The sequence below is a fragment of the Centroberyx affinis genome, unplaced genomic scaffold (genome assembly GCF_046629955.1).
Source record: "Centroberyx affinis isolate AG114_WGS23_722 - 3 ecotype Tasmania unplaced genomic scaffold, CSIRO-AGI_Caff_v1 ptg003285l_1, whole genome shotgun sequence".
In the NCBI taxonomy this organism is placed as follows: domain Eukaryota; kingdom Metazoa; phylum Chordata; class Actinopteri; order Beryciformes; family Berycidae; genus Centroberyx; species Centroberyx affinis.
The window spans coordinates 53,890-122,703 of NW_027281299.1; the positions used below are offsets into that span (position 1 = coordinate 53,890).

The following is a 68,814-nucleotide window of genomic DNA, read 5'->3' on the forward strand; positions in this document are numbered from 1 at the left end:
TTGGATGCAGCAGTGACATCAAGACCATTTAAAGAAATGTAGGCAAGCTTAACCATTTGAATGCACCTTCTGTATGTAAACCCCTATCCAGCTACAGACGTTCCCATTGAGAAACAAAAAACATTATTTCTAGGGCCAACCTAGAGTTAAACCACCTAGAGCGGGGATGTGTACACATATACAGTACACTGAATATACAAAATATTAGGAACACTTACTCTTTTCATGAAGCACACTGGTGAGATGAACCCAGGTAAAAGCCATTATCCCTTATTAATTTCCCTTATTAAATCTACCAATCACAAAGGAGGAAATGTAGATAAAGAGAAGCAGAGCAGGTTTTTAAGGTTGTAGACAGCTGAAATGTGGATTGTGCAAAAGCGGCTGCAGCTCAATATCAGGAAGATTTCCCTAATGTTTTGTACTCTTAGTGAATTCTTTACCTAGTGCTCAGTTATAGAGTCTATCAACCCAAACTAAAATGAACGAGTTAAGACACAACTCAAGGTGCTAATTCACCACCTGGGCAAGCCTGACCTAATATTCCCCAGTCTTACACCTAGACCTCACATCCTTCAGTCTGTGCCAGTGTGGCCTTAATGAGCAGCAGTCTGGAAATGTTTTCTTTGTGTCATATGCCATTACTTGATATGGGTCAAAGTTTTCCCTGTAATCTCGCTGTGATAACAAAGGAGGGCTGCGCAGGGAAAACTGAGTTGAGTGAGCCTCTTGCCTTCAAATCCAGGCTGGAATTCCTTTGACCCTGGAGCGCTTGCCTTGATCGTCCTCCCTGCCAAGGAAACATTGTTGTCCCGTGTTTATTCAGTGCCCTGACACTTGTGACTTGGATTGGAAAAGCCCATTGTTCTTATCTGAAATGGTATAACTGCCCTGGCACATGAATCTAGGAGAAATATTTGGGTTGCCTTAGTGTTGCGAAGCGATAGTGTAGGAACTGGCAACGGAGACACGGATGGGATCCATGTGAAGTAAGAGCCGGGGAAATAACACCGCCGCCTTCAGTCAAAACATAAAGACAGTCTGACCGAGTGCAGTCTGATTGTCCAACGGCCTGAAGTCAAGCTCCCTCACACTGCAGCATCCCTCGCATGTCCACTCACTGGCTTAAATGTCACACATGGACCTTTCAATCATTCATACATCCTCTGTATGTGTGTGTGTGTGTGTGTGTGAGAGAGAGAGAGAGAGACCTCATTGAATGATTGAGTAGACATGCAGTAGTTGACGAAGTTTCTTGTTTAGTGAATATAAGATTTTGCGAGATTTTGCAGTTGCTCCCTAATAGCCATAGATAATCCTTCCAGTTGGTTGTATACAGTATAATATCTGAAACCTCCCTCCTATTATCAATACAGTTGTTGGAGGAGGTCATCTTTATACTTGGATCAATGCGAATTTCTGACATGTATTGCTATGTAGATAAATGCAAGTAAGTGCTCTGAAGTCCTCTTTCCCCTGAAGGTAATGTACCTAGATTTGTTCTTTCTCTTCAAGTTTATGGGGAAAGTTTGAGTCATTACTCATTCATCGCTTTGTGTTTTTTCCTATGTTTTTTGGTTGTTGTTGTTTTTAGGGGATTTCTGTCTGTCGTAAAGCCTAGGGCCCTGATCAACAGGAGGAGAAGCCAATCCACACATACATAGTGACAATACATAAGTGAGGAGAGAGAGAGGAACCATGTCTCGCACTGAGGAGGTCAACAAGATGACAGAAAATGTCTATAAGGTACAACATGTCTGTCTGTTACTCTGTCTGTCTCGTCTGCCACAACAATGAAACTGTGTATGAATGTAGTCAGGCGAATGCCCTCATTTGTGCTCCTGTGGAAATGATCTCCCCTTTGGCAGCGCTTGCCACACAACGGTTTGCAATGTGGCCTCTGAAAAAACAAAATATGATTTGTGTCTGCTCTTGCACAGGGGATTCTGGACCAGTTCAACCCCAGTCTGAAGAACTTTGTGACCATGGGGAAGAACTATGAGAAAGCCCTGACAGGTTAGTGGAAGACAGGCTGATTCCACCATCATACATACATAGCATGCCATGAGGCCATTCAGTGAAACACTCAACATCATCTCATCACTTCATCTGATAAATCTATGCAGCACTTTGTAATGTAAACTCCTCAATGTCTCTAGTCATTTTTACACTATTACACTTGTTGTATTGATGTCTGGGACTTCGATTGATTCAAATGTGGTGAAGATATCCAGTAAAGTTGGATTTTTTTCTGACAGTTTTTGAACATTACTGGCAAGGGAAAAGTTTGTTCATGGAAAAGAAGCTTGAATATAAGAAAGCCAAGGCCCTAAACCTCAGTTTGACATGATAAATGTTGTACAGAGAACCATTACAGAAACATGTTTTTCTAAAAATGTGCTCTCTTCCTCAGGAGTGACCGTGGCTGCCAAAGGCTACTTTGATGCTCTGGTGAAACTAGGAGAACTGGCAAGTGACAGCCAGGGCTCCAAAGAGCTGGGTGAGTGGGCGGGCGGCAGAGAGGGACGGGGGTTATGGAGGAAAAATGAAAAAGGAATCGATAGATAGATAGACCTTTAAAAGTTTAGGGAGTCGATGTGACAGCAAGAGAGAAGTTGGAAAATCTGTGAGCCCGCCGCATGTGTCGGTGAGCGAGGAGATGAAGGCGAGCGGGAACAAGGAAATGTAGAGAGGGAGAGAGAGAGGGAGAGAGAGACATGAGAGAGAACAGAGGGAAAGGGAGAGAGTAGGGTCATTGTTGAGAGATTAACAACACCACATGATCTCATTGTAATGCTGAAAACAGCGGGGGAGGCAGGCAGGAGTGAGGGAGGGAGAGATGCCAGACACCACATACTACTGTGCTCTCTGAGCGAGGGAGGGACACAGACTCACAGCTGACCACCAGTTGGGTGGAAATGAGACACAAAACATGTGACATTTTTATTAGTGTGTTGTCTGTATGTGGAATATATGTTGATATCGAAATAAATGTGAACAGCAGATTATTGGTGCACAGATATACCCTTCAGACTCTAGATTAACAGCATTTGGCTCTTTTGGTAGAAGAGTAACAGCTTCTGGAGCAACTAAGGATACAATGTCAGAAATAAAGCAGCAGACTTTTTAGTTTTTTTAGTCCAAATCATGTGCTACTAATGCCCTCACTGTTTCCTTTTTCCTTACTGTTGCTTCCAGGAGACACACTGTTTCAGATGGCTGAGGTCCACAGACAGATTCAGGTGCAACTGGAAGACGTGGTAAGAGTTTGTATTGCTGTGCTCAGTCGCTCTATATGGAAGGCTGGCTTTTCATGCAGATGTTGAAGTGTCAGTATGTTGTGTTTAAATTAATATGGATCCAATTCGTCAACAGTTGAAGCTGTTTCATTCTGAGCTGCTTGCCCAGTTGGAGCAGAAGTTGGAGTTGGACATCAAATACCTCACAGTGAGTTGGTCTACCTGAAGTTGGTACACCTGTAAATTGTCCTTAAAGATTAGCTCTCTTTAAGCTTGTTTCATCCCATGCTTCTTACATTTTTCTGACTGCAACTCCTTTTTTGATTCTTTGCTGTTCTCTCAGGCCACCTTGAAGAAGTACCAGAGTGAGCGGAGGTCTAAAGCTGAGTCTATCGAGCGCTGCCAGTCCCAGCTCAAGAAGCTTCGCAGGAAGAGCCAGGGAAGCCGCCACCCCAACAAGTATGGAGACCGGGAAATGCAGGTAACTGAACCCCAGCACTCAAACTGTGCAGTGATGAAAACCAAGAATAATGATACCACTATAAGCATCATGATCATATTGTACACAAGCATACATAATACAAATAATATATATATATAGACAGGTAAGCCTAAGTGACAAAGACCCAGTGACCTCTTTTATCTAGAATTGAGAAATAATAATCCTCCATACGCATGGATCCTAAACATCTTACTCAGCATTATAGGGGCTTAAAAAGCAGAGTTGTGTGTGTGTTTGTGTGAGAACCAGGCCACTGTGAATAAGATTAAAGGACAATCTGCCTCAGCTGATTCTTCAGGAAACAAGCAACTTAGTGTGAGGGTTTTTATTATTAGCAGAAATAAGGGTGATATAAGAGGGAGAGAGGATTTAGCGATTTGGAGGGGAAATAAAAAGGGGAGGGGGTACAATGGAAGAAAAGGTCAACAGGGTGAGGGACAATATTTTGTGATTTGGATTTTGTTATCATTGCTCAACAGGCAGGATATGATGTCACATCTTCCTCCTGGTCTCGCTGTTGTTGTTCTCTCCTTACAATGTGTATTAAAGGTTACTCTGTCTCCATTTTGTAGTGTGTGTGTATTTATGTGTAAATCGTCCATGCATGTGTGTGTGTGCTTGTGTGTGTGTGTGTGTGTGTGTATGCACAAGCATGTACATGTTTGTATTGAAACCTCTCTCGACTTTTCTTCCAGTTCGTGGAGTTGATGAGTCGTCGCCAGGGTGAGCTGGACACACTCGTTGCCGTGGGTTACAAGTCTGCGCTAACTGAGGAGAGAAGAAGATATTGCTTCCTGGTAGACAGACAGTGTTCTGTTACCAAGCTGCTTATCAACTACCATTGCAAGGTGATCTGCTAATATTTTAGCTTTCTGGCCTGTTGAGAACCTGAACATCATGTCGTGCTGTTCAGATTACTGACATTTTTATTTTCTCTTTTGAACACGACCCAGGTGAGAGAGCTCCTGTCCCAGAAACTGTCATCATGGCAGCAGTCGTGCTCCCAGCCCACCAAGCTGCCAGAGCGGGCGCTGAACCTGCTGCGTCACACCGCGCCTCAAGGCTCCGGGGCTGCTGGGATAGCCGAGGTCCTCCGCCACACCAAGCTGGGCTCCTCTCAGCCAGAGCAGGTGAGGGAATATTCATTTATAATGAGTCTGATTCTGTTTTATTTTTGAGCTAATAATTTTTTCAGTTGTGATTCCTAATCTCAGCTGCACTGTGGTTAGATACTCTTAAATGTTCACATAGTTGTGCATCAGATGTATCATCGCTGTTGTCATGTGGAAACCTTGTTAGTCCAAGTTAGATGATTTTCATGTTTTTATTTAAATTGAAGGATTACGTGGCCCTCTATGGGTTGGGAGACTTCTCCTTGGCCTTATGAAAACCTTTCAAAACCCCATTGGATAAACTCAAAAATGCATGGTGGTCAAGCTAAAATCAAGGCTGTTTTTGTTAGTTCCTGGAAAGTTATTTTGGAAAAGTGAGGTTTTCAGTGACGATATGATAGTTTTAAGAATGAATTACTCCTGTCTGTCATTCTAATTGTTGGTATTTTACATTCTCCCTCCTCCTCTCTCAGCGGCTCTCTGTTCAAGAAGTCCCTCCTCTGCTGAACGGAGACTCCGCCCGCTCCCAGCAGCAGCGCTCCCTTCCCTCCTCCTCCACCTCCCAGAATGACACCTCCCCGCAGCAGGGTTCCCCCCAGACTTTCCGCTCCCCGGCTGCCGGAGGAGCGACCGGCGGTGTGTCACAAGGAGCCTCCCCTCAACACGCCAGCACCCCTCTCAGTGCGTCTGCTAGCCCCCTGGCTGAGGGCGGAGCCAGCAGGAGCGCCAGCCCAGCTACATCTACCCCCTCCACCTCCAGCATCCCGACCCAGCAGGGCCCTCTCCTCCTGGCCACCAGCACCTCCAACCTGTCCCCCAGCCTCATCCCCTCCACAGTGCTGTCACTCAGCCAGGTTTCCCCGGCCGGCAGCTCTCTGCAGGGCATGACCCTCCCCATCTCCCACAGCGCTCCGCACAGCCCTCCTCTGCCCCACAGCGCCCCTCTCTCCAGGGCCATGACTCCGGTGCAGCTGCTGCACCAACAGGTGGGACCCGGAGGAAGCACTGCTTCATCACTTTCCCATAATCCCTTGCTGATGAAGGCTGCCGAGATGTATGCGACGGCAACACTGCCGTTGCCGAGGAGACCAGTCAGTGAAATGAGAATGGCTGGTTTTCAGGGTAAGTTGTGATGTCTGGTCCGCCTGTTTCAAACTGTTGTGTGAGTATCTAATCCGGGGCGATATGGAAGAAACTATATATTATGATAATCATAGGGACGTTTTTTGATATCGATATAGATCACGATATCTGCTCACAGATATGAAATCACGTTACTTAAACCAACTGATGTTCGTTACATTGAAAAGCATGGCAATGTCAAACCAAAACTATGAAAGTCAAATGATATCACTACAATATGACAGATGTCATTTTGTTAGAATTTTTTGTTTATTTATGGTTTGTAACATTAATTCAACAGAATTGGTTATCATATTGAATTATCGCCCAGCCCTGTGAGTGTCTCCAGTGGTTCAAGCTCTCTGTCCTCTCATCTCCACCCCTCCCTTCCTTTTTTTCTCTTTCTCCTCTATCCAGGGTCCAGTCTGCCCAGGATGCTGCCCCTGTCTGGACCGACACGTGTGGAAGCCGTGTTTGCGCACTCACCTGGAGGGTCAGAGGGCAGCATGGGGGGCGGAGCCTGCTTACTTCACTTCTTGCCTGGTGACAGCATCACCCTGCTCATCTCTGAGGCCAGAGACGGCTGGCACTATGGGCAGAACGAACGGACTGGACGGTATGTTTCACATACACTCAGACTTTTCTCCATGTTTAAATCCCTCATTCATTTATTGTTGATAACGTTAATATAAAATCTTCCCTCACAGGAAAGGCTGGTTCCCTTTCTCCTACACTCAGCAGAACCACAATAACTTGGAAAACCTCGACAGCAGGTCAGTCAACGAAGAAACATTTTACAAATACTGAAACCTGAGGGGTTTTGAGATTGATGAACCTTGACATTATTAATAATAGAAATCCTCTTCACTTCACTCCTCTTCAGTCTTATTACTTTGACAGTGTGTCAATATAATAGCAATAATGTGACAAGTAGGAAGTTATAACATTGGCTGATTCACCGAAATCTGAATGGGGTCGTTTTCTTGTTGAAATGAATGTGACATCTTTCCCTTTTTCCATCCTTGTTCTTGATAAATGAAAACAAATTTCGTTCCAGACAGACAAAGTGCACCGCTGCTCAAAAACTGCAGAATGATCCTTATTGTTTTGCTCTTTCAATCTTTCCATTCTCTATATCCTTGTCATTCAACGCCCTTTCCCCACAGATTCTCTTCGCTCTCCAACACCAACAGCATTGTTGATGAATTTACATGAAATTGTCATCCCTCAACTCAACTGATATTTCCTCTGTCTTTTTTCTTTCCTCTGCCTGTGTCTTTCCCTGCAGCTCTCTCTTCTTATCTAAGGCCAACAGCACCAGCACCGGCCAGCTCGACAAGCTTGGGTCTCCAGGTCTGACATCCCTGACCCCTGAGTCAGAGGAGGAGCGCTCCCTTCCTCCCCAGAGGGTCAGCACCTTCCGCCCGCGCCCGTACAGCATGGCCGACAGCAACCAGGTCAGCCTGAAGCCTTTTGGAAAAGGCCAAGGGTTGGAGTGGATGGGCCTTCCACACCGACCCACTCTGTCAATGCTAATGCAAGAGGTATAAACGCCTTATAATAATAGAACTTTACAACATAATATTAGATGTGGTTCTCATACCCTTCCTCTCTTCTGCATTACAGCTCTCCTCAGATTTGGCCTCTCCTCCGCCCTCTCCAACCAGGTAAATATATTTATATTTGGGGTAAAATTCCTACCAAACAGGGAATGACATACAGGATTCAACTTGCCAAGGTCTTGATAAACAGTTCATATATTGAACCATTAGTGTCAGTGGAACAAAAGTCAGACAGATGCCCTGTAGGATTAGAATTAGTCATAACAGATATAGTGGGATGAAAGACTATAGATTATCATGCCTTTTGAATATGTGGTACCTTTCTTTTTTGATCATCCCCTCCTTTCAGGTCCAATCCATTCGCCCACGTCCGACTCAGAAAAACCGTCACCAACGATCGCTCAGCTCCCATCATTGAGTAAGTTGTGGATTCCCACAGCAGGGATCTGGTTCTCTGTGATCTGCTGCTGTGTTGAGCCTCAGGTTGAATCCTGGAATTAGCATATTGGTTCATTTTGATTTGTTGGAATAGTATTTTAAATTAGATCTTTTTTGTTTTTGCAATTTAATCAAATACAGGTTAATGAGGTTTGTGTTTCTGACATATGCAAATTGCATATGTCTGCGTATGGGCACGAATAAAACATTGTTAAATTAAAAAATATCAAAGGTGTAAAGGTCGATCTGTTATGGATCTAATTACAGTCACATTCACTTTTAAGGTAATCCTCTCTGTTATCTTAGTTTCACGGCCTTTGTGTTGTACTTCTAATCATTTAATAGGACAAAAAAAGTAGAAACAAGCCCACTATAACATTTGAAAATTCTGTTTGAATGAAATGTGAGGATGAAAATGGAGATATCTAGGCTATAGTCTTTATGAAACACAAGGGTGATGTTTGGCTATAATGAACAGGTAGTTTAGTATTAGCGATCATAGTTTGCCCGTCCAGAAAAACTAACATTTTTCATTATAGCCAAACACACATGGGTGATGTTTGGCTATAATGAACAGGTAGTTTAGTATTTGCGATCATAGTTTGTCCGTCCAGAAAAACTAACATTTTTAAGCCCCTGACACTTTGCCCTGCCCTCTGAAGGATGCCTCTTGTTTTTCTAATTGTTTTGCATTGCATTTTTTTTTTTTTGACATAACCCTTACTGTAGTTTTTTGTTTGTTTCTGTTTTTGTGCCAATATTCAGAAGAGTAGTTTTTTAGTTCAACCCAATTAGGGACTGGCTCCTAATAGCAGGTTGTGTGTTTGTAGTGTAATTTCACCTTCACTGTGATGAAGTGTCATGGAAAAGGACAGGCTCCTGTTTTAGAATTGTTATTATTTTATTTTTTTAGGATAGCTGCCAGGTTGTTGCATTTTCTCTATTCTAATGAAGGTGATCCAGGACCTTAAAATATGTTCACTGTCATTTACACTTTTTAAATGATTCAGCCTGTCTTTTCTATTTTAAACAGAGGTTTTTTGGTTGAGAGTTCTCCACACATTTTAATGAACTCAGCACACTAAGTTGTTTTTGTGTCACTTTCACTTCACCATTACAGAACATGGGCACTATATGAAACACAACTGGATACACAGCTAATATGGACACAGTGTATGATGTCAGTGAAATGATATCTAAAACTTGATGCCAGTTAATAAGATACATTCTGCTGCTTAACGTCACATATTACTTTATGTTTTGTGAGTGTAGATTAGATTGGATACGTTGATAAATTTACATATTGATCGCAAAATACAATGTAAAAACACATTCTACCGTAAATCTTTCAGAGTTTGAGATAATCTTCAGATTAGGGAAATGATTGAGAAACCCTCAGTATTGTATTTGTTCAATGTGGAGCAATTGCTAGAAAACAAGGAAATGCAAAAGAGTTCATGAGCTTCACAGAGGCAGACTGGGGTCTGGAGTTACTCTGACAGGTTGGATGGTGCTTTTTATTAAGAGAAGAGTATTTTAGAAGGTAGCATGCTGTTGAGGGTTGAGGTGTTCAGAGTGAGGGAGCTCAGCGCTTAGTCTTTGGATTTGATGTCTTCTTGATTCATTTTCAGTCCCAAATCAAAAGCTAGACAACATCTAGTCGATTGTAGTCGCATGTTTACCAATCAGACTGTACAGAATCTTTTAAAGAGATGTGAAAGCCAAGACTGATGATAAGATGGTGTTTTAATGGGGAAAGGTACCTTTGAAAGTGATGAAGAAAGTATATGGGAAGTTGAACAGCGTCTGAGCAAGTGTTAATGGTAAACTAGAGAAATCCAAAGTAGTTTTCTGCTCTGCCCAGTAGCTCTGCTGTGTCTTCTAGCAAACTGCAGTGTAAAAGGGAATTGGATGTCTGTGGAAATTGAGATGGTTTTTGTTTCCGTCCTAATTGCTGTGTCTAATGTACATCATCATCATCAAAGCTGTCATGAGTTGAGTTGCTATGATCTTTTAACACCTTATAGATTCAAGAGAAATATGAAATAATTTCTAACAGCACATATATTACTTTTTTAGTAGTATGGCAATGTTAATAGAGGTTGCTGCAAATTTATATAGCTAATGCTTACTCATGCTTGTAAAGTGCTTAAAAACATCTGATTGTATGATTTTATTTGACGTTTTGTTTTTCCTTGATGTGATATTTCATTTTGGTAGAACATTTTGACTGTAGCATGCACATCTGTACAGAGGGTCAGAGGCAGCAAACCTCCAACACATTCAGACTTTTAACCCTCGCCTCTCAAGAAACAGGAAATATTAGCTCCTCTGTGGACACAGAGTTAAATATTATTACATAAGTTTCAATGTGTGTTATAAACTTAGAATTGTCGTTTATTTAGACTTCAATTTTTGAAACGAAAGTAAGCGGCAGCCATTATGACCACTGGCCAGTATTGGTGGTCCATCCTCATAAACTACAGTAAAATAAGATAAGATGAGATAAGATAAGATGAATGATCCCTATGGGTCATAGGATACAGCAAAGAAAAATAGAATATAAATAATGTAGCCAATGGGGGTTGTATGACCATACACAACCGACGATTTCAACAAGTAGAACATGTTAAGTAGAGTGTATGAATGAACAGTATGCAAAAGTTATGGTGTGCAAGTAACAGCAATAAGACTTACTGAGACAATGAAAGAATGAATGCAGAATATGTACAACATGAAGATACAAAAACATGAAACATACAGTCTGAAATAGGTGGAAAAATTATGAAAATATCAATATATATGCAATATATGACAATGAGAATGATATGGGAATATGAAGAAAACAGACATGAATTTACAGCTAATATGCAGCAGGTTGTGCATGTGTACAGAAAGTACATCTGTATTTGTGCTTTGTAAAAACCATCCGCCGTGTCAATATATTCACTCTGCAGATGTAGATAACATTTGTACAGAAAGTGCTGATTTGGATATGTGCATGTCCAGCTGTTCCCTTATCAAAACCCTTATCCAGATGGAGGAGCTGTATATACAGAAAAATGCCAATGTGCAAAACACATGTGCATTATTGTCTGTTCAGTATAACTACCATTGAGAACAGAGGCTTGTTCAAAGTTCAAAACTCTTCTACCAACGTGAAATATTGCTTTAACATTGCACACTGATTTCTACACAGTTCCTTGATTCTGTAAAATATGCGGCAATGTAAACTATCTGTACTCTGAATTGCATTAATATGAGATCCTGGTGACTGCAGAAGACATTATATCATGAGGAATACTGCTGGGGAGGACATTCCTTACCTGAAATACTGAATATTGACATGTTTTGAAATAAATGTTCTATGAAGAAAAGAAAACAGTTCTCCGCTTTTGCTTTGTGTGTGCATTCTAACAAACCAGGGAAACTCTATTTCTCTAAAGGTACATTCATTACTGTGAGATCATTGTCAGAGACCCATCTATATGAGTGTATGTTTGGGGGGTGGAGGGGGCAATAAATGCACAGACACAAATGGACACAGGTGTTATATCGTTATAATGTCCACAAGGTGGCACAAGTTCGTCTTGTTGATTCACACGGTCCCATATTTTAACTCTGCCACTGCTGGGTCTACCTTTTAACAGGCTTCACACAGTATTACTGCACATGTTGTTCAGCTACTTATCTTAGTTACTCAAGTAAGTTAATATGGGCATGAAGCAAGGAATTCAGTCATCAACCTAAGCCTCTTCTTAGGGATCAAGGTTGTGTTCAAGCTTAGTTTCAAAAATCTCATGATTAGTTCTGGGATCGCAAACAGAAATCTTAACTTTGAACCACCATGCTTTTTTACACTGTCTCTTAAATCAAGATTCAGTTTAGCATTTGTGAATGTTTTGGATGATTGGGATGTTGGTCAAGCAGCTTTACAGCAGCCTTAGGGTGAAAAGAAAAAAAAAAAGATTTCTTGCAGACCTCTTGAAATAATTAAACAACAAAGTTGAAGCTCCAGACTATGAAAAGAACCAGGACATAAGTTTTCCACCCAATGTTTCAATTTTATGTGGGACAGCCTAATGGGGGCTAATTATGGTCAAGTTAAGGTTTTGACCCACTTTGCCCCAATTAAGTTGTCCCACAACATTTAAAAAATCAGAGAGAAATTCCTAGTGTTTTTCTCAGAGTACCCTGACCTTTAAATTAGGCATGGACAACTTTGTGCATCAAAAAAGCAATTTAAAATGTCTGCTTTTGTTTTCCAAACAGCCTTTTTCTGCAATCTCAATCAGCTGAGATACCCTACATCTGTGCCCTGTGTGTTGCACAGCATAAAACATGAACATGCCTTGGAATCTTATTTGTATCATCACTATATTGTTCAAAGATGAAATCAGTAAACATGTCTGTAACAAAATATATGGTGTTTTCTGCATATTTCAAAGGTTTAGACTAGAAATGATACTCTTACACCTTGTTTAACCAGACAAGTAGACTAAGAAAACATTGTCTAACATTGTCTTTAATAAGAGGTTATAATGTACTTAATCATGCATTCAATCCAAATTTAGTGAATGTATGATCCAAACCAAATCCATGCAGCACAAAGTGGTATTAAATAAAGAATCTTTATTGTGGGCCATTGACAAGTGGAGCAGCTATGCAGAGAAACAGGAACAGAGGTACAGCACAGGCTTTGATTGAGAGAATGTGAAGTTACAGTTTTTTAAGCCATTCCAGGTTCGGTCCTTTTGCTTCAGTGGGATGGGCGGGGACATCAGGCATGTTTCCATCGTCTCGCACAGGGACTGTATTAGGGAGACAACGAAAAGGAGCTTTGAATGTTTGGTTCAAGTGTATTCATTAGACTGGTGAGTGTTTTCAGACACTTCTCTATTGTGCAACATCTTTGGACAGCGGTGAAACACAATCTGCTGTAAAGTTACAAGTGTTTACCTGGGTAGTTGTATGGCACAGCTTCATTTATCATGCCTGAATACTTTGAGAGAGGACTGACAAATGGTAGAACAGCACCTGAGGAAATACAAAGATCGACTAACTCACATACAGTACATCACACATACACAGTCCCTACACTACAATTTGCACTAATCTAATGCATTTCAGTTCTTGTGGTGTTAAATGACCATTGTTTTTCTCAACCATCTCATAGTAAATAGATCTCCAATCTAAAATGAGACTGAACAGAAGGTCAACCACTCCAACCCTGAGTGATAGATGAATACAGGCCAATGTGATGTAATGAGACCATTCTTTGGGACAAGTCTCTCACTCACTCACTCACTCACACACTCACACACTCACTCACACACTCACACACACACTTCTGAATTCCAGGTTGGTGACTGACCTAGAAGCCCCAGTGCACAGGACGCCAATATAACTGGCTCCTTGTTCCATGCATTCTTTAGGAAGGCTCCAACCCCTGCAAACAGACAGGCAGGTAATGTAAAACACAATCCTCCACAGCTAACTAGCTTGCTAACGTTAGCTAGTGCTAAGTAGCCAACATTAGCAACACGTCCAAGGTCACATTTTTCGTTTTGTTTCGTATTGATAACATCATTTTAAAGAAAACAACTCTACGGTTTCATTGGCGTAATTGCTAATATTCAAACTATTTATGTAGGCTAGTCATAAATCAAATCAATCTAAATTCCCCTGCTTAGTTGCCCAAAAGATAACAAAATATGTACTAACGCGCCATGTTGTCTTCTGTAGTTTCAGCCCAGCTAGTGCTCATGGGAAATGCAGGAGTTAGAAAATGACGTATAATTATTGCGCCCGTCGCGTAAAAACATTAATCGGGAGTGTGTGTGTGTGTGTATGTGAATCCAGAAGAACTACGATTGATTGCGATATCTTTAATATTTCAGTCATGGATTGTGTTATTATCCCGTCTTAACTCTGCGTCTAGGAGACAGTTAGCAGCGGATCTTTGAAGACGCGGGAGGTTCACAGCTGCTGGGCAGACATCAGTTTTTGGACTGAGAACTCATAAATGTAAGTAGCTAGCTTGTTGTTGTAGCGAAGTCTGATGGTCCTCTGACTGCGAGACACTGGTGCGTCACGGTATTGTTTAATCGATGATACAAGTGATACTAAGAATAGTGAACTTGTCTTGACAAATATATCCGAAATGGATATGGAAATATTGATTCATAATTCTACTCAGTCTGATCGTTTTGTTTTGCATCACAGACGCAAAGAGATTACATTGTGTGTGTGTGTGTGTGTGTGTGTGTGTGTGTGTGTGTGTGTGTGTGTGTGTGTGTGTGTGTGTGTGTGTGTGTGTGTGTCTCACACTGACTGCCCTGCTGTCTGTCTGACTGACTGTCTGACTGACTGTCTGTGTTTTTCTATTGTTTCTTAATTCAACAAACACAACAAAGAATCTCCTTCGTCTTGCCTCACAGATGATGGAGGATTTCTCAGGTTTGGCCCTGCCTCCTCTGTTCGGAGGACACATCCTGGAGGCAGAGCTGGAGCCAGGCGGTGTTGAGCTGGGACCTGGGGAGGTAATGTTGACTCTGACACCCCTAGGTGAGGGGGCTGGTAACTCTGGACCAGCAGGCCTGTGCTCCATAGGTCACAAAAGTAGAAGCACAAATTGATGGCTGTATTGGTACTTGCCTGGTACTACTAACTCAATATCAGTATTACCAGTTTCTCCTATGCCTGTTAGCAGTACAAAGTGATGAAATCTTAGTATTTTATATAATGTTAACAGCAGAGATATAAAAAAAAACTCCCAACTGCCGCTTCTTGCATTTGAATATGTCTCTTCGAAAATTTCAAGCTTACCAGGTATGAAGCAGGTTTAGCTGTTTGATGTTAACCTGTGCACTCAGCGGATTCGCTCCCCTCCCCTCAGCCCAACCAGAGTAAAATCATACTATAAAGCAAGGAATCTCTGTCTGTGTGTCCGTCGCATATCTGGAGAACCGTTCGTCCGATCGACTTCACTCTTGGCAGGTGTACTGCTGGGGACCCAAGGAAGTGTAGTGTCGGATTTGGTGCAATTTGGACACACGACACGTTCAATATTAATAAACTTTGTATAAACAAACAAACAGTGCTCTGTGAAGCAGCGGCGTGAACGGGAGGCCAAGCAATCGGCCCATTCCGAACAGGCATGTTTTGAACGGGCACAGCACTAGTATAACAAAATCTGAAATACCTCCGAAAAGCCCGATCTTGCATCTAAATGCAAGATGCTACAGTCAAAGGCTTAATAGAGCATCTAAGTGGAATATGCCATGAACATGATCATCTATATGGGTGCAGTTGAAACACTAAATTTGAAATTTGACCAAAATTCAGCTTTGGAGACTTTTTGTCACCAATTATGAGAGCCATCTTTAAAGTATACAATCTATTACAGATAGAAAAAAAAAGTTATCTAAATGATTTTAATCCAGAGTCCAGATGCACTTTCTACTACAGCCACTCAAACTAAAAAGGTGTACACTCATGCTACTGACAGGCACTTTGGATAACAGCATTCACCTAATGACATTTTTAGCATGTAATATATATTATTGGAATATTTTTTTACAGAGTGCTAATAATATTGGAGGCCATTGTGTGCTGGTGCTTCTGTGCCACTTTAGAGCCAAGTGATTGCTTAATGGTGAGGTTTTTCCCCAGGTGGAGCTCGGGCCGGCAGGCAGTGAGCTGCTGGAGAGCGGAGGGCCAGAGGACGAAGAGAGAAGAGCGCTTGATAAGAGGAAATATCTGTCTCTGAGCAAGAGATGTAAAGAAATTGAACAGGTTTGTGTGTGTGCGTGTGTTGTTTTGCACACGTTTGTTGCTTGTATGTTTTGTGAAATTTAGATTTTAATGAGTTTATCTGGATTGAGCCTGAACTCTCACATAATTTCCATCTTGCAATCTCTGTTCAGGTGAATCAGAAGATCCTCGGTCGCCTTCACCAAGTACAAAGATTAACACGCCGCATGAAGAAAGAGAGACGGTACAAAACTCCACTCTTACTGAACGTTTTCTCAGAAGGTTCCCACTCGATGGCCCATTTGATGACTCTGTTAACCCTCACAGGTTCCTCATGAAGACTCTTGATGCTCATGGAGACGACTACAGAAACGCCCAGCTCACTATCCTGCTGGAGGTGAGAACTGGATGGATGGGTGAATATGATGTTTACTAGAGGAATGGACTCTGCAATCAGCTCTCTTTTTGAAAGTGATGATCAGACACAGAGCTCAATTGATTTTGTTGTTGTCTCCCACGCCATGATAATTGGTGGTAGGATGGGAGGAGAGGGGTCCAGTCGTTACAAAATTATATTAATTAGTCTCACTATATCAGTCAACTGAAAGCTTTGAACAAGCCTGTCTACTGCTTTTTTTGATTCACTCTAATAAATAAATAAGCTCAGATTTTCCAGGAATTAATGCTTTTGTCTCCCACATAATGGAAATTCTAATTGTCTAATTGGCTTTGAATCATTTGTTGGGGGCAAGATATTTACTGTAAACTTGTTTCAGGATGAGGCTGGAGCCCATTTAGATCCTGCTGCAGGAGCAGAGGATGACAGGCTGAACGGTGTGTCTGGTTCCAGCTCATCTGCTGCGCTGCATCACGCAGCCGGACCGAAGAAGAGGAGACATCGGATGCCAAGGCAGGAAAAGGATAAAGACCAACAGGTAGGTGCAGACTGCTGAAAAAGTCTCTGCTGGGAGATCATCTGGATTGCTGCTGTCCGCTTTGTGGTAACCAGTCAAGTGCATTGATAACACTGATCAATTTCTGAGAATGTGGTGTGTGTTTGTGTGTGTGTGCCTGCATGTGTGTGATTTTTGATGGACCTGTAGCTGTAGGAATGCGGGCAGGTGGATCTTTGTGTGTGTGTGTGTGTGTGTGTGTATGTGTGGCAGTAATATTAGCATTCAGACATCTGACACAGTAGTAAACTTGATTTGCTGTTAACTGAGTTTCTGCTCTCCTTCACAGACTGAACCAGACATGTCACTGTTGGCTGAGCCACAGTTTGGAGAATTGCCCAGCCCAACCTCTCTGTCTCACTGACCGCTGCGCTGCACTGCATGAACTGCCGGGATGAGATATAACGGAGCGCTTGCTGCTTGAACTGTACAGTCGATATGAAGCCTCTGTCCGGCCAGGTTTTGAATTGTATGTAGCTGTACTTGACCAGTGCTGAATTCATGTTATAACCACATCAATGTCATTTCCCTTCTGTGTATATATTTTTGTATATATTTGCTGTATTAATATTTTGTACTGAGAGTTGATGACAGCACAGAATTATGGCCAGTGGCAAATCCAAGTGCAAATTGTGATGGAGAAACTTGTTTGGTCACTATTTGGCAATCTAATTGCAATTACAACTGGGTAGCAAACCCATTTTATTAAGGCTTCCACAGTACAATCCTGTATTCTCTGAATGTTTACATGGCTCATGATTTTCTCTCAGTAAGCAGCTCTTAATCTGAAATCCATTATTAATGTTACAGTGTTGTTGACTCTGTTACTAGGCTGTACTATGAAAAGTAAAAACATTTTTAGAGGTGATTTGACAGGGCCAGTATGTATTATGATGTTGGCAGATGTAGAAGAGAACCAGAAACATCAACAACAAAAACAACAATCCTCTGGTGGTTACTCACCAGAGGATTTTTATGTTTTTTTTTTAATGTTTTTCTTTTTATGTTTGTATAACTAAAAAAAAAAGAAAAATATGGTTTGGTCAGGTGCACATCATGCTGCTACACAACAAAAATGTTTGATTTGCCTCATGGCCTCTTTTTACACTTGGCTAAAATATGTTTCCCATTTTGTTAATACAGGTCATATATTATTTTTTATACAAACCACTTGGAATCAGACAGCAATTAAAAGGATATGTGCTGTCATCAACATATGAAATGATACCTGGAAATACAATTTCTCCAAGACATCAATGATTGTGAACATCAGATTTGAGCTTGCATTAGCAGCATGAATCAATGAATAAATACATTATCTCCCTAAATATATAACGCAACATATGTATTATGATGGTTTGCAGGTGGTGATCACGAAATATTTTGAAAGGAAAAAAACAAATCCAATATTTGAAATGCCTCATTTCTGCTCCAAGTTTGGGTGAATGTCAATCATAATTCATCAGACTGCTGAGCCAATAGCTGGCTCCTGTTCCAGCGGATGTTTCCGAGTGAGAGCAGTGAGATCTGTCCAATCATATCTCGTAGATTGGATTTAGGGCGGAATCCAAACTTGGAGGTGGGATTTAGCTACCGTCCATCTTTAGCTAGAGTACAGCGAGATTGTCGAAAAGAAAACAAAAATTGGAAGTAAAGAAGACTTTTTGGAATTAGTTTTGGCTGTAATTGAAAAAAGACAAACGAAAGCCCAGACCCTAGGTAAATGTCGAAAACAAGTATGAATCTAGATGGTCGGGTTGACCCAATTTCCCTTTTTCCTAAATTTGGCTAGCTGGGTAGCTAAGCTGCTAGCTAGCATTTTATGCATTAGCTAGACAGTTAGCCATATTAGCTAGTAGGTTTATGATTAGAAACGATTCTGATATATTGTACCTTTCACAACGCAACAACCACCATATAAAGGCAATACTGCGCCCCGAAATATTAATGCATGAATATGAAATGTATCCACCAACATGCTCTTTGATAATTGCTTTGAAATGGGCCAGTAATCGAGCGGAGTGGACTAGCTAAGCAGCTGGCTAGCATTAGCTCAGTAACGTTAGTTGGCTAGGTAGCTAGCATTAGCTGACAAGCATGTCAAGCAGATTGGTAACGCGTAACGGTAACTAGATCAGCTACATTACCGAAAATATAGCGTTAGACGCAATAGATAGTAATCGTAGGATCTGGTTGCATATCTGAGAGTGACTTGGATTTGGATGAGAACGTTATTTGTGTAGCTAACTGGTCAGCTAGCTGACGTTAACGTCAGTTCCATCCTCTCCAAACCGATGTAGATTCCGGTGTTGAGCGGCGATTTGTGGTTGTCTGCCCTGTGCATTGAACAAAGTTTTCTGTCCTTTCCATAGCTAACTTTGTGACAGACGGAATGTGGACAGTGTCGTAGTCAAAGCCATGGCTGACAAGAGAAAACTTCAAGGTAAGATTATAAGTGTGACCGTCATCAATGTTGTTGCATAGGCTGCATGATGCTGTCCGACCTCGCATCGTTTCTTTGGACAGAAACTCAGAGTGCCTTCATCTGGCATCACGATTTTGTAAAAACGCTTAAAATCAATTGTGAAACACCTTGGGATAGCATGGGTTTTATACACAGTGATCTTAAAGCCCCTCTTTCATCTCTACAGGCGAGATCGACAGATGTTTGAAAAAAGTAGCTGAAGGTGTAGAACAGTTTGAAGATATTTGGCAAAAGGTGAGAAATCTGCTTTTGCAGCCTGCTTTTGTTTGACACCTCATATCAAAAATGTATTTGAGAAAACTTTAAGCATGTCATGTTTTTGCCTGCATTACAGCTTCACAATGCAGCCAATGCTAACCAGAAGGAAAAATATGAGGCAGACCTCAAAAAAGAGATTAAAAAACTACAAGTAAGACAAATTAATGTGACACATGTTCCCTTCTCTATACTCTTGAGCGACAATATGGATACAATATGTAAACAATATTGTGTTAATGTTTTCACCCTCTATACCCTACCCAGCGACTGAGAGATCAGATAAAGACATGGGTGGCCTCAAACGAGATCAAAGACAAACGGCAGCTAGTCGAGAATCGCAAACTTATCGAGACGGTACGGCTCTCCATCATTTCCTCTTTATGTTTGTTTCTGTGAAACAAAACATGAGGGCAAACTCACTACAGATATTTAAATGAAAACTATTCAATAATCAAGCATTTTGTGACCTTTTTCTCCACAGCAAATGGAGCGGTTCAAGGTGGTGGAGCGAGAAACAAAAACAAAGGCCTACTCTAAAGAAGGCTTGGGGCTGGCCCAGAAAGTGGATCCAGCTCAGAGGGAAAAGGAGGAAACGGGACAGTGGCTAACAGTAAGATGTCCGCTATTATCTAGACCTGTTGTACATATTGGGAGCCTCAAATTCTCTTAATAGCCATTTTCTTTTTTGCACAAAAGAGACAAAATTGAATAGATAACTATTCAATCACTGAAGATAATAGTAACTAACGATAATTAAGAATCTAGGAGTTATTAAAGAAAACAATTTTTAAGAGCTTTAAAAGACTGAACTGATTTGGCTCGCCTGAGCACCCACCTTTCTATTTGCTTGCCCAAATGGGGGGGGGGGGGGGTCTCAGCAGTCTGTGAGAAAGCCTTCTCATTCATTTTCCTTTTCTGGCCTCTTTCCTTACCTTCCAGAATACGATAGACACTCTAAATATGCAGGTGGACCAGTTTGAAAGTGAGGTGGAGTCTCTCTCAGTTCAGACAAGAAAGAAGAAGGGCGACAAAGAGGTAAGTGTTCTCCTCTCTTGTTTTCCATATATGTTTAATTTCACAAACTTTCTGTAATTCTGTAAAGGCTGTGTAAACCCAGTGTTGTCTTGTAAATTTTTATTGAAATGTTTTCACAAACCACGTGTTTGTCTTCCATCCGTCCTATAGAAGCAAGATCGTATTGATGAGCTGAAGCGGTTGATTGAGAGACATAGATTCCACATTCGCATGCTGGAGACCATTTTGCGAATGTTGGACAACGACTCAGTGCAAGTGGATTCCATCCAGAAGATCAAGGATGACGTGGAGTATTACATCGACTCCTCCCAAGACCCGGACTTTGAGGAGAATGAGTTCCTGTATGACGACTTAGACCTGGAAGACATCCGTGAGTAGAACATTCATACAGACAAAAATCCTGCAGGGGGGATACTCGGACGTCAGAGGGGTTAGGTTCAACATCTGAATCCAGCATCAGTGTCATTAATGGCGACATCTGAGCTCAGCACTTGTTCCTCTCCTGTCTTTCTCTCCTGTAGCTGCAGCACTAGTTGCAACTTCTCCGTCAGGTCAGGGCACCATGGAAGATGAGATGTTTCTCCACTCCAGCAGCACTCCCACTTCCACCACCTCCTCTTCACCCATCCCTCCATCCCCGGCTACTTGCACTGCTGTAAGTCCATTCAATTCTCACCTTATCTTGGTGTCATTAATCACTTTGGTTGGGGTGTTAAAGGGATGCTGCATTCAAAAATACATTCTGACATAATTTTTAACACATAAGTTTGCATTCTGTTAACCTTTCTGCTAGTTCCAGTTATAATCCACTGGCTAGTTTGCTGAATCAACATTTCAAAAGTGGATTGTAATATCAAGGTATCTCCTCCTATAGGAGAACTCAGAGGACGATAAGAAAAGGGGACGGTCGACAGACAGTGAAGTTAGTCAGGTGAGAGGATCATATCTGTGCTGTATCAGTAGATGAAAAGTTTAGTGCATCTCTTCACCCTTGGTCCTGGAGAGTCGCAGTGACTGGAAGGTTTTTGTCCCTTTCAGGCACTAGAAACAAACAAGCTCATGCTTTTTCTCTGTGGGACCAAGGTTGGAGACTGTAGTTGTGTGTATGGATGTAGTTGTCCCATCTCCTATGTTTATGGGCCTCCATAGTTCACTGTAATTCAACTTTGCTCCTCATAGACTTTGTTCCTCTGTAGTTGCCCTCTGGGCAGTTTTGTCTGAAATGCCCTTCTCTGATGCCTTGTCATTTTCAGTCGCCTGTGAAGAACGGCACCCCATCCTTGTTATCTTCCTTCTCTTCCTCGACCACCTCTGGCTCCTCCTCGTCCTCCTCACTCGTGTCCATGGCAAGTGTTGTTGGGGGCATTCCTGTGGTTCCCACGAGCAACAGTCTAATAGGAAGCTTCAGCAGTGCAGTGCAGCAACATCAGCATCAACCTCCACAGCAGCAGCAGCAGCCACCAAACCAACCACAGCAGCAGCAGCCACCACAAACAAAACCCTCTGTACCCTCAAACAGCACCCCCAGCCCGCCCAGCCACCCCCTCCTCCCGGTCTCCACTGCCCCTTCTCTCCCCACTCCCAGCACACCCAGTGCAGTGGCTCCCATCTCCCAACCCCAGCCCTCATCTGGGCCTACCCCAGCCTCCAGTTTGGGACTCGGGTTGGGGCTGAGTTTGAGCAAAGTTGGCATGACGGGGACCAGCAGTGCCAACCAAATGCCTGGTTTAGGCCTGAGTGGCATGCCCACCCCTTTAAACACAATGGCAGGGCTCATTTCGGGGTCCACTCCTGCCCCCTACGCTCAGGCAGCAGCATCGGGAGGGTTGGGTCTGAGCAGCACCACCCAATCGAGTGTTTCAGTGGAGAGCAGCACCTCCATCCCCACCTCTGGCTCCAGTGGAGTCACCACCAACGGGGCTGGGACGGGGCTTGGCTTGCTAGGCTCTAGTCCAGCCCACAGCTCTCTGACTGGGAGTATCCTGGGTCTGGTTCCTGGGCAAAACGTAGCCCCCGGTTCCTCTCAGGTGCCTCCTAGTCCTGTCAGTACTGCCCCTGGAGGGGTAGTAGGCCTGATGGGAGGCAATGGAGGGAACGTCGGAGTGGTTGGAGGAGTAGGGGTGAATGCAGCTCCTGCTAGACCACCTAGTGGACTGAAGCAAAATGGAAGCACAAGTACGTAAACTTGTTATGCCTCTCCTTGTGTGACTATTTACCCTCTCCATTTGTCTGAAAATTTTGACTCAACAGTGGCTTATTTTTGTAAAAGGTGTTTTACAAAAGTCTGTTTCTTGTCCTCCCTCAGGTTACAGTGCCGTAGTGGCAGAGAGTTCCACAGAGTCAGCCCTAAGCACACCTAGCCAATCACAAAGCAGCCAGCCCTCATCTCTCACTTCCTCAGCCAGTCAGCCGTGAGTTATTTGTTGTTCACTTCATCTGAAGCTACAATTTAGTTATCACACATTTGCTATTCTCATTCTACACATTGACGTATTTACTGTCTCTCTCTCTTTACTTTGTCTCTTCCCTTGTCCCCCTCTACCTGGCACAGGATGGACAACGGCCCCAGCTTGATCAGCTCCATCACCCTGCCTCCCAGCTCTCCGTCCCCCTCATTCTCAGACAGCACACCAGGAGGAGGGAGTCTTCTCAATGGGCCCCACTCCTACACACAGGCCTCTGAGGGCCTCAAGGTGAGGGGAGGGGGTGGGGGGGCGGGACCAGAGCAGGGCTAGGTTAGGGCAAGTTGACTCACATACAGCCTTCAGGCTCAGGAGTAGCCCTGCTCTTCTCACAGCCAGTTAATGGTCTGATGAGGAAGTGATTCTGATTGAGTAGCCAGAATTTCCAGTGCGAACCAGCCAAGTAATAGTCAGGTGTAGCACCCCTTTAGCCTCTTGTGTGGGGAAATTTAGAGGCAGACAAGACAGCTGGGTGAGACTGTGAGATGGTTGTGGAATGAAATTTTCAAATCTGATGCTATAAAATAGCCTAGTCAATGAACATGATGGGGAATCTGCCCTCATACTGCAAAGAGGAAGAGTGTAGCTGTTAGAGTAGCTGTTAAAGTCTCAGGATGCTGAGTTGGATATTACGCTACAACCTCCACAGAAACCATTTATTCCATTAAAACCATAGTTAATTTTCAGCCAAGCAAGCACATTTTAGAAGTATAGCATAAAATATAACTCCAGGTCTCTACTCATCACCCTTTTTTTATTAATTTTATTCTTTTTCGATTAACAAGCAGTAGGGTGGTTTTCAATGTACAACTTAGAAAACAAGCTCCCATTTGTTGGCTTGGCACGTTACTGGTGAGTGTTTGATAATGCTTAGCTGTAATAACCTAGAATAACCTGTCGAGACGTTTATCCCTAGCTCCCCACAGACCTCTGTCATATACTGATGGAGTCCAGAGTCACAGCGCAGGCAGCTGAGCCGCCAGGGGCCCTGGCTACACCCACTCACACACTAAAGAGAAAGCAGTGTAAGGTAAAAACCCAGATACATACTTTTGTACACATTCAATTCTCTCAACAGGCCCACACTTATCCAGCGGTACATGAGATACTTGGACTAAAGATACTTGGACTAACTAAAGGCTGTTTCATACCTTTAATTTGCAAAGAATTATGGAAAAATAGGGAGGATAATCGAGGGGGAGGGAACATTGATATGAACACCAGTCTGTGAAAAGATTAAATGGACTGACACTCCAAAAGTGGGTGTTAACACATACGGGTTTGCAGGGGATTCCCTCGAGTGCGGAGTGAGGAGAGAACACAAAACACTTGCAAATGAGATTCAGCCATAGTCTCCTTTGAATACCTTTGAGGCCGCCACTGCTTGGAGTATCCCTTGTGCAGGTTGCAGTCCATTACTGTGGGTGGCCATGGGGTTTGTAACTGTAGGCAGGAGGTTTATTTCAGAACATACAGCTGAAGGGAGGAGGCGCATTTCAGACTTTTGCTTCTCCTGCTGTTAATAGTTGAGTTTAATGGGTTTTTTTTGTTCATTTATTCATTTACTGTCATGGTTTTTGCCCTTCCTAATGATCCCATACATCGCCTTCTCCCACTCTAAAATACTTATAGCCTTGTGTTTTTTGCTCCGTGTTTCTAACTTAAATTTACTTTATTTTCCACCCTGTCCCTCCTGTTATTCCTCCTCTCCACCTTGTTCCCTCTCTAGGCTCCTGAGCCTCTCAGTTCTCTGAAGGCGATGGCTGAGCGGGCAGCGCTGGGATCGGGCCTGGATGGAGAGATTCCCAACCTCCACCTAACAGACAGAGGTCAGAGTGGTCAGCCTTTACTTCTACACTGACTAGCTAACGTCAGCCATTACTTTTACACTGTATAGTTTCAGGGAAATGGTCAGATATTACTTCTACACTGTATTAGTTACTTCTATTACTTATACACTGACTAGTTACTGAGGAATATTAGGTATTACTTATTAATCAGGTATTACTGCTACACTGACTAATTACTGAGGAAGAAGTGTCCTATATTTACATTCCATTTTAAATATTGAGCTGACATTCTAATCCCAAATAATAGTAAAGAAGGTCAAGGGTCAAAACAACAACACAGAGACAAAAGAGGTAACAAATATTGCTGTGTTGCTAAAAAAAAGTCAGAGCCAGTCAGAAAATGATTTCTTGGAACAAAATCAGGTGCGAGTAGGAGAGGGCAAGTGAAGTGGTTCTTTAAGAGATGAATAAAAGAGACGAGTCCTAATCTAATCGCGTCCCTCTTCTCTTTTTCTTTGTCCTGTAGATATCTTCTCCGGTTCGTCTGCGGCGCCCGGCACCCCCGCAGCCCCCCAGCCGTCCCTGTCAGAAGTCAGCATACCCCCGTCACTCGGGGTGTGTCCGCTGGGTCCCACGCCTCTCCCCAAAGACCAGCTGTACCAGCAGGCCATGCAGGAGTCTGCATGGACACACATGCCACACCCCTCCGACTCCGAGAGGATCAGGTAAAGGGACCGGCGGTTTTCATGACTAGTGATGATATCTTGCATGGGTTTTAATGAATTCACATACAGAAACAACCCTAATGCTTTTTTTCCCTGACCAGTTGTTTGTGCAATTGATTTGTAACTGTCTGTGCTTCTGTCTTACAGGCAATACCTGATGAGGAATCCATGCCCGACTTTGCCCTTCCATCACCAGATGCCGCCTCACCACTCTGACTCCATAGAGTTCTACCAGAGACTGTCAACAGAAACTCTCTTCTTCATCTTCTACTACCTAGAGGTAAAACACACCCTCATACTACACCCTCTCCATGTTTATTCGCTGTCAGCCTTTCTTGTGCTTCTCCCCTCCTGCCTTTTCTCCCTGATGTACAAGTGTCCTTTTCTTGTAAGACTTAATCGTTTCGTTGGCTTCCCCTCTTTCAGGGCACCAAGGCTCAGTATCTGTCTGCCAAGGCTCTGAAGAAACAATCGTGGAGGTTTCACACCAAGTACATGATGTGGTTCCAGAGGCACGAGGAACCCAAGACTATCACTGATGAGTTTGAACAGGTGCAGCTACACCACAGTTCAATTCCATTACCACATTTACGCCTTAAGGTAGAAAACTAGTATGAGGGCTTGTATATTGGTTTGTTAATGTTGTTGTTTTTTTTGTGTGTCTTTCCGTCAACACGTTAACTGTCAGTACAGGTTGGATCAGATTTATTAATATGATTGTTCCTCCCGCTCTATTGTTCCTGCAGGGCACTTACATTTACTTTGACTATGAGAAATGGGGCCAGAGAAAGAAGGAGGGGTTCACCTTTGAGTATAGGTACCTTGAAGACCGAGACCTGCAGTGACGGGACAGAGGGACGCGGAAGGACAGAGAGAGAAAACGTGCTGCTGTTGACATTCCGAGACTGAACTCCATACTGTGGATAGAGATTGTGATGTGTAGTAGAAGCCCTCTCCTATAATGGAGACTGGTGTCTGTATAGGCTGCATCTCACATGAAGCCCTGCTCCTCATGTAGCGCATTACCTTTGGCAAAAATGCCCCGTGGGCCTGATCAAACGCAGTGCACTGCATGGGGTGCGAGGGTGTCATTAGAGATCTGCGTTTGTGCCTGTCTGTGTGCACACTCAGTATGTGGCATTAGGAAAGCCTACCCCATGCATGTTTCTCATGTTTTGTTTTATTTTTCCGTTTCAACAAGATTCTCTGTACCACCTACCCAACATGAGCCTGGAAGCCTTTGACTTGACACAAAACAAACATTGGATTTGATTGTTAAGTAAATTGCCCATCTTGTATTTACTGTAATTTGGTGGTTTAGAATGGGGAAGTACAGTGGACATTTAGTCATGGTGTGTAGGAATGGCTTCTTTTAAGACCCTACGATGCCTGTTGAATATGGTCACTATTAGAGATAGTGAGCGATTATCAATAGTTTTATTGATATTGTCTTGGTCGATTAAACACTGATTGAGAATGACCACAGGGCCTCTCCCTGTGACAGGGAAAGAGTCCTTATTGGACATGGATTAAATTGCTATGCAATTGAACTGGTCTCTGACTCCCTCTCTCTTTACAAATAAAATGTTTTTAAGTTTACCTGTCAAAGAAAATGCATCATTATGGGGCATTCATGTTTGTGAGAAATGAATAAACTTGTAAAATAAATCTTAAAAAATAGGGTTTGAGAAATTAATCTACTTGATGTTCATGGTTGTTACGCCATTGAGGAAATTCTCTATCATCCTCAAAGCATCCTCAATGCAAAGGCCATGCTTGGCATAGTGAATGTATCTGTGCCCAAATTAATTTAAGAGAACCAAATCACCTCTTAATTGCTCTCACAAAATACACAGATAGCATTAGGTAAAAGAAATCTGAGTTTGGTTTGAGTCAACTTCCCACTTTTAGTTAAGGTTTTATGCTCTATTCTTTTGATGTTACCTCATCCTAACTTAACTCCACTGTGTTCAATTTACCACCTGATATTTCAAGTGATAGTTCAACCCTATACAGTGAAACAGTGAATGTGCACTGATAAACTCTGTTTACATGTAGAGTCAAAAGCATGTACTGATCTCCTCTGAAAAACCTGGTGGTGGATTTAACCTGTGGGTTGGGTGAACTAAAGAAAAATGCAATGTCTCGTCTGCAGTGGTTGTTTATGTGCTACCCCAAGGAACCATAGCTAGGTTTGCACTGGCACAAGTTAGCTGATTTTTAATCCTTTGTGGGACAGATCCAGTCTTTTGTTGGCAGCTTAAATGGGGAGAAACTGACAAATAGCTGAATCATTTTCCCTGTTTAAGCAGCCATGTAAAATATAAGATCTGTGCTACAGAATTAAAATTTTATGTCGTGTGTAAATTCAGCTCTTGACGAGTTTGCAGTTTTCTTTTTTTTTGGGGGGGGGGGAGGGGTGGGAGTATGTGGAAAAGGAAAATACAGCAAAGTTATGAGAGATTTGCCTTTTATAGATTCTATTTTTTGGGCTTTTAAGAAAGGGAAGGTCAGATAGAAAATTGCTAAAATGTGAATTTCAAGATAAATATTTACAATTTTTCTCATATTGTCAAGGTTCTGCATGGGAGATGTCATACTATGGGGTTATAAACAGGATTGTAAAATTTCAATAAATACTTTTCAGAAATTACAATATGTATGTGTGGCGTGATGTCCTGTCATTTGTATATGAAATATTTGCCTTATGTTAGTTAATAAATAAATGTTTGTGCATATGAATAGAAATAATAGATCCTTGACAGAAGTTGCCTTGAACATTAATTACAACTTCTATATTGACTGCTGTATTTTTCCTTCTCTATAATAATGAAGACAAAGTAAAGTAAAATGTCTGCATTTTGTTTTATTAAAACAACAAAAATCATATGTCAAAAGGTAAAAACAAAATACAGAAAGAAGCACAATGCCTTAACAAAACATACAATTTTGAAAATATACTATCACTTTGCAATGTTGAGTGCAACTGTCAGTGCAGCTCAATATGATACAGGAGGAGCTGCAGTCGTGTGTGTGTGTGTGTGTGTGTGTGTGTGTGTGTGTTGTGTGTCTGTCTTCACATCTTCTCCTCCTTCTTGACCTTGAGGAACTCTGCCATATTAGAGAAGTATTTCTGGTTGGCTTCAGCCACCTTCTTCTCTGCAGCCTGTGGGTTCACGATCTCCAGCCCCTGCAGAGGAGAGAAGAAGAGCAGAAGAGTTTTTACAAAACTGAACCTGCCAGATGTCAAGAGGATATTTAATAAAGGAGCAGGTTTTTTTTTTTTTTACCTGGAGAGGAGTGAAAGCGACACTGGAGCTGGTTCCTGAGGAGCGATCTCTGACTGTGGACTTTCCTCCATATGTCATGCTCTGCTTCTGCAATGTTCTCTGTTTGAGAAAAAAAAAGGGAAAGTGCTGAGACAGAGACAGATTGTGCGTTCATGGACTGGTAGAAAGGTCCGACATACGAGACTTCCAAGTCTGCTGCTCAACAGTGTTGCATTCATGTGCTATTTTGTCAGAAAATCAAACCTGGACATACAATAAACAAACCTCCTACAGCTTAACAAGCTAATTTGACAAACTTCATTCAAACAAATGTTAGGTTAGTCTGGCCAACAACAAGGTGCCTGTGTATGTTTTTTTTCTTACTGTTGACTGACACAAAACTTTATTTTTTCGCCTTGTTGAGAAGGTTAAAAGGTCACCATTGCATCATAACAATAAAAGCAAAATTTTCTCAGGGTTTCCGACTAAATCATCCAACTTCATGTGAAATTTCCATTTAGGAACGTCGTTATATATACATATATATCCGATAGCACATGAATGCACAAAGAGAAAATGAATACATCAGCGATCACTGGTGGAGTCAAAACGAGTCGTGGATGTGTTTACCTGGAGGGACTTGGAGATCCTGGCCTTGGTGGCCTCGTTGACCTGAGCCTGCCTGACACGGCCGCTGCCGCTCTTCCCCAGCTGGCCCAGACTGAAGCCCAGATCCTCCTGGTACGCATCGTCTTCAATCTGCAACACCGCATCAAAACATGAGCTGCAAGTCTGACACAGTCCGCCCTCCTTACACTTCCCTTAACCAAGAATGCAATAATGTTATCAAAGGACAAAATTCTATTTGGGATGTGCGCACACCATTTTATCTCAGGACAGAGTAAAAAAAAAAAAGTCAATACTGAATAAAGGAGCAGGAACACCCATACTGAATCTTCCTCCCATTAAGCTTTACTTGCCCTGGTAGGAAACCTGAGCTCTTAACTCACCAATTAACTGTATAGAGGATATAAACCTAAAAACATAATGCTGAAGTACTTCTTTTAGGCACAAGGGCAGAGCGACAGAATATCTGTTAACTTAAATTCCCTGTCTATGAAGTGCAGTGAGTAGGTCAGAAAACTTGGTGCAATTATTGATACTGGTCTGAACTTTCCAGGTCATCTTAACAGCATCACAAAAAAAACTTTCTGGAAAACGTTTCAAAAGTCAGAGGTTTTCTGCCACTGTCAGGCCCTAGAAAAACTTGTGCATGCCTTTATTAGAAGTAGATTAGACTACTGCAATGCCCTCTTTTCCAGTCTTGTGGTAAAACTGTGGAACGCCTGCAGCTAATTCAGAAGAGTCTTGACTAGGACAAGAAAAACTGAACACATTAAACCTTAGATCACTGCACTGGCTTCCAGCAAGCATTAGAGTTGACATTGAGATTCTGCTGCAGAGCTCTAAATGGCCCGGACTCAGAATATATTTCCTTCTTGACTGAAAGACTCAAGCAAACTACATCTCTCAGGTCTTGTGGCACTGGCCTCTTTGTTGTTCCGGATGGATGAAATCAAAAGCTGCTGAAGCCACTTTTAGGGATTAGATTCCCAGCCTGCCAGAGGACCTGAGGTGTTCCCCAACACTAACCCCTTCTAAAAGCAGGATTAAAACTTTTTTTAAAAGCCTTTGACTCCGTCTTATCCGTGTGTGTGTGTATGTGTAGGTGTTTGTGCATTCTGAAAGGGGAAGGTACTCCATGTGATATATGTATATTTTATTTATGCGATGTGTATTTTCTCAATGTTATATGCATTTTTATGCAGGTTTGCACTACTTTAGAATGAATTTTGCTTGTTTTTATATAAAGCACATGAGTGAATGAATGCATGAAATGTGCCGTCCAAATAAAGGCTTGACAATACGGGTCTTAGTTGAACAATAGCATTATACATATTATTGCCCAACAATGAGCAACACTGGGTTGAAATAAAGTACAGCTTACTGGAAACAAGTTTCAATTTGCAGGTATTCCTTTGAATCAGTGAAAAGCCTGTCATGAGGGAGATATAAAAGCCACTCTGATAGAAAATGTGTGCTGACCTCTGCAAAGGTCATCCTGTTGGCATGTTTCCTGATCTCAGTCAGCCCGAGACGCTCCTTCATCTTACGATACCTTCAGGAAGAGAGATCAGTTCAGTCAATCTGTTCATAGTGCAATCTTTTCTTTAAATGTGTGGCCCGTTCAGCAGGGCAGTCTGCCAATGTTTTGAGTGTCTGGCAGGTTCTGTACCTCCTTCTAGAGCTGCAACGATTAATCGATTAATCGATTAGTTGTCAACTATTAAATTAATCGCCAACTATTTTGATAATTGATTAATTGGTTTGAGTAATTTTTTAAGAAAAATAAGTCAAAATTCTCTGATTCCAGCTTCTTAAATGTGAATATTTTCTGGTTTCTTTCCTCCTCTATGACAGTAAACTGAATATCTTTGGTTTGTGGACAAAACAAGACATTTGAGGACATTGTCTTGGGCTTTGGGAAACACTGATCGACATTTTTCACCATTTTCTGACATTTTATAGACCAAACAACTAATCGATTAATCGAGAAAATAATCGACAGATTAATCGACAATGAAAATAATCATTAGTTGCAGCCCTACCTCCTTCCACCTCTCTTCTTTCTCTGTCCGTCCAGCGGGGCCGGCAGCGGTTTGACCTGCTTCACTGGGGGAGGCTCCTGCCATTTATCAAACTTCCTCTCTATCTCTTCCTTCAGATCGTAGCCGACCTGTACAGACGACACAAAGGTTAATGTCACAACTCAATGACTATGAATAAAATAATAATCAGGATTATTTTGCTAGATACATATTATGTTATCAGACTTGATTATTTGGAAGGGAAATGTATTTATTTTACTGCACTTTTGGGATCTTATATCAACATCTTGATTACTTTCTACAACAGCTGACATAAATTAAAATGTTTCAACATTGCCAATATGAAAATATTCTAGGATTATTAACAAGGAAAACTAAAATAATCGTGATATATGATTATGCATGATTAATTGTGCAGCCATAGTTGGCCCCACATGGTTGATCATAAATTGAATGTGGATGTGTGTCAGCTTCTTCGACCTTCACCTTGCCCACTGCACTCTCATGGAAGCTGTCTACTCGGGCTGCCAGAGTGCACTTTGCAGCCACCAGGCGAGCCGCCTTCCTCCTTAGGTCCTAACGGAAAAAGAGACAGACAGCTGTTAGCCAACTAGTTGCAATGCTAAGTTAAATGCAAAAAATACACCACAGTGCAGGTTTGACTATTGTTCATTGATGTTTAGTATGAACATGTACTGACGGGGGGTAGCGACTGCACGACATCACAGTGATAGATGAAGCCGGTGTGGGGCAGCAGGGAGGTGCTGCTGAAGCCTGACAGCGTTCTCCTCTGGGCTCCCAGCAGCATGAGGTTACAGGCCGGCATCTTGGACAGGTTGGTCAGGCCGCCAGCAATACCTGCAGCCAGAGAGAGGAGACGCCAAAGAAAGGAGCGAGTGAAAATAAGAGAATAACAGAAGTTACAATCCACGTCTGTAACCTATATGTGGAGTTCTGTAGTAGGCACATTTTAAAATGGATAGTTTTTGCGCCTCTCACCCATGATCTTGGCAGCTGTTGACGCTCCAACAATGATGGAAAGATTTGGAGCAATGAATGACATTCTTGACTCTACATATTCATATATCCTGTGTTTGGATTGGTTTAGCTCCAGGGCCATGTCACATGCTTCCTCCAGGCGCTTCAGTTCGTCCTCACCTAGCATCGACCTAAAACAAGAAAGCATATAGATTGATCGTTTCAATGGTCAGCGTACACAATCAAATTTGCAATCAATAGAATTATTTAATTGGAAACGATAACAAGAGTTATCCGCACAACCACACAGATGCACACAATGAAAAATTTTTAGATGCACAATCATTTTTCCCTTTACTCTGATAATGAGAATAATTTTGTTTACATGAGTGTTGAAAAAAATGTTTCATTAATATTCCTGCTCTCATGCAATCTCAAATAACTGCTAACATGATATTTCCTGTTGCTTGCATGGACAGTAATCCAATGCTGAAACTCAAGGAGCGTGAAGGCACAATGACAGTGTAGATGTTAATGTGTAGATGGGAAAGCTGAACAGATTAAGCAGAGTAACGTGGAATAGCCAGACGATTGTCCAGTGAGTCGACTCACCCCTGTGTGGTTGAGGCTGTGACACTGACAACCATAATGGTTGCATTGGTTAGGATCTGCTGCAGAGTCTCGTTGTTCTTGCACTTGTCCAGATTGTTTCCCAGTTCCTAAATGGGAGACACACACAGACACATGACATATTGGTACATTCAAACTACATGCCAGAAAAATAACAGGAAAAACATACCTCCATACCTTTTCATTAAACCGTTATTTATTGAGGGGAAATTGACTAAGCATGCATTCTCTTTTTACAAGGGTTTTAATTACAAATCCATTTTAACAAAAACAAAAAAAGCATTGTTCATGTCTTGATGCAATAACAAACTGATAGGATGGATCTGCAACCAGTTTGAAACAAGTGCTGAGCAATGGGTGGTGAAAGGAATGTAGGTAACCATTTTAGCTAGGCTCGTTTTATAGTTATATCTCCACCAGGGACATAATTTCTTTGTGCTTCCATGTTTGAGATGACCAGTCGGAGAGGAAACAATGAAAATCTAAAAGGCTAAGAGCGTGTTAGGGTCACTGAAATGCACTGATGAATTTGGTTGCATCATAATTTTCCACGTCATCTTCCCAACCAAATACAGAAAAAGGCTGAAAATCGATCTGTAGGGGCATGAATATAAGAGACTGTTCTGACAAAACATGTTAGGTATCTGATGTGTTGTCATTGGCCATCAGCTGCACTGGGAGATGTTGACTGGGTGACTGGATGCAAAGTGATCTGAGTGACTGCTCAGTTCTTCCTTTTGCCCTTGCTGGCTGCCTTGGCTGGAGTTACTGCGGGAACAGCTGCTTGATAGAGAGCAGCAGACACTTTGTTGATGTAGTAGAGGGCAAAAGAGGGAGACTATCAGACGTGGTTCAATTTTGACCTTTAATTATAGCGTCCCCATCAGGTCAATCAGTGTATTTTTTTTAAACACGGTGCCAAGATGAGTCTTCCCTCCAAGTTTAGTCAAAATTAGACCCCAACTTCATCACGAGGGGGACAATTATCTAAAGCCCCAAATGTTTTATTTTTAAAAGACCTGACCGATATATTGGTGCAGCAATAATATTATTAGTCATTATGGCCTTTCGCAGATGTGTTGTCTTCACTACAACTAAATTAACATAAATAAAGCCAGTAGGGGGCAAAGTGGGGAATATAGTGACCCTTGGGTGCATCACAAGGGGCACTATGTTCCCATTCTGAAAAGGGATTTCAATATGTACACTGCTTGTTAATACCGGCTGATTAAATAGATATCAATTAAACTCACCTTGACTGTCCGGATGTAATCTAGAGAATTTGGCACCAGGGACTCGAGCTCTGGGAACCTCTTGGAGTACTTGTCACGGGCAAACTTGTGAATGATATCTGTAACAAAGGCAGAAAAAGAAAAAAAAGAAAAATCAGCTTGTATGTATGTAATTTTTTATGTACTACAAAAGCAACATCAGCAAACTCACTGAGTTCATTGTCGATTTCCACCGTGAGGTTATTGGCTGCTACGATCAGTCTGTATTCTGGATCTGCCTCCACCGGACCGGACACTGAAGGGCAGAACAAAGTGTTCAATTAACAGGGGAAAACATGTAGATAAAACATGTGTAGTAACACCAAAGAAATTATCATTAATGGTTTACACTCACCTTCTGAGTTCTTGCGTTGCTTTCCAACATACGCTGAAATTTTGTCCATGATCTCTGAAAACTGTAAACATACTGTAAGGTTACGCTGGGATGACCTGACCAAACATATTACTACAAATATCAGTCTGTATAAAATAGGGATGGGACAATGTATCTAAATTTAATATATCGCAATACAAAAATGTGACAATGCGGGGCAGAAAAATGAATATTAGCTACATCTTATTCTGTTGTAGTAATCACAAATGAGACAGCTTGCCCATCACGATTTCACAAGCTCTCCATCCAAATTATATTATTTACACTTCATAATAACATTTTTAAATTGTTGTTTACATTCTAGCAAGCCAATGCCATTGCTAGAGAGATTTGTGGCTCAGAAATAAACATAATTCAGTCAGACTTTGTTGTCATTGAACTCTATTGTATCATGAACCTCATATCGCGTATCAAATCGTATCATGAGATAACCACATCGTCCCATCCCTAGTATAAAATATCACACGATACAACTCACCTGTTTGCTATTGCGGAGCTTGGCAATAGACGTCACAGTTTCAGCTAGGCTGTAGTCCACCTCCATCTCCTCCGGGATATCTTCCAGCCCTCCTTCTGCCTTTCCCTCTGCCTCCTCTCCATCGCTCTCCCCCTCCTCTCCTCCTGGATACAGACCATCCTCCCCCTCATCGCCAGCCTCCTCCAGATCCGCCAGCAGCTCGTCCGCCAGAGACATCTGACAGAAAAATGGTAGAAAAGGTGAGAGAAGAAAGGTAACTGGGTTGATAAAATAAAGTTTCTTAGCTTAACCGTTACAGTCTGTCAGGTATGTAAGGGAGTAGTACTGGGTTACATATAAACAGCTTTAGTAACACACAGAGGTGGGGACTCGAGTCACGACTTTGACTCAAGTCAGAATTTGAATTGCTTGAGACTTGACTTGATGCATGAATACAACACTTGAGACTTGAATGGGTTCTGGTGACTTGGGACTCTGACTTGACTTGTACTTTGAGGACTTGAAAAGGTTTCTAAAGTCTTGACAAAAGATCTTGTGTATGTGTAAATTACTTGGATTGAAAGTTATGTGATTTGTTCCACCAGACAACTGAATATTAATTATGTTATCTGGATTTGTATGGAATGGTGGAGTTTATTTAAATCAAACTCATGATGCACTTCTTGCAGTTGCAGTTTTTATCCTAAACGATATTGCATTGATGAGAAGTCCTAGGTATTTTGTTTTCTTTAAGATATTAAATTGATACTGGACTCGATGACATGGGCTTGACTTGGACATGACGTGGTAATCTACATTTAGACTTGAGACTTGACTTGAAACTTGTGCCTCGAGACTCAAGCAAAGTTGACTTGGTCACACCTCTGCTAACACATAACCTTAGGGGCTCGTGGCTCTGTTCAACCTCTCAAAAACAACAGATGTTGCAATAGATGCAACACAGAGAATAAACCACGGGACAGGCAAGACTTCAATGTGTTTTTGAGAATGTTTGTAAAGCTCTGTCGGACAGTAACAGCACCCAGCAAACTGTATGGAGTTAGCTAGTTAGCTTTAGCAAACGTTAGCTAAACGTATTAAGTGATCTTAGCAACCATTTCCTATTTAAGTAACTTACCTCGAGAGTTGAGACTCCTGTCTTCTAAAGAAACAAAAAACCGTCTAATGCGGGCTGGAGTTTCTGCTTTATAAAGCTAAATGTTCTCGCTGTGCGATTTTTAGTCGTTTGTGCTCTACTGTGTTTGTCGCAGATTAAATACGTAAGTCGAGGTTTGCAAGGGTTTCTGGGAGATGTGTCCAATTCTCCAATTCATACTGCACAGACAATAAAATATAGCCTACAACTCTGCCCCACTACGGCTCTGGTGAAGGCTACATTGGAAACCGCCACATTATTATATGAATGACAATGCAGAGAGATAATTTATGCATGGGGTTTCCTGCATAACAGAATGATTTCCTTTCTTATGAAATGGAACACCTTATGAATATAAGACAATACGATTTATTCTCATTAAACAGTTCAGAAAGAGGTTCACATTTTTATGTTGTTTTTATTCCCCCATGTTTATACAGTATCCCTTGAAAACCATTCTTTAAACAATACAGGTTTTAAACCAACATTTAAATAGACTAAACAAAGGGACTAGTTGGACCTCGACTGCATGATGGACTGTTATTAGTAGAAAATGAGATAAATTAACAGATACACAAACAAATGGAGTTATTTACTGATGAAAGGCTTCCATTTTTCATGCTAAGCTACATTAATCGTCATTAAACAAGGTAAAAGAATGACAAGACAGCTAAAAATTCATTGACATTAGAAAATAATGAAACATTACAGGACATAGTTCCATACAGATTGGCATATATTAACAAGTGAAATTATACAAAATACTTTTTAGCAATTAAGACGTTTGGGAAAATATTTGATTTATTTGTTATGAAGAACTTGAGAAGGTATAACCTAGATGCATTTTGTCCCAAACAAATGTGTGTTAAGTTCATATATAAGTTAATTGCACTAAAGCAAATAAATAAATAAATTGATAAATGAATGAATGAATAAATAAATAAATAAATAAATATTAGATTGCATGGAAATTGGCTTTACATGAATAAACAAATAAATGAATAAATATATAAATAAACAGTAATCAAATAATAGACAGCTTTTTAGAATTAAAAGTATAAAGAAACAGCTTGTTTCATTTTTTCGTGCAGTCTAAGAATACATCTAAAATTAAACAGCTCTAAAATGATATTGTATACACTTGTATTACGATATTTGTACAAATGTTGAATGAGTATTCTCAAATACAGGAGTCAAGCAATTTCTGTCCCCAACTGCTGCCTACAAGAATATCTGACAGACTGCAATGAAAAACCTTTTTTTAATAAAGAGAGGATTGGAATCCAAGCGTTTACATAGACAGATAAATGACTAAAGAAAGTGCATTCCCCGCACATCTGGGGAAAAATACAACAGAATGAAGCAGAAAAAGAGAAGGTAAGCTGGTACACAGTAAGACTCCCATTGCATAGCCGTCAAATCTGTTTCAGATTTTACAAAGCTCCAGGCTCCTCTTCTCCTAGCATATGCTGCCTTTTCCAAAGATTTTGTAGCCAAAGGCTATGAATAAACTCCATAAAACAGTGGCAGAGAGGAGCTCAACAACCCTTGTCATACAAAATCCTGTAGCTGGTAAAACCTGGAATGTGTCCAGCTGTTAGAACGGGAGTCTTTTCTTTCCGTTGCCTATTCAATAAAAAAATAGCCTCTGAGAGAATGGCTGGTCGTTGGGGTTAATTCACTGGCCAGTCTCAGAGGGTTCAGCTCTAAAGGTTCCCATGATGACACGAAACATCACACCAAGTGGGGGTCGTCGGCAGGGCTGACAGTAAAGCGCGATGATGTCACTGGTTTGGCCCCCACAGGCGACCTCGGTTTGATTGACAAATCGTCTTTCCTTTTTGAGTCTTTTCCTTTGTTGTTTGCCCCTGATGGAAAGACAGGAGTTGGCTGTAAGTTTGATCAAGCTCTACCATAACTTACCTAATGTTAAATGCATAAACACTAGGACACGTGGCTTCAATATTATTGAGATTAAGAAATCAGTGCCAGACTAAATACAATGCAGAAAAAAAAATATGAACATCTATTAATATAAGTGAGCTGAAGCAATGCAAGATAGTTTTCAGTTAAAAATAACACTCTTTCAAAAGGAACACTGCCTCTTCTTTCATGGCTTTGAAATGTTCAACTCTGAAGGCTACGAGAAATCATGAAAGCATCTAATTTTGGTGTTAGTGCATTTCTGTATATGCAAAGCCCAAAGGGAATTCTGAGCCAAAACTCTCATTATTCTGTGAAATGAAGCGATCTGTGTATGAGATGGAGAGTGGAAGGCTTCCAGAGACCAAATTAAAATATGTTGGAAAACACAGCTTAGGCTTGCATTGTTGAGCGCAGGATTTATGTCCCCACTCAATTCTACATGTCACAGTGTAGGGGGGATAATTATAGAAGATTAATTCTGGCTGCATATTTGGAGAGGAGACGGGTGAAACCAGGGTTCTCCATTTCAGTGGGTGGGGATAAGTTGGGAACTGTCAGCTTTTATAACATCATTCACCGGCTCTAAGTGGTGACTAACTGATAATGCATGAGGACAGTGGGAAACACACAGCTCTCTCCCTGTGCTTCAGACAAATGCACATTATCTCCAGTCTGAATTTGCCCCCCTTCTCGTTCTGCCTCTCATGTTTATGAACGTACCATGTAAGTCGAACTTGGTGCTTTTGCCAGAGACTGGAGCCGGACTGGTGGGCGCTGAAGTGCCCAGCTCATTGGTTGGAGTTTCCTGTTGCATCGAGAGAGAATAGTCAGGCACGCTTCATTATATCTAATATGATCTGTTATTAATCAAGCGTGGTATGTGTGGGAAATACCTGATCAAAAAGATAGACTGTGACATCATCAAAAAAGGACACATTTCTTCCTCTGTCTTTTTCCCTGTCCATCGGCTCCTTGGGCGACTTCAGCAGACTCCTCAGGCCGACGCGTTTGTCGACATCTGTTTCCGTGACAACAATCACCCGTCGGGAGCTTTCGTCCTCCTGCTCTTCTTCCTCCTCGTCATCGGGGTCGCTTCCCGATGACAGACCTCTCCGTCGTCCGATCCGACTTCCGATGCCCCCCTCCCCAAATCCTCCTTTACCGCTGGGGGTGAGGGGAAGAGTCAGAGCCAGAGGAGGGAGGGCAAGAGAGAGGCGAGCTAGTTTGGCTGTGAAAACGAGAGTAGGGAGGAGATTGTTAGATATGGGGAATGGCTGGCAGAGTCCTAGTGGCTCCGCCCCTTAGTGTGCAAAATAAAAATAAAAATGCTAGCCAGTCACATCTCTCCTCACTGTTCTGTCACTCCTCACAGTACACTGTTACTAAAACTAATGAAATGCTTGAGGAAGAGGAACTGCCCACCCCCCTTTAAAATAAATGCAAGATATTACTGAGGTGTATCAACAAATCAATCAAATCTGCATATAATGAAAAGCGATACGTCTCAATGAAGTTTGCATTTAGAATCATCTCAGTTATGATGACTCACATTAGCAATACATCTAACATGAAGGTACCTTTCATTGCCTGGTTTCCAACAGGCTGAGGGGACGTAACCTCAGGTTGCTCGATCACAGTGAGTGGTTCAGCGGTAGTTTGATCAGACTCGCTGTGGGGCCAAGGGCCGGGGGCACTTTCTTGCTCCTCTTGGCTACGGGGTAAAAAAAACAAAAAACAGACACAATTGATTAAGACATGAATGTCAACAGAAACTCTGATTTGTTATTCAGGATCATATTTCCAAGGTCACACTTCTTACCTTTCGTCTTGATTTTTGTCTTTCACACTGACTGGTTCGCTGTTGCCGTCTGTGATTTGCTCCCCCCAGGGCCGGAGAGTAACAGTGTCTTTGAGAGTCGCCCCCCAAAGCACATTTGTTTGAACGTTTTCACTGAGGGAGAACTGTAATCTTTCCTCACACACCTGAAGAAACATAAAGAAAAAGATAAATTAGGGGTTAATAATTTCAAAAAGGTAATAAAAGGAGGACCTTTTCCCCCTAGTCAGCTAAAAATGTTAACAATTAGTAAATAGAAAATGAAGAAGCAGGCAGAATATCAAAACATCTCAAGGTTAATAATCTAAAAGCTAAAGAGTCATCAAACACTTAGCGCTAAGAGTAAACAAGGTCTTATGCTCACCTGCATCATGAGGCCGTTCTTGGTGGGCATCTTAGAAAGAGATCCCTGGTCCTTGACCTCGGACGTATGGCATGATGATGAACACAGTGGGCTCTGTGTGTCGTTTCTCTCCTCTTGAGGTGACAGTGTGGCTTGGAAATCATGGATCACACATGGTGCAGACTCAGCAACCTTATCGGAGTTATCAGAGATCCCGTCAAGGTGCTCCTTCAGATCCACCCTGCTCCCCTCAGGAGTGGAGGAGCCACAGGTCTCCTCAACTTTATCGCCATCGCCAGCACTGCTAGGCTTTTGGTCAGGTGTCTTCTTAAGAGATTCCAAGAGCTCTAGGTTCCCCAAGAAAAGGTCCCCCAGGGTGTCCTCCTCGTCCCCGGAAATGCAGCACAGTTTCTCTAGTGTTTCAAAGTCCTCCAGGGGCTCCTCGTCCAGATCCTTCCACTCAGAGATCAATAATTCTGGGAGGGTGTCGAGGGCATGTTGGGGCGGAGGCGGGGTGGCAGCTGAAGTTTTCTGGAACAGGTTATTTTGGTCATCCTGATTCCCTAATGTGGACGTGAGGTTGCTCTCATTTTCCAATGTTATGTGCACAGGCGAGAGGTTCAGATTGGCCGAGATCCCTTTGCTTTGAGTTGTAGCAACTGGCGACTCTTGCAAAGCTGGCTCTGAGGCATCTGTGTTGTGAGTGGGGGAAATAAGCGGCTGTGTCTCAGTGCTGGCAATAAAGTCTTCTAGATTCATGTGACTAATAAACTCCTCTGCCTCTATGACAGATGGCGGTGGACTAGGAAAGGAGTCGTCTAAACTCTCCAGTTTATCATCTTGCACATCAAGGTCTATGCTCGGCGGAGGGCTGGGAAAATCTACTGAGCTGAAATTGTCTACCTGTGGATAAGACTGATCTGTCTCATCCCGCACTGTCACACCAATGTCACTGGGGCAAGCTAGAGGATTGGATGGAAGAGGGACATCTATGTAATCCTCCTCTACATTCATAACACTTACTCTCTGCTCTATGTCCTGCCGCGCAAGCTGTGGACTCATTTCACTTTCCGAGTCCACGATTGGTTCAATACTCTCCGGGACTGAAAAGTTCACAGGAGAAGCTTCCGTGATGCAAAGAGAAATATTCGAGCTAATATTCTCCAAAGTGTGAGTGAAATCGGTTTCTAAATTAGAGCCTGTTTCTTTGCCAGCGTCTTCAGCTGATGACTGTTCTTCTGTTTGGATCTGGCAGAGGTGATTCTGAGGCCATCTGTTAAAGTTTTGATTCTCCTCTTCCTCTGCAAAGTCTAGCTGACCTTCGCTATTCCTGACTGCCTCTGTGCATGATGTAATTTGTTTCTCTCCTTGGGCTAAGGTCTCTTGCTCTGGGATTTCTATGTTCTCTACTTCAATATCTGAGATTCCTCCTTTCAGATCTCTGTTACAATCATCAATTTCCTCTAGGTTCTCAATATTTTCCTCTTGTTGTATGTCCAGAGGTTGGACTGCCTGTTCGATATCAATGTCTTTCGAATCCCACGTTGCCTTGACGACAAGTTGGCCAGTTTGTCCCTGAGTTTCATCATTACAGGTTTCCTCACAGCCGTCCGAGACAGCGGGGTGCGGCTCACTTCCTGCAAGTTCATCATTCCCTTCGGTTTCCCAGAACTCCCGACCCACTACGAGCCGCTCTCCCACCTCCCAGGCCTTATTGCTGAACCCAGAGAAGAATTCAGATGCGAGTTCAATATCTTGGCTCCTGCTCTCTGGAGAGGCCCACTGGTCATTTTCGGCGGGCCACAAGTGCAAGTCCCTTTGTGTAAAACGGTGGCAGTCAAATTCTCCCCTAACCACTCCGCCTGTTCTCTCCTCCTCCTCCTCCAGAGTGCTCCACAACTCTTTAGTTTTCAGATCCAGACCCTCGGAGGATTCTTTATCCACACTGTTGGGAGAGTCCGCCCCGCTCTGGTCTCCACATGCTGCATCTCTCTGGGGCGACTTCTCCTTCATGGCGTTACTTAGCTCCCCGGCGGCCAGCTGCTGCTCTGTCTCTGACGTGGTCATGGCCTTCTTGTCTTCACTGTCTTCTGAGCAGCACAGGTTCCTCAGGCCCAGCTCGTTGCGGTCTGTGTGCTGGAGCTCTAGGCCAGGCCTCTCTTCATGTCTCTCAAGTCCATCAACACCTTCCTCCACCCAAGAAGGACATATTAGACTGCTCACTTTATCATCTATACACTTCCCATCATCGGGCTCCAGTACTGACGGGGTATCATCGCTGAGGATGGCATCACTAGTTTGAATGCCGTATAACCGAGATAATCTGGACTCTCTGTTGTCAAACTGGGGTGGTGCTGTGGGTTCAACAGTGTCATTTCCAGAGTGGGGGGCATTTAGTGAACAGAGATCATTATCTGTCAGTGTAATACATGTATATTCTTTGTTGCTGAGTCTTAATACGCAGTCCTTTGATTCACTGCCAGATTCAGATTTGATTAAACTATCTGTCTCAGTGATGTTCTTGGAGTGTAGATTCAAGTCATTCTCTGCAGAATCCTGGTATTTGCAATCTGTTATCTGCACATGAGAGATGATGCCATCTGTGTAATGGTTGTCTATCTGATACCCATCACTGTGTGGGAGCCCTTTCAACGGCTCATCCTCCAAATTTGAGAAAAACTTATCAATTAAGTCAACGCCGTCCTTGGCCTGGGAATCATCAGACAGCAGTGTTGACTTGTTTAGCCCCTTTCCTCCTGTCTCTCCGCTCTCATTATGGAATATGCCAGAATCTTCTCTCTGTGCAGACTCTAGCCCTTTGCTTATAATATCTTTGTCATTACCGATATGGGAGATATCATTCTCAGGAGTATTTTGATATGGAATGCTCTTTTCTTCAGACATCTCAATAGTCATCCTTTCCCCAGTTTCAGTTTTACTATCTGAAATCGTTATACTCTCTTTTAAGGGGCTCTTTTCTCCTGTCTCTCCCTCCTCCTCAACTTCAGTCTTTTCCTCTATTCCTGTCAGTGTTCCCCTATCTCCTCCTCGCCCACTGCCAGGCCTGGAGGCACTAAGTCCATCACTGCTCCTCCTGTTCAGCCCGTCCCCCTCCCAGTCACTGTCTGAGAAATAGGCAGAGTCTCGATGGGGTGTTTCATTTCCCAGAGCCCTCCACCCACCACTTCCCCCTCCTCCTCCCATCCATGAGTCACTCGGTGTGAGGCAGTCAGTTGAGCTGGAAGTCATAGGTGATAGGACAGAGTCAGTGGGGGTGATGAGAGAGATGTCAGAGGATGGGTCCCAGTCTGGAGTGGTTGGAGTGGCAGCAGGAGTGGCTGCATTTTGGGCAGTGTGACACTGTTTTGTTTGACCACTGTTATTATGCTGCAGTGAATTTTCTCTTTCAACATTATTTTGAGTACCAAAACTTTCAGAGCTCTCCGAATCACCTTCTGTGTGGTCTTTAGAGTCCATTGCAGGAACTTTATCTGTTTGAGATTGTTCTTTCCCAGAATCATATGAACTGGTATCAGTCTTCCCACATGTTTGATCTCCTCTCACAGTACTACTGGCCAGTGGGTCATCTTTCATTATCTCACCATTCCCTATCACAGCAGCCCTTTGACTCTCCGTCTCATTTGTAATGAGTGATTTGTTTTCACGCAGTAGCACAGTGTTGGATTCTTCAGCACTCTCAGCGGACTCAATGGGAGTCTTTGCTGAAAGCTCGCTTTCTTCCTCCTCTCCTCTGGCAGGTAAGGCAGGGCCGTCTGAACAGTCCTCTTCTTCTTTCTGACGTGCAAGTGTTTGGTTGAGCAATAGGCCATTTTTGGGCATGATCTCAGAAAACACAAACTCACCAGGTTGGCACTCGAGAACTGAGTGGGACTTTGCGTCAGCAGTGTCCTGCTCTGTGTGTGAATCATTGTTTCCTTGGCCATCCTGTTTAACAGGCTGTTTATTTGATCCTATATGAAGGATTGGGATCTCAGGTCTCATGGTAACCTTTATCTCGCTCTTTTTAGCACGCTTGGTCACTTGGGCATAGATGGCCTCAGTTTGTGTGTCATCTTTGCCTTTGTTTGATGCCCGTATGGAGCTCTCTGATTGAAATCTGATGGTCTGAGTGGAGTTTGGGTCTATGCATATGGACTCATATTCAGGTGACATAGGAGTGGGGGAGTAAGAAGACCCCCCTTCCTTCTTGGTGGCTGCAGCTTTTTGTCTAGATATGATTTCTGTCAGAAAGGTCTCGGCTGACTGGATCTCCTTCAGGAACTCCTCCCTGGTCATCTCCATTCTCCGGGGCTCCTTGTCAGTCTCCTGTGGTTCGGATTCCTGCCTCCCGATAGTGATCTCAGAGAGGAGGGAGCGGGATCTCCGTATGCCCTTTGAGTAGGCCTCCTCAGCCTCAGTGTAGGAGGGAAGGCCAGGGGCGCAGACATAGGGCCGCAATCTGGATCCTGCAGGATGGAGGTATTTTACTGAGTCTCTCTCTGGCTCTCCCTCCGGATCTGTGTCCATCCTTCCTGTGTCGACCTCTGTGAGAAAAAGATCCCTCTGGAATGATCCGTTGTCTTCCTCTGCTCCTGTCCTGTTGCTCTGTTTCTCCGTCCCCCATGTCTGTCCTGCTGAGCCCAGCTCTGTGACCAGTGACTGGGATCGGCGCATGCCTCTGTTGGGCAGGAGGAAGTTCCCCCATCTCTCTCCATCTCTTTTCTCCTCCCTCTCTTCTTCCCACGCGGCCTTCCCTACCTCTGCCTTGGACTCACTAGACTCTGTCACACTGCATATCTCTGTCAGAAACAGATGCATGGGGGATTTCTTGGCAGCGGCCACACGTTCTGCCTGCAGTTCGGCGTCCTCCTTCCAAATGGCAGGCAGGATGGTGGCGAGGCGTGACTGAGTCCTCTTCATCCCCCTGGAAAAGAGCTCCGCTGTGGCTGGGTCTACATCCTCAGACAGGCTGGAGTGAGTGACAGTAGTGCCCCCACTGGGTTTCTCAGGGGACATGAAGGGGGAGTCATCTTCATCTGAGTAGGTGGGACTAGATGACGAGTGCCTTTCAATCTGTGGGGCTGTGGACTGGGAGCGTGGTAAGTTGCGGTAGACAGGGCGCAAGGGGTTTTCTCGCCGTACAGGAGAGTCAAAGTCTTTCACACGGGAATGGGAATTCTCCTTGGAGTTGTGCAACGACGCTGTGTGCCTCATACCTCCCTCTCTGTCAGAGTAGTCACAGGATAGTGGGTCTCTACTGGATCTCTGTGTCTGCATCTTACTGTATCTTGAGTAAGTGTCAGTTGTGTTGTAGCTGGGGTAGCCTCTCTGAGGTTTGCAGTGGGGAGGGAGAGGGGGAGGACACATTTGAGGTGGGGGGTAAATAGGGTGGCTGGATGGGGGCAGAGAGGGGGAGAGGGATGGGGATGGGGGCAGAGTCTGGCGGGACCGATGGAACCCCAGGTGATCAAAGGTGGAGGGAGGGCAGCTGCTCATATGATGAGGGTCTGTCTCCACTTTTCCACCAATGGTGTAGTGAGGCAGCCCTCTGTGATATCCCAGAGGAGGGGCAGGGAGGGGGCGCGAGTGAAGGTGGTTGGCCGATGACATGGACATGGAGCGCGGCTTGGGAGGGAGCACTGGGGCCTGCGAACACATGGATGATGCTTTATCTGCCTCACCACTCCTCTTCCTGTCATCTTCGTCATCGTCCCCTAGATCGACTACTGAGAAGTCAGTCACCCTGCAGGAGGTGTCCCTCAATTCTGCCACGCCTGTGTTGGGCACCTGGAGCTGAACCTCACTCGATCGGACGGTCTGGATGCCCCTCCCTCCACACACCTCAGAAGAAGAATACGGGACGCGTTCTTTCCCCAGCATTCCACTGCGAATCTCCACCAGCTCCATGTCTCCGGGGCAAATCGAGTCAGAACGGAAAGAGGATTGTGCTTTCCCTTTCAGAGTTGGCGACTTATCCTGCGGCGTGTGCTCCTCTAACCTGATGTAGTACTCGCTGGCGAGGGAAGGGCTGCGGGCGCTTATCACCGGGACCACAGTGGGAGTGTCCAAGGACTGTCTGTGGGAGCTGTTCATAGTCGGGATTGGCTGAGGAGGAGGAAGAGGTTTGTAGCCCCGTCTTGCATGGGCCTTCTCCCAGAAATACTCAAAGTTCAAGCCTTTGCTGGTTTCAGTGACTGTCAGGATGTCGTCCAGTTCAGATGAGGACGGGGTGATACAGTTCCCCACAGGGTCCAGCAGGGGGTAAGAGTTGTCTCTGTCATCCCTGCCATACTCTCTCTCCCTCTGCCGCTCATTGGCTGCAGCCTGGAAGGCAGGTGGACGGAGGGAGTCCCAGCGTCTTTCAAACGACTCCTCGCTCTCCCCTCTCCTTCCTCTGCCCTCCTCATACTCCTCGTCCTCTTCATCCTCTTCCCCAACACTCCCCCTCGCCATTCCTCGCTCAGCGGCCAAGAGGGAGGAGAGGAGGAGGAATACCTCAGCTACAGAAGGGCGTTGAGATGGAGGTAGCCAGCAGGACTGCATGATCTCATACCTGAGGAGAGGAGAAAGGAGAGAAAAACATGATTATAGCATTATCCCTTGTCATTAACTTAATCACTATTAAGTCTGCAGAATGCACCTAGAGAATGAGTGTGTGGTCACTGACCAGTAGTCTGCATGGGAGAGTTTGAGTCTGGGCTGGGCCAGAGTGATCTGTCTCTCCCTAATGACGAAGGTCAGCACCTCTTCGTCGCTCAGGTGTCTGTGGGGCTGAGAGCCAAACTCAAACAGCTCCCATATCACCACCCCCAAGGACCTGGAAGAGAGGGGGGAGGAATAGAAATGGTGAGAGACAAATCATCATAGGCTTCATCAATTAAGACCTCATTTCTTAGTTTATTGGTACGTAGGTTTTTTTTTTTTACAGCAACGTCTTGTAATGAGTAATGAGTAAATAATGAGGTGGGCTCAGGCTGAACCAATGCAGGCTCAGGTAAGCTTGAAATTTTGGGCCTGATTCAAGCTCTAATTTAAACTACAAAAAAATTGACTGTACAGAGCATTTAAGAGTATATGCACACAGCATACTCTTGGTATTCTTGGTCCACAATTTCAATACTTTTCAGTGTTTCAGAACATTTCATCCTCCCTAATGACTTCCATTGCAGAGGCATTAAGAGAAACGAGGTTCACCTTGTTCCCTGTTAAAAAATAAACAGCCTAGGGGCGTCCGGGGAACTCAGTGGTTTAAGGCACATACCACATAAACACAATGTCCTGAGTTTGAATCTGGCCTGGGACCTTTGTCGCATGTCAACCCCCCCCTCTCTCCCATCTTTCTTGTCTCTCTATACTGTGACTGTCCAATAAAACAGACATGCCAAAACATAATCTAAAAAAATAAACAGCCTAGACCAGCTGAAGCAGCATTTATAGTCAGAGCATGACCAGCATAAACTGCCCACCAGCATAACCAACTTGGCTGGTCTAGGCTGTTTTGTTTTCAGCAGGGTTTTGTTTACACAGATGTGATCGTTTTAAAACATACCACACATTGCTGGTCTTGGTTTGGTCAGTAACGATGAGAGATCCTCTATACTCCTCCAGCAGTTCAGGAGCGATCCAGCGTAGAGGGATCCATAGCTTGTCAGGAGTTAGGTAATAGTCATCCTTCACAAAAACATACCAAGAATTATTCATATGGTAAATGTAGTGAAACATTATTTAGGACGAGAGTAAAATGACAAAAACACTAAAACACATAGGTGAGCAAATCCTGTAGCCTACACATATAACAAAGCCTACAGTTTAAATTGATGAAAGGTTATGTTTTCATTATCAGAGGATGACAAGTATGTACACACGCACACACACACACACACACACGTACCTTATAATGGTTGTGCGAAAGGCCGTAGTCGCCTATTCTTACAGTGAGGTCTGAGGTCAGCAGGCAGTTTCTTAATGCCAGATCACTACAGAGAGGAGAACAACAAACCCGCTCCAAAAATGAGTCACATTGATCAGTGAAACACACTCTATATAATTTGGTTAAGAGATACAGTCTTGATTGAAGACCTTTATCCTGATAATGGACATGAGGTTTGTCTTGACCGACCTGTGGATATAGTTGTTTTCGTGAAGATGCAGCAGGCCTGAGGTGATCTCAAAAGCCATTCGCTGAAGAGTCAACAGATCCCGGGTCAGCAGGTCGGGGGTCATCCCATCTGACTTGCGCTGGGCCCGCAGGTATCTCTTCAGGTCGCCCTAGTTATACATCACAACAACAATGTATTGAACTATATGCGGACTAAAACAGAGAATGAGTCAGCACCGACCACGGCCATATGTGTGTGTGCCAAGTATTTTTCATTTGTGCCGTTCACCTAAAACAGAATTAAAAACTGCAGGCAACACCTTGTAGGCAGTGAGTGCGCAGAGAGAATATTTGTGACTTCTGCAATAACTATGTTCTTTCTAGGTGTTTTCCATCACACACCCTCAAAAGCAGTAGGGGAATTGGTAATGAGCTGGCAGCCTTTGTATTAGTGATTTGTGCTCCAGGAAGGGCAAGGAAATAAAATGAGGCCTATACAAAAGGATGAAAAAATATCCCCCAAGAAAGGGCAATAGAGGACTTCATCAAACGGGGGAGTAGAAGCCTACGAGGACTCCGGTGTTGTTTGGCCTCCCTCTCTGTGTTGCTGTAATTGATCTGTTTGGGTCTTTGTTTTGCCTGGGAGAGTCCAATCATATGGTTTCCTCAATCAGTCACTGATTAAGCAAGCAGAGGAGATGAAAACAAACAGATCCTACAGATGCAAAGCAGATTTTAATGACACTGGAAGATTCCTAATTCTATAATCATTTCCACAGCAAATAAACTGCAGAGTGCGGCTCAAATCATCCGCCATCTGCCGTCTCAGATTTCTCCTTACCAGCTGACAGAACTCCATAACCAGGAGGAACGGGATACTCTCGCTGCATTGGCCTAAACACTGGAGGATGTTAGGATGTTGGAGGCTCCTGAAGGCATAAAGGGAAACCAGAGAGGGAGGGGAAAACAATCAGAGAGAGAGAGAGAGACAGAGAGAGAAAGAGAGACAGAGAGACTTGATGAAGAGTGAGGCACTGCAGCAAAGCACAGGTAACAGTGAGCGATGGTTGGGAAAATAAAAATGTAAATACAGAGTATGGGTGTGTTGTGTGTTTGCTTGTAGTTGGGTGTGTGTGTGTGTGTGTGTGTGTGTTTGCAGTTGGGTGTGTGTGTGTGTGTGTGTGTTTGTGTCAGAGAGAAACTGGGATAGAAAAGGTGAGAAGAGGGAGAGATAATAGGACAAGGAGAGGGTTTGTGCCTCAGCAAGAACAGGAGAAAGAAGGTGTTGTGGATAAGAGACGCAAACAGCATGTGAATGTGTGTGTGTGTGTGTGAGAGAAAGAAAGAAAGGCCGGGTGAGTGTACGTGTGTGTGTGTGTGTGTGTGTGTGTGTGTGTGTGTGTGGATAGTGCAGGTTGTTGTGGGTTTTGCCCAAAAATAGGAATTAATGAGAAAAAGAACAGACAGCCTTGTCCTTGCACGACACAGTGCCTCTGTGTAGAAGTATGCATGCTTAAGTGTTTGTGTGTATGTGTGTGCGTGTGTGTGTGTGTGTGTGTGTGAGAGAGAGAGAGAGAGGGACAGCCAAAGTGCTATTCTAATTCTAAGTCAAACATACTAAATAGGTCAGTCCAGTATTCATCGCCCAGATTAAGTTCCATTTACCTGCAGTGCCATTACTCATTTGAATCCCCAAACAAAATATTTACATGAAAAACAGCAACTTCCACTTAATGTGGCTAGTAAGCATATCAACTCTCCCGGCAGTACAGAACAATCCAAACTGGACATAGTGTTTAAGGACCCAAAATGGCTACACGTGTCTCGGCAGTTTCCTCCCACTGTATGGCTCAGACTCAGCCAGGAACTTCCTCTGCTCCAGAGGGCTGGCACTGACACGCAGCTCCTTCACCACAGCCTGAGAGGAGCTGCAGTCACACAGCACCTCAGCCAGGATCACCTATAGGAGAGATGGATGGACAAGAGAAAAAAAAAAAAACATAAACATAAACAAAACAAAAAAACAAAGAGAGATGGAGAAATGGTGAGAAGGGCAGAGATGGAAGAGTGCCAGGCAAAACAGAGAGAGGGAGCTCAGCAATAAAAAGACAATTTTCTTAGGACTTGTGGTTGGGAGCCAATATTACATATAACAGAACAACACATGCTCTAAGAAAGACAAGTTAGGATGAGATTTAAGACACACACATTCTAAATTTAAAAAACAAAAACATTATGATACCTGAATGTGACAGAGAATCTTCTTACCTTTCCAAACCAGCCATTTCCGATCTCCTGAAGGTAGTTGAGCGTGTGTCTTTTGAAGCACTGAGACTTGGAGTCTGTAAAGGAGAAGAGAGGAGGGTCAAACAGACTTTGACCTCGAATATTCTTTCATGAAACGTCTCACAACAAAACAGACGAGAAAGTAAGTAAAATCATCTTAAAAACTCACCGCCCCACACTCAAAACAATAACAGTATTTTCAGTGCTGGCAGCCCTAACAGGTACAAACCACATTTTAAATACAAACAGTCAGACTCTCACTCCCACTGCAGCCCCCAAAGACTAAATGAGACGATTCATTTCTGAGACAAAAATCTTTGTACTCCACCCTAAGGCGTGCAGAGACCGTCTCTCTCATAATTGCCACAGGGTCCGCAGCACCCAAACCCCTCACCTTGTTGCTGCAAGTCAGCCAAATGGCCGACTTGGCTGCTCAAACAGAGCATCAGTGCAGCATTTTATCAGATCAAGGTTTCCACTCCACTGAAGTTCAGTAGGGAGTCCGGTCCTACTGGTTGTATACTCGGTTTGATACCTTTAATGGACTCACATCAATGATACAGGCTACAAGCTTACTGCAGGATAACCAGCAGATGTATTGGCCTTTCCTCATGAGGATGCCAATGCTTTAACACACACAGCTGTACAAGAAAGCCATTTAGTTTAGGTCTTACCTGCTGCGTCCTGCAGGGCAGGGCAGTTGGGCCGGTCTCTGACTGGCAGGGTGTAAACCTCGGGGAGTGAGGGGCACGACGAGAGGCTGTCCTCCTGGACGGGACTGGAGCCCCCGGAGCACTCCTCCCCGTCCGCATTGTCAAACTCCTGCTTGTCCCACCGCAGCACCCAAAGTTCAAGAAATATCACATTATCAGTATAAAATAAAAACAATAATAAACTATACTACACGTGCATTTAGCAGCAAGCGTCAAGGGCAGACAGGAAGGAGAAAAGAGTCATTCTGAAACTAATGACTGTCTGCCAGCTAAACAACAACAACAACATCAGGTCAGAGCGGGGAGAGCTTAGTTAAGATTAGAATGAGAGAAGATTATTGACCATTTCTACCTCATTAAGTTCAAATTATTAACTCATGCAGAGTTACGATTATCCAGGAGTCCCTTTACATACCAATCCTCATGGACATCCGCTGTTTACCCCACTATTCTCTGCACTCCAGTCATGCTTACATATAAAACCATACAGTGACAGAAAAAAAAAGCAAGAGAGGTGAATAAGTCTCTTACATGTTGAAGACTTACATTGAATCCCACTCCCCCTCTCTTGCAGCACAGGCAGGTGAGGAGCAGCAGAACAAAAGAGACGAGCCCCGAGCAAGAGATGAGAATGACGACGTAGGGTGGAGGAGAGAGGGATGCGGCCCTGGATTGAGAGACTGAGAGGAAGACGGAGGGGGGTGGGGGGGTGGGGGGTGGGGGGAAGAAATACAAGGGAGGAAAGGATTTAGTGCTGCTACTCGGGGTGCTTGTGCTTCTAAGGGGGACACACTGTTAGGTTTGAGTCAGTGAGAAGGAAAAAAGAAGACTTCATTGAATCACAAAAGAGTGAAGTCATGTTACACAGGTGTTTTGTTTAGAGGGAAACCATTGGAGCGTTTTCATAGCGGCGGGTTTGGAACACAGTGGAGAACCCCAATGGACAACTTGCATCAGGGATTTGGGGGGGAAAAAGCAGGAAAAGAAACCAAGTTCAGAGAAAACCATTGTCTGAATCGGTAAAAAGAAAAGAGAGAGATTTGCATCAAAGAATTAAAAGTTTGAAATTGGGAGAGTATACCATTCCAGTTAGGAAAAAGCATGGGGAGGGGGGAAGTATCAGAAATGGCATTCCACTTAGGAAACACAGTTGAGAAGCAGGGGAGGGGGGCTGGAGCTGTCATTTAGGTAAGAGGAGCGCTAATTGGGAAGGGTTGGAAATTGGAAAAGAATTACTCAAATCAGGAAGGTGGACTACTTAGGTGAGAGAGGGAGGGTTCGGGGCATTTGATATTTGTACCTCAACGTGGTCGATTGTGAGAAGCGAACCATCTGTAACAAAAAAAAGGGGCAGGGCAGGGTGGTTAAATACCCTTCACTTATTATCTATAGGTTGCATGTAAATCCTAAAGCCAAAAATCTATACAGCCAAATACTTTATCAGTTATGACAGATGACAAGAGATCAGAACAATGAAACCTTGAAACAGTCAGACGGTGTCCGACTCACATTGGTAGGCTACAACTGGACATCTCAGTTTGTTTTTGTGAATCTATACTCTGTCTGGAATATTAATATTGCAGTTATACCTAGCAATTAGCCTACTGACTTATCATTTGCACTCAAAATAACATGATCCTCTGTGGCCCCACACAAATCCAAAATTACCTTCATTCACCAGACTATTAAAGTGTAAACATTATATTCTTAAATTGCAAGGTAATGTTTTTAATCATTTATTGGGTCAATATGGGGATATGGGATCAACATTCCACTATAAATCTAAACAAAAGACTTTAAGTGATGTTTGTCCTGTAAGATCAAAGTGCAGGCCTAACTGTGATTAACACTTTGGTATTTGTTCCTCTTTCTCAGCAAAGCTTACAAAAAAAGAAAGAAACCCCAAGAGAGAGAGAGAGTCGGATAGTCATTTCACACAAGCCTGGGCCAGGGGCCAAATGACCTCAACAAAGGTAAGTGAGGATGTGTTGAGCATATAAAGGCCACCTTCATATCCAAGTGTATGTATGGGCCATGTCTCTTGTTAAGAAAAAAATATACTGAATTCTTACTTAACCTAATTCTAAACGAGAAAGATAAATATGTAATTGCTAGTTATAGTTTGTATGTGCGCCAAATTCGGACTCATTTGACTGCATGTATTGGGGAAAAAAACACAAAACACGGGCAAAATATGAAATTCTAATCACTTCTGGCTGTGCAGGTTGCTTAAACATACACCACCAACATAACTAGTGGCTGCAAGACTGATGCACAATTCCTGTGCAATGCTATTCTTTCATCTTTCCCTAGACAGATGTCCAGACAGACACTGCATATAAATAGGAACATAACAGGGCCTATTCCACCAGCCCCGGTGCCAACAGCTCTTATCAAAACAATACACCACAATACAATGACTGCACACATTACACAAACACAACACACTGCCAAATCATGGGGAAACAAGGCGAATTCAAATTCAGAAAAACGCCAATTGTGGCTAATAGGCTATAACTGAATAATCCCCCGTGCCAAATCGCAGGCTATTTATAAATATCTTGCACTGACCAGCGCTTTAGCCTGCTATTCATGTGTGCTGTTTTTAAATGCCATCGATGTGAGCTGAAAGGCCTGAAATCGAAACATCCCCCCAATATTTTCATCACCGCACGCAAATATTATAACCATCATCGCGCCAGCCTCGCAGCCGCCGCTGACTATTTTGATCAAGTCAGTCACGTACTGCAATAATAATTCCATTATTTGGCGTCTCACTCATGCTGGCTAATATTTCCCCATGTAGGCCTTTTCATAACCTAATAGACTGACTGTCTCCCCCCCCCCCCCCCCCTCTCTCGTCTCCCCCTCCCTCCCCTCCCCGCTTCCCCCTCTCCTCTCCTCTCCTCTCCTCTCCTTTCTCCAGCATCACTGAAATATTTTGCATCCCCGCCGACACCGCTCACCTTCCCTCTGCGGGGCTCCGAGGGCTCTCTCCGGGTTGAAGTACGACATCATCCCCGCCAGCACTATCATCACCCAGCAGTGTCGTCGCATCGTCGCGGCGTCCAAAGCACCAGCATCCGAGCGATGCTGTCGGTCCTCTCCCGTCCCCCCGCCACAGTCTGTACCGTCTCCGGGCTCACACCGTCTCCCCCTCTCTCCTAATAAAGAGCGTCTCCTTCTTCTTGTTGTGCTCTCCTTCCCCTCCTCCTCCTCCTCCTCCGTTTGATCCCCCCCTCCTCTAATCCGCAATTAAACACGGTGTGTGAGATTCTCTATTGTGCATCCCGTCCAACCAAAACCAGTCCGGAGCTCGCTGTAAATACATTTGTGCAGTCTCTCTCTCTCTCTTTCTGTCTCTAAAGCCGCGGTGAAAACAAACACGGGTCAACCATCCGCTATTTCTCCTGGGTTTTTTTTTTTTGCCCTCCTCTATCTCACTGTGTTGGAGGCTTGTCTGTGTTTTTCTCCTCCAGCCTACGTCAGACACACACGGCGCGCATTGTCATGGTCCAGCTTGTCATCATATGTTCTCCAACGAAAAATCACTATAATAATCCTATAATAATATTCCCATAGGGAGTCATAGTGTGTACGTGGTAGGCTACTCAGTAGGGAGTTATATATTGACTCTACTTTATTGGATTTTTAATCTCCTATAGTATCAGTATAATATTCCTTATAGTTTTTTTTGTTTTTTTTTATACTTTTATACTCTTAAAAACATTTATAGGGTTACTTTCGTTTTTTCGTAAGGGTTTCACGTGCGTTTTACATCGCACACTGTCTATTGTTGTTGATACAAAACAATGACTTCATACAAAACAAACCAAAAATGAATACATTTTCTCCAAATCATATCACCGACTTTTTTATTTAGACCACAGGCAATTAAGAATTTGATGAATAGAATATTAATTTAATTATGACCACATGCAATTAAGCATAAGTCTTAAATAAAAAACACAATAAAACAAAACACAAAAATAGTAATAACAAACTTTCTCAATCGCTCCTTTTCTTATTGCCAAGTTTTACATGTGCTCTAAAGTTTACCTCTACTAAAAGGTTACTGCTTAATCGATTTTCTATTACTATACCATCTAAACTCTTGAGTTTTCACAACAGTTAGAAAAGTCATGCTAACAATGTGGCATTGAGTGTTTTCTGTGACAGCAACCATCTGCCCTGCTGAAGTGTCCTTGAGCAAAACACTGAATCCCTTACAGCTCCAGGTGCAGGTAGCTGGAGCTGAGCCTGACCTGAGCCTGAGTATCACAAAAAAAAAAAAAAAAAAGAAATCACTACTACGTTTCCCAGGAGGAACAGTAGCCTCCAAACCTCCTCATCATGTTCAGATATCAACTGCCGGACAATAAACTCACATGACACATGACTCATAGTTCAGATTACAGATTTACAAGCACAGTGGGCTATGAACCAGTTTCCATGTTACCTTCTTCCCTGTGTGCATAACACTTGCTTTCACTTGTAAACAAAGTGGTCACAATATTTGTCCATTCTTTATTTTCTTGTGTCACATACACTACTCCATTTCTCAGGAGTTGAGAGTTCAGAAACTACTGACAAAGACGAAAAGCCTCATGACTTTAAAATTTCGTCTCTCCAGCTGTCTCGATCCCTCCTTTGACGCTTCCGGGCAAGTTCTGGGAAGTAAGCGCTGTTGTAGGGCCGGTCCCTCTCCTCCGTCTCCCTCCCCGGCTCCTTGTCCTTCCCTTTGCCGTTCTTCTGGTCCAGCAGTGCCTGGGCTCTCCGCCTCTCCTCAGCCTCCCTCTGTAGACGCTCGGCACGTAACCTTTCTATAGAGCTACAAAAGACAGAATAGACAGCTTTGGTTGTCTCTCCATGAGGATATTCACTGCCATATCATCACATTTTCATCAAATCATCACACTCATGTCCACAATGCCTCATTTATCAGTCAGGAATGTGATCAAGAAAGCACAAAATGGCAGGTAGTAATGTTAGAAAAGCATCAGGACTGAAAATCTACAATTGATGCCAACAGAAAACCTGAAACCCTGAGAAGGCAGAAAGAAAACAACAAAAAACAAACAGAAAAATCATACATAACAAACCTAAATATGCTGAATTACTGGTTTGAAACATATTTAATAAATGACAGGTCCATGCCAGATGTTTTGAAGATTCATTGTTGTCTGCTGTCTGAAAGGTTTTTCACTCTATGCATGAAAAGTGCTTTCTGTACAAGTGAGTTACCAATTTAGTAAATATTATATTGCTTGACAAGTCATGCCCAGGCAAGGGGAATGGACATCTTTAAACAGTTTCCTCACCTCTCTCCACTGCTCCTCTTTTCCCCTCTATCTCTTCTTTCCTTTTTCTTGCTCTTGTGTTCCTTTCTGTCCTTTACAGCCAGCGCTTTCTTCATATCTTTCAAGGGGTCCAAGCTGTCCTTCAGTCTGCGATCTCTCTTCTCTCTCTCCTCTTCACTTAGTCCCTTTCTCTTCCCATGGTCTCTATCTTTTTCTTTTTCTTTGTCTTTTTCTTTCTTCTCTTCTTTCTCTTTGCCGGTTTTCATGTACCACGGCGTCACCTCGGACCCCGGCTGCGGCCCGAGGGACACCAGCAAGCCGATGGCGCGCTCCTGCTTCTCCTGGAAAAACAAGGAAAGCAAACAGTAATTAGAGTTCGCTGTTTAATGGATTGGGTCGCCTCCACATTTTGGTTTGCCGTTCGCAGTCAGGAAAGACGACGGCGGTGCCAAACAACTGCATAAATCCACTGAATATGAATGGGGGCAAACTCAAATCACTTTTCATTTTGCCATCATTAGCATCATTTAATTTGCCAAATCTAACTGAGGCTGCTACACTCATCATTTTGACATTTTCTGAGATCTGATTCTGAAGATTGGCTTTTAAGAGATCAAAGCTTTGTCCAGTTTGTCCACACTTGGCCTGTAAACAGCAGTTATGTGTTTTCAGTGGCTGTATTTATTTATTTTTCTGTCGGTATTACTCTCCCTTTCTATATATTTACACTGCTTGTATGCTGCACATTATGGCTGGACTGCATCCAGACTATGTATAATTCTGATCACAACCCAAGACTGACCACTTCCATTTGTTTTAAAGATCTGATATACCAATGTGAGCAAAATCTGACTTTTCATCCAGATCTGTTACATAATGCATCTTGACATGGTTGAATGACAAAATTGTAACAAGTCTAACTGTAGCCCAAGCGTCCAGATGGAGTGGGATAACACACACACACACACCATTTACTCATAATGTCATTGGTCTGAATCTGGATCACAGCCTCTGTTGTACAGTATGTCAACCTCTCTCTCTCTCTCTCTCTCTCTCTCCCACCTTTCCTGTCACTCTCCATTGTATACTAACTAATAATCATTAAAAGCCTAGGTAACCAAACCTGGAAAACATTTTTTTTGTGGACATGAACCCAAAGGTGGATGAGAGTGACACAAGTGATAGCACCATCACCTTTTCATCTTTCTTTTCTTTGAGATACTCCTCGTTCCCTTTCTTCTCAGAAGACTCTTCCAGGGGAAACAGATTGAGGTGTTCCAGCACCCCAACCCCTTCGCTCCCTCCGCTCCCTCCGCTCCTCTTCTCGTCATCCTCATCCCTGCTTCCTCCTGTCTGCTGGAGAGCAGCTCGGGCCTTCGTCCTCAGATACTCTGTGCGGGCCTGTGGTGAGAGGAAGAGTTGTACTTCCAAGTTGAACATTATAAAGGCATTTCATGATGCATAGGGCTGGGCGATATGGACAAAATCAAATATCACGATATCTTTGATCAAATACCTCGATGTCAGTATTGCAAGAATATTGTAGGGATGACTATTGGTGCTTTCACAAAATAAGATTTTTGATAAATAATCTTCAGTAATGTGGATATAATGACTAAGTGGGTAAAGGTAAATAATAGAACAGCTAGAACAGTCTGGTAAGTTCAGAAAATGACATCACTTTACTGTAATGCAGCCTTTAAAACCAGGAAAAGACAACACTTATGCCATATCACAATATTACGATATCCAAAATCTAAGACGATATCTAGTCTCATATCACGATATCGATTATAATATCAATATATTGCCAAGCCCTAATAATGCATTATCACAAGTATGCATACCTGAGCCCTGAAACAAGTCTCTCTCTGTCCTGTTGTAGACCCTAAACCGTATAGATTATCATATATTGTCATATTGTTTGTTGTATAGCAAAAGGATACTACACAAATACCACATCATAACTAAAAGTCCCTCCAGGAATATTAAAGTGAAACCATAAAAGATAAAAAAAAAAGATGACATAAAGGATGATAAGGTTATTTTTGAACATGACTTATAGAAAACAGGCCTATACAGAAACTCACGGGTGAGTGTTACTCATCACTGTTAACGGGCATTACGTGCTACATCAGCATCATCATCACCATCATCACCATCATCACAGAAGTAACGTGACTCACTGTGGTCACTGCTCACCTCTTGCTCTGCGCGCTCCACACGGCGTTTGGCCTCACGCTCCTCTTCTGCTGCTTGGGCCTCGTCCCTCCGCACGCGCTCGATGTTATCTTTGTTGCGCACGTGCCAGCTCTTCTTGGGAAGGATGTTCATTTTTGCTTACGGACCGTTGACGGTAGTTAGCCGGTTTGTTGAGTGGGCTAGCAGGAGTGGGGAATGGCCAGTAGGGAGCATAAAAAACAAAATAATGTCTATTTTTTCTTAATAGTGTGACATGTGTAGTAAGCCAGAGGAAGGGAGGAAATTACTTGAACCGGTACATTTCAAAACAATTAGATAGAAAGAAAAACAACACAGAAAAACAACACAGAAAAGCTACGGGTAACGTTCACAACAGAGCAGCGAAGCAGAAGTTGAGCTGGCTTCTTCGCCATAAACTCAATACTCCAACGGCACAGTATCTCTGACAGTGTTTCAATTTTAACTGCAAATGTGCTTACTTGCTGGGTGATTTGTTGTTCTTGCTGGTGACTCCAGTTGCCCACAGGAAGACCCAACCCGGAAGTAAACGTTAGACTGTGTTGCAACGACACTAGCTTGACACGAGAGGGCGCAAGAGAGCCTTTCATTTTATTTGTATTATGTAAAAAGTACTGTATTATGTAAAAAAAAAAAAAAAGTAGTGTATTGCAATGTATTTTTATGGACACAAAATTTAAAAATAAAAAAGGTTAGAGAATATACACACACATATAGCATATAGCATACAGGTAGATTAACAATGATCAGGTCTTTATTTCCCTTTTACATACGTATGTTCTTAGATAAAAAAAAAATCAAGAAAAGAAATCCATCTCTTGGTTTAGCAGATGTGAACCGGAGACAGAACCAGAGCATTCCTTAGTATATGAAACTTATATAATTGTAAATAAGGTGCATACAGTCCTTTCAGATGCCTCACACAGTCTTTTTTATGTTTCAGGTAAAAATGGAGTTGGGAGAAACTCAACATGGTGCGTTTTTAATGTTCTGAAGCTGGAACCTGAAGTTGCCGACTCAGCTCCTCAATCTGTTTGACCAAGAACTGCTTGTCACGCCCCTCCTGTCAGCCAAAGACCCAAAACTGCATTAGTAAAACTGCATGTACCTCAGTACTTTTATAGTAGATCATATAATTAAACGCCTACAACTTACCAGTTTAAGCTGAGCTCTTAGCAGAGCAACACTTTTCCCATAGACAGAGGCCAAGGCTATGAAATAACACATCACCACACTGCGGGGGAGAGAGGAGCTGTGGTTATACATCATAAACTATAAAATGGGAGGTGAAGGACCATGGAATATGCAGGTACAATATAGGCTGTATTCTATTCTACTGATTTCTATACATAATAGGGTAAGGATCCTACAGAAAGCGCACTGTCACTCACCAAACTAAAACAGACAGCGGAATGGAGAATGCCTGGGAGCCGATAAAGAAGAGGAACTCCTGTGTAGTTTGAGAGAGGTTGTAGAAAGAGGTCGGGACAATTTCCCATATGGTAGAGAAGGAACGGAATGGCCCACAGCTCATAGAGGGACGGATCCTGGGTGGGATGAGGGAAACAGACTTCAAAACCATAACATAACATAACATAACATAACATAACATAACATAACATAACATAACATAACATAACATAACATAACCCCAGTGAGAATTAAACCCCTGCCAATCTTGGTGCAATGCTCTACGTATTGAGATGCAGAACCACAACTAAAAAACCCTCAACTACCACTATCATTACTATTTCACCCCAGTTATTAGCTTTTTCCAATACTATACTACAAAGCACATCTGTTGTGACTGTTACAGGTGAGGAGGCGACAATCGACACTCACTCCGCCACACTATAGATCATGACAACCATGGACAGGCCCCAGCCGAACAGAAGCACCACCAGGAAGAAGAAGGTGGAGGTGGTGGAGCGAAACGTCTTCAGTGCGGGACGACAGTTATTGAACAGCGTGATCTGGAGAGGAAAGAAGAAGAAGAAGAAGATGAGGAACAGGGTTAGGGCAAAAAAGAAAAAAAAATGTGTAGCATTTGTAACGTTAACTCAGACATCAGAGTATGGTGATGTCGGAACTGTTTGGATGAGTTATGACTGCCTCTACATTTTCGTCTGTGCGTCGTGTGCAGTGTGAGATATCTCTTCACCTTCTTGCAGTAGAAGATGAGGACAAACTTGATGGTGTTGATGACCGGCAGCAGAGGGCAAAACAGAGCCCCGGTCCAAACCACGGTCTGACCGTACACCAGTCCGAGCACGTTGGGGGGAACGAGGAACTCCTGGCGACCGACCCACTGAGCCAGCTTATTGGACCAGTTGTCCACCACCATCCTGCCGCACACACACACACACACACACACACACACACACACACACACAAGCACAGCTGGATCACAGGGCTGAACGTCTCAGTGTCAACATGTTCCAACTGATTTATCTTTGTATAAATATGTTTCTGTACACAATTTCCAACTGATTTAGTACAGACTCATTTGTTCGATGGTGAGTCAACAATAAGAAACTGGGTAACCCTTTAAATTATAGGCCATTAATTACACAGTAATGACCGGAAATAACTAATATACAAGTAATATTGATGTAATAACTAGTTATAGCATTAGATTGACTGGCAAAAAAGGTGCTTTTGCCGGTAATTGTGTTAGATAAGTGGCATTACTCACTTTTTTACACACTTTTGAAAATTTGAAAGGTGCTGGAGGTGAAGGATAAACTAGTTCAAAATGGAAGAAACGCACTGTCTGCATTGATTTATCTTCCACAGAGGGGAAGGACATTCATTTCAGAAATTGACAATAATACAACAATAATACTGACAATAATACTTTATATATTTTAGAAAAGACATGCCAGTACTGACTATGTACAATATTCACATAGATATACAAACATACTCCATACCAACTCTACACAAATAACAGAAAACAACAGAAAGCCCAGAACGGTCCTAGCCTGGTAAAAAGCACCTTTTTCACTTGCATATTACTCAGTAATTACCAGTCATTCTAATGCTATAAGTAGTTATTTTTTACAAATAATTTTGTACCTGCGTGGGAACTCCACCAGGACGAGCACAGCGATGGTGATGAGGAGGTCAAACAGCGTTAGCTTGTACATCTCCTGTCCCACACGAGTCTCCCAGCACTGCATGCAGACCGACACACACAGTTGGCCATACGCCGGTTAAAGTCTTATTCGGTTAAAGTCAAGTGACTTATGGCGTTTACATGCTGAGCACGGTACACACAAACTGTACTTATACTGTGTGTCATAAATTATCTTAATCTGAGAACACATTTGACATTTTACCTTACTCTTTTGTGTCAGCAAATGAGACCGTCACCTCATCCTATCAATACCTGTATCCTGATTTAGTCAATATCTGGCTGTACAAACCTAGAAATGTAAATGTTTACCTTTGTCATTCATGACTTTGTTAGATAGTCAACATTAATCAGAATCACAATATATTCAAGGCTGATTCACTGCAGATTCTCTTTCCTCTTTGGTGATCCACATGTGTGCCTGGTTAATTGCTGCTGTCTGTCTCTCTGCCTGAGTCTTGACTAACACCTGTAGTTCCTAGTCCTGGGTTGAATTCTGCCCGAGGCCTTCAGGGTCTGATCCAGCTCCATACCTTAGAGCTTAATGTCTGTCTCTACAATGCTTAGACCCAAAATTAAAGTTACAAATGGAATTCTTTGTGCGTGTACAAAACCAAATCTTTTGTCATCCCCTAGCTGCAAAATTGCATTACATTTTTCATCTCAAGCATTCTCTCTGTAGCTCGTTCTATTCCTATGAGCTGATGTTATTAAACTCATCAAGTAGCTCTGAGAAACCCTCCACCCTGTTTGAGTGTCCTCTCCTAAGAATAAAGCTCAGTGCAGCTGAAGGGGAGGTGAAAAGAAGAGGCCACTTTAAATAATTTAGACCGCCAAGTAGTGTAGTTACCGGATAATCCTCATGGTTGTATTGGCACAATTCACATTTAACAGCATTCTTGCCATCATTACAGGTGATCTGACTCCACAGGGTGAAGAGGAGAACACCCAGACTGACCAGGCGCAGGAACACTGACCTGGAGATGAGACAGACATGAGGAAACATTACCAAAACATTTCTCATTCTAAGATTTGGTTTAGGTTTAGGTGATTAAACACAGATTGGGGATTTTTCATTTTCTCCATAAATTACAGAAGATCTTGACTGTGGAATAGTTAAATTCACACTGCCAATGAAAGTAGCCTACCTTGCTCCTACAACAACAGATACGTTTTCTTTCCCTTTTTTCTCTCTCTTTCTTTGAACACACACGCACACACACACACACACACACACACACTTCCACTCACTACCAGTCTCACTTCCTCTATCATTTAATTTTCCACAATGGGGTTGTTTCAACTGATTGTATTTCCTTTACTGTCAATGATGCAGGTCGTTGTCATTTTCCTTGTTGAATTTGTTGTTATCTAGTTTCTGTTATTTAGTTAAGTTTAGTTTAACTGTAGTTGAGTTAAGTTTTTCTCACTTCAGTTCAGTTTTCCCACTTTCAGTGATTTTAAAAAAATCTCAGCAGCACAATTTCATTTTTTTTCTTAATTCTCTCTGCATTTTATAATTTAAACCTGCAAATGAACTAAATGCGAATGCACTCACATATACACACACTCACAGAAACACACACAAACACTGACACAAACCGTAACAGTGCCACTATGATGGTGGTGCTGGGGGCGTATCTCTCCAGCAAGGCAATCTGGTCACACAGCAGAGGCACCAGGAAGTTTCCAGTGGTGATGACAATGGAAGGCAGGTACTCAAAAATCAAACCCAGGATCCCTTCCTCCCCGCTCCGACTCTGTTTGGCAGAGACAGGAGACAACAGGTCAACCAGACAAGACCCAGGACTTGACCGAGGACAGATCGACATCATTATTCTACATCTTCACCCACCTGGCTGAAGACGGTGGCCTCAAAGATGCCATAGAAGGCCGCTATAATGAGCCCAAAGGCGACCACAGACATAAGAATGCGGAGCGAGTACAGAAATATTTTTTGACTCAAGGTCAGAGAGGCTGCCTTTTTCTTTATCATCTCCTCCTCCAGGTCCACCTGACAGGGACAGAGAGACAGGTAGAGAGATAGGAAGGGGGGGGGGGAGGGGTCAACTCAACACATGTCACTTCTAGGGAAAGTATAAAACTGCTGTCGAGAGAAAACCTGCCACACGTCTATCACGCGTCTCTTTTTCCCTGTCGCCCTCCATCCTGCTAACTAGGCCAGATCCCCTCTGACCTGCAACCGGTAGTGGATGTTTTTCTGCTTCAGTTTAGTAGCTTGATCTCCCAGGCAACCGTAGTCCCAGCCGGTGAACACTATCTTGCTGTAGCTGCCCACGGCGCTGCCTCCCGTTGCCACGGCAACACGGGCTGCAGTCCCCATGCTTGTGTGAGCAACCAGTCGGGGGAAGAGAATACAGATGCAAGTGAGCTGGCTGAAACCCTCAAGTTCAGCTGTGGTTTTTAAATGTCACGCGGTTAATTTCACTTATTGACCAGGACCTTCGCTGAGACACGTTAGAGCCAAAGACACGTGCACGCACACACACACACACACACACACACAACAAAAAACACACACACACACACACAACAAAACACACACGCACACCGGTCCTTAATCATTGATACTGTGTGTTGTTCCGGGACTCACCGTATAATGATACAGAAGAGACAGAAGGCAAAGTAGAAGACAGCAGTGAAGAGGTAGGCCAAGGAGATGTTGTAGGAGTTTCTGTTTTCTACCACTGTGCTGTTGTAGTAGCCATAAAACAGGTAGGAATACTCCATGAAGCCCTGAACACAGGGGAGAGGACAGTGGCTGAGCATGTCTGATGTTCAGATGTACTATGGGACGTGGTTTTCATTTACTTTCATCAGGAGAGGATGTAGTAAAAGTATGTGGAAGAGTTACATTAAACATGAGGTCAAATGTGTTCAATTAAATATGAAAGAATCAAAATGTAGGTTTTCAAAGGAACAACATTGATATATTTTTACTTATATGTTCTGTAAGTCTCATATCTTCATTACAGTTTCTTACCGTTCCAGAAAGTAAGTCAAGGAAGTAATTATAGAACACCACCAGGCCTTGAGGATTAGGGTCATAAAACATACATTCCTCTGGACCTGGAAAACAGTGCAGGAGAGCTTTACGATCCATACACACATTCCAGTCTTATCGGTTAATGCATTTGTTTAGCTGTCATTCCCTGACATTCTCTGAACTTGAAGGGCATGTTGTTGTACTTCGCTTTTCTGAACTTTATTCAAACAGTAAGAATAACAGAGAGGGAGACTAAGAGGGGGAAGTAAAGTCTAGTAAAACGCACATAATTGCAAAGGCAGGAGGTCTTGACCCCTGTACTATCATCTAGATAAAGTTGGTTTCATTGCAAAATGAAAAAAGAGTTTCAAAATGAAATATTCACCATTTAAAAAAAAAAAGTGACACCTTTTACAAAATGACTGGTGGCAAAAATGATGGTGCTAATTATGGTACTTGTTAGAGGATAGTAGGTAAGGATAGCAGGTTAAGCCCTTGGTTATAAGTGATAAAACTAAAGCATTGTATCTTTGTAATTCATATATTCACATATTGAATGAGATGAGTTTCTGGTAAACACTTTTTTTCCTGAAATGGATAGCGTTTTGGGATGAAATTCTGCAAATGCACCGCTGAGCATTTCTTCAGTTCATATCTGAGGGGAATACCACGGCTGGCACCTCTATTTTTTCACATATTCCTCCCAATGCCCCGTCCTCTGAGGCACAACTGTTGCTAGGATACTGTTGCATGGAATTGTGAGAAGGCATCCTGTTTATATTAAGAAGAATTGCGTTGAACTGTCAGAAGGCATCACCGTGCGTCACCAGTTACCCATCAAATTCAAGAACCTTGAAAATATATCTCTGCCCTGAAGTGAAAATGCTTTAAATTCCCTGCTACAAGGTAACCTGCACAAATCATTACCAGTGCTGTTGACCGGGCTGCTCCCAACAGATCCGAACACAATGCTGGGGATGAGGACGAATCCAGCAATCAGTAAGAAGGAAACGAAATTGAGCACCACCAAGAATCGCAGGAACAAGAAGTAAGACAGGACACCACCGCCAAAGTTCCCTGTTGAGGCAGAGGGCCGAGGTCTCATTCAACGGGCACAACTGGATTCACAGCATATTTATAAATTACTTAATAATCACAAGGCTTGTGCCAAATATATTCAAATTAGATATATGGTTATGTATGTTCGGTAGTATGAATTCTCTATATTCCTGTATATTTAGCAGGATTAATATGCAACAGGGGACTGTTGATAATGTAAAACATGGGGTGTAAATGTAATATGTATGCATGACACTATGAGCATAATTCTTGCCAACTAAGCCCCTTACTAGCCACCTGAGATAACTAGTTGAAGGCCCACCTCCTATCTTTTGTAAGGACTTCCTCCAGAGTGCGAAAAAGGCCAGAAAACCTCTGGCGTTTTCTCTGAACCTGCGCAGGGATTTGGACTTGCTCCTGTTCCAACTGGAAACCACAGGCACTTGCATTTTCTGCACCTGCCTGTAAAGGAAAAAAGTTTTTAAAAACAACATTTCTGCTGTATTAGAATGTCACCATACAACTGTCACCACCTCTTCTTGCTGAAAGATATGATGTACTTTGCTAAATTGAAAAAAAAAAAAAAAACATGTTGCATGGGTAGAAGGATTTGTTCTGCAATTCCTGGGAAGCCTTTATACAGTAAAATACCTTATGGGGCCATAGATTTACTAGCACTTTAAGGTATCTCCTTTATTCAGTATACTTATCATCATCAATATGTTTTTGTTGATGCTAGAAAAATGTTGGATTCTTTTCTTGCTAGAAAAAAATTGAAGAAAATTCTAAATTCTGAATTCTAAAAAGCAGTGATCAAAAAAAAAACCCCACCTAAGGCACTCTGTCTTAAGTGAAAAAGGATAAAAACCTTTTATTACATGGGCTGCAAGACAATTAAAAATGACCAATGTGTGTCGACCTAATGGTCTTTGTCAGGCTTACACCATCCCAATATGTTTTTGTTTTTTTCTCTGTCATCCTGGTTGTGTTGGTGGCAGTATTTGACATGTTATGTATATGGTGAACTCACTCATGGACTTTATTATTTAGTTGGTTATAATTTTGTGTTTCTTTTATTTTTTCCCTCCCCTCTGTTAAGTTATGTTTGGATGTTGTGTGAGTGATGTTACATTTCTGTGTCACCTTAACATTCTCTGTACTACACTTTGTATTACTTTCAATATTGACTCAAAAATGAATAAAAATACATTACAAAAACAAAGAATTGACCCTGACATAAAGAGAAAACAGCTCATGATTTGTTTTCATACCACACAGCTCTTTTCAGGGACATGGGCAAAGGGAGGCTCCTGAGGTCCTGGGCTGGTCCAGACTCTCCCTCTTCATCCTCCACTGAGCTCCAGTTGAACTGAGGGGAATTCTGATTGGAGGCTACAGACGGAACCCTTCGTAACCGCAGTGACTGCTGGTCACCAGGGTAACCGTTCCCCTCGACTGGGAGAATGGACAGAAAATCAGCGAAGGAATCAAGACAATTCAGTATGATCGTGGTTAAGAGAATACTGATTCATTCATTATCAATAGGAAAAATACATTAGATATTATATGAATTGATTAAATAGAAGAATACATATGTAGGCTATATATAAATGTGAGGTGAGAGGTGACAAAAGAGACACACCTTCAGCAGCCATACAGCTTACCTGTCATAACTGAGCCTTGACTCTGGTGCTCACTGGCCATTTCCCTCATCCAGTAGAATTCAGCCAGTCTTTTAAGAAAGTCCTCTGTAACCACATCTAATACTTTGCCACCTCCAAATTCAGAGAAAAAAGGTGAGCCAGCTTGTAATGAGGAAATGGAGCCTATCCAGGAATCTGTCTCTCTCGTTGCCCTGTCTCTCTCACGGACTTTACTCCCTATGTAAATGACCACACAGGTACTTCCTTGTATGCTTAACCCATTATTACCAAGGAGATGGTTACCATCCATTCACAATTCAGGCTGTGCAATAAGAAACTGCTATCAATGGCTGGGTACAGCAGGCAATCAGGTTAACTAACAGTACTAGTTACACACTACATTAAAATGAAGTAATTCTTATTGTTGATGAGGAGTTCAAACAAATCTCTTTGATCAGGCTGAAAACTTCATGACTAGTTTGGTGAGTTTTGATTGTGGGTGGTAGTGTGAATACATTAAGTATATCAATATGTGTATAAGTTAACATAACCAATCACAAAATCTTTGTTTTATGGAGGGGGGGTTATTACGTACATAGGACTACATTAGCTCATAAGTGATGTCAGATCACTAAGCAGGTGTGTTGGTATGCAATAATGTTGGAGAGTTAATGATTTCCCAGTCTGACTATTGGAAAACACGATATGATGAAACATGTTTTTTCTACAAGCTTTATCTTAATAAATTATACACGGTAGCTATTATACTAATAATAAACAAATGATTCACAGATAATCATATCAGGTAAATTTTCAAATAAAGACCAGCGCTTAACATTTGTGAGGAAATGTTGATATGTATTCCATGTGTAACACCGTTACAAAGCAGGGAGTGTTACAATCATCATAGCATGTGAAGCCATTTAGAGACAAACAAAAAAAACACATAGAGGACCAAAAAATAAATAGGTTGGAGATGAGAGG

General features: G+C 42.8%; 7 protein-coding genes across 9 annotated transcripts in view; 3 read left to right on the plus strand and 4 right to left on the minus strand.

The window, feature by feature from the left end:
• Positions 1–1,663: 1,663 nt before the first annotated feature.
• LOC139660399 (BAR/IMD domain-containing adapter protein 2-like) lies at positions 1,664–7,959 on the plus strand. The gene is made up of 14 exons (XM_071538538.1): positions 1,664–1,746; positions 1,941–2,016; positions 2,414–2,500; positions 3,199–3,260; positions 3,376–3,447; positions 3,583–3,720; positions 4,437–4,589; positions 4,695–4,871; positions 5,327–5,975; positions 6,393–6,591; positions 6,683–6,748; positions 7,264–7,432; positions 7,602–7,642; positions 7,887–7,959. Exons 1-14 carry the CDS (start codon positions 1,699–1,701, stop codon positions 7,957–7,959), a joined length of 2,010 nt encoding a protein of 669 aa, XP_071394639.1. The 5' UTR covers positions 1,664–1,698.
• A 4,628-nt stretch (positions 7,960–12,587) lies between these two features.
• Positions 12,588–13,742, minus strand: LOC139660403 (NADH dehydrogenase [ubiquinone] 1 alpha subcomplex subunit 3-like). Its single transcript, XM_071538541.1, has 4 exons — positions 13,700–13,742; positions 13,350–13,424; positions 12,935–13,012; positions 12,588–12,786 (listed from the first exon to the last, which is right to left on the minus strand). The coding sequence occupies exons 1-4, from the start codon at positions 13,740–13,742 to the stop codon at positions 12,695–12,697; spliced, it is 288 nt and encodes a 95-aa protein (XP_071394642.1). The 3' UTR covers positions 12,588–12,694.
• An 81-nt stretch (positions 13,743–13,823) lies between these two features.
• LOC139660402 (TCF3 fusion partner homolog) lies at positions 13,824–18,001 on the plus strand. The gene is made up of 7 exons (XM_071538540.1): positions 13,824–14,002; positions 14,416–14,517; positions 15,650–15,772; positions 15,904–15,974; positions 16,058–16,127; positions 16,507–16,665; positions 16,973–18,001. Exons 2-7 carry the CDS (start codon positions 14,416–14,418, stop codon positions 17,045–17,047), a joined length of 600 nt encoding a protein of 199 aa, XP_071394641.1. The 5' UTR covers positions 13,824–14,002; the 3' UTR covers positions 17,048–18,001.
• A 263-nt stretch (positions 18,002–18,264) lies between these two features.
• cnot3a (CCR4-NOT transcription complex, subunit 3a) lies at positions 18,265–26,988 on the plus strand. 2 transcript variants are annotated; one of them, XM_071538532.1, is made up of 19 exons: positions 18,265–18,402; positions 19,056–19,126; positions 19,335–19,402; positions 19,503–19,577; positions 19,691–19,780; positions 19,908–20,036; positions 20,366–20,461; positions 20,612–20,831; positions 20,983–21,116; positions 21,336–21,392; positions 21,715–22,636; positions 22,767–22,872; positions 23,013–23,154; positions 23,840–23,953; positions 24,653–24,752; positions 25,240–25,438; positions 25,586–25,718; positions 25,865–26,038; positions 26,185–26,988. In XM_071538532.1, the coding sequence occupies exons 2-19, from the start codon at positions 19,102–19,104 to the stop codon at positions 26,281–26,283; spliced, it is 2,883 nt and encodes a 960-aa protein (XP_071394633.1). In that variant the 5' UTR covers positions 18,265–18,402; positions 19,056–19,101; the 3' UTR covers positions 26,284–26,988. The 2 variants fall into 2 exon arrangements, with proteins under 2 accessions (XP_071394633.1, XP_071394634.1); XM_071538533.1 differs by lacking the exon at positions 23,840–23,953 and having other exon boundaries at positions 22,731–22,872; positions 24,653–24,761; positions 25,865–25,990.
• A 1,309-nt stretch (positions 26,989–28,297) lies between these two features.
• prpf31 (PRP31 pre-mRNA processing factor 31 homolog (yeast)) lies at positions 28,298–36,375 on the minus strand. Its single transcript, XM_071538542.1, has 14 exons — positions 36,245–36,375; positions 35,128–35,343; positions 34,611–34,671; positions 34,428–34,511; positions 34,238–34,335; positions 32,967–33,073; positions 32,376–32,545; positions 32,077–32,234; positions 31,863–31,952; positions 31,377–31,504; positions 30,814–30,886; positions 29,338–29,466; positions 28,729–28,827; positions 28,298–28,628 (listed from the first exon to the last, which is right to left on the minus strand). Exons 2-14 carry the CDS (start codon positions 35,341–35,343, stop codon positions 28,515–28,517), a joined length of 1,527 nt encoding a protein of 508 aa, XP_071394643.1. The 5' UTR covers positions 36,245–36,375; the 3' UTR covers positions 28,298–28,514.
• Positions 36,376–55,355: 18,980 nt separating this feature from the next.
• Positions 55,356–67,980, minus strand: tmc4 (transmembrane channel-like 4). Its single transcript, XM_071538539.1, has 18 exons — positions 67,852–67,980; positions 67,459–67,642; positions 66,510–66,649; positions 66,056–66,205; positions 65,126–65,211; positions 64,736–64,878; positions 64,319–64,466; positions 63,965–64,135; positions 63,724–63,866; positions 62,972–63,098; positions 62,064–62,161; positions 61,147–61,330; positions 60,828–60,958; positions 60,377–60,532; positions 60,141–60,219; positions 59,989–60,048; positions 56,787–57,013; positions 55,356–56,296 (listed from the first exon to the last, which is right to left on the minus strand). The coding sequence occupies exons 1-18, from the start codon at positions 67,898–67,900 to the stop codon at positions 56,071–56,073; spliced, it is 2,502 nt and encodes an 833-aa protein (XP_071394640.1). The 5' UTR covers positions 67,901–67,980; the 3' UTR covers positions 55,356–56,070.
• A 586-nt stretch (positions 67,981–68,566) lies between these two features.
• mboat7 (membrane bound O-acyltransferase domain containing 7) overlaps positions 68,567–68,814 on the minus strand; it is a 6,889-nt gene continuing 6,641 nt past the window's right edge. For both annotated transcript variants that reach the window (XM_071538535.1, XM_071538536.1), the window contains exon 9: positions 68,567–68,814. This exon is cut by the window's right edge and continues 2,270 nt beyond it. The gene's annotated coding sequence lies outside the window, so the exon portion shown is untranslated.

What these genes read in the sequence shown, in the direction of transcription:
- LOC139660399 (XM_071538538.1), top strand. Translation starts at nt 1,699, where the DNA reads ATGTCTCGCACTGAGGAGGTCAACAAGATGACAGAAAATGTCTATAAG. An exon ending in AGGTGCAACTGGAAGACGTG is followed by an intron (nt 3,261 to 3,375) that starts GTAAGAGTTTGT and finishes ATTCGTCAACAG; the next exon opens with TTGAAGCTGTTTCATTCTGA. An exon ending in GCTCCTCTCAGCCAGAGCAG is followed by an intron (nt 4,872 to 5,326) that starts GTGAGGGAATAT and finishes CTCCTCTCTCAG; the next exon opens with CGGCTCTCTGTTCAAGAAGT.
- LOC139660403 (XM_071538541.1), bottom strand. Translation starts at nt 13,742, where the DNA reads ATGAGCACTAGCTGGGCTGAAACTACAGAAGACAACATGGCGC. An exon ending in CTGTGCACTGGGGCTTCTAG is followed by an intron (nt 13,013 to 13,349) that starts GTCAGTCACCAA and finishes GTATTTCCTCAG; the next exon opens with GTGCTGTTCTACCATTTGTC. An exon ending in TGTGCCATACAACTACCCAG is followed by an intron (nt 12,787 to 12,934) that starts GTAAACACTTGT and finishes TCCCTAATACAG; the next exon opens with TCCCTGTGCGAGACGATGGA.
- LOC139660402 (XM_071538540.1), top strand. Translation starts at nt 14,416, where the DNA reads ATGATGGAGGATTTCTCAGGTTTGGCCCTGCCTCCTCTGTTCGGAGGA. An exon ending in TTGAGCTGGGACCTGGGGAG is followed by an intron (nt 14,518 to 15,649) that starts GTAATGTTGACT and finishes GTTTTTCCCCAG; the next exon opens with GTGGAGCTCGGGCCGGCAGG. An exon ending in GATGTAAAGAAATTGAACAG is followed by an intron (nt 15,773 to 15,903) that starts GTTTGTGTGTGT and finishes ATCTCTGTTCAG; the next exon opens with GTGAATCAGAAGATCCTCGG.
- cnot3a (XM_071538532.1), top strand. Translation starts at nt 19,102, where the DNA reads ATGGCTGACAAGAGAAAACTTCAAG. An exon ending in TAAAGAGAAAGCAGTGTAAG is followed by an intron (nt 23,954 to 24,652) that starts GTAAAAACCCAG and finishes TTCCCTCTCTAG; the next exon opens with GCTCCTGAGCCTCTCAGTTC. An exon ending in TCCGACTCCGAGAGGATCAG is followed by an intron (nt 25,439 to 25,585) that starts GTAAAGGGACCG and finishes TCTGTCTTACAG; the next exon opens with GCAATACCTGATGAGGAATC.
- prpf31 (XM_071538542.1), bottom strand. Translation starts at nt 35,343, where the DNA reads ATGTCTCTGGCGGACGAGCTGCTGGCGGATCTGGAGGAGGCTGGCGAT. An exon ending in TCGTGCAGTCGCTACCCCCC is followed by an intron (nt 31,953 to 32,076) that starts GTCAGTACATGT and finishes TTTTTCCGTTAG; the next exon opens with GACCTAAGGAGGAAGGCGGC. An exon ending in GGATCTCCAAGTCCCTCCAG is followed by an intron (nt 28,828 to 29,337) that starts GTAAACACATCC and finishes TTTCTCAAACAG; the next exon opens with AGAACATTGCAGAAGCAGAG.
- tmc4 (XM_071538539.1), bottom strand. Translation starts at nt 67,900, where the DNA reads ATGAGGGAAATGGCCAGTGAGCACCAGAGTCAAGGCTCAGTTATGACA. An exon ending in TCAAGGCTCAGTTATGACAG is followed by an intron (nt 67,643 to 67,851) that starts GTAAGCTGTATG and finishes CCATTCTCCCAG; the next exon opens with TCGAGGGGAACGGTTACCCT. An exon ending in TCAGCCAGGTGGGTGAAGAT is followed by an intron (nt 63,867 to 63,964) that starts GTAGAATAATGA and finishes CGGAGCGGGGAG; the next exon opens with GAAGGGATCCTGGGTTTGAT.